This window comes from Solanum dulcamara, chromosome 8, assembly GCF_947179165.1.
Source record: "Solanum dulcamara chromosome 8, daSolDulc1.2, whole genome shotgun sequence".
Classification (NCBI taxonomy): domain Eukaryota; kingdom Viridiplantae; phylum Streptophyta; class Magnoliopsida; order Solanales; family Solanaceae; genus Solanum; species Solanum dulcamara.
Window position 1 is genome coordinate 70,991,698 of NC_077244.1, and position 71,182 is coordinate 71,062,879.

The window sequence follows — 71,182 nt, forward strand, 5'->3', positions numbered from 1 at the left end:
TTTATATGGATAAAGCACATCCATTAAGTACCTCAATGATTGTGAGATCTCTTGATATTAATACAGATCCGTTTCGACCTCATGAAAATGATGAAGAACTTATTGATGCTGAAATACCATATCTTAGTGCAATTGATGCATTAATGTATCTTGCCAACAATTCTAAACCAGATATAACTTTCTCTATAAGCTTGTTATCAAGATTTAGTTCTTCTCCAACACGAAGACACTGGAATGAAATTAAGCATATATTTAGATACCTCTGAGGGACCATTGATATGAGATTGTTTTACTCAAATGAATTCACGTCACAATTGATTGGTTATGTAGATGCGGGGTATTTTTCTGATCCCCATAAAGGTCGATCGCAGACAGGCTATTTATTTACATGTGGTGGTATAGCTATATCATGACGTTCAACAAAGCCAACTATGGTTTCCATTTCCTCAAATCATGCAGAAATAATAGCCATCCATGAAGCAAGTCGAGAATGTGTTTAGTTAAGATCAATAATTCAACACATTCAAGAAACATGTGACCTTTTTTTAAAAAGAGACGTTTCAACAATATTGTATGCAGATAATGCTGCATGTATAGTTCAACTGAAGGTAGGATACATCAAAAGAGACAGAACAAAACATATTTCACCAATTTTTTTTAGTCATGATCTTCAAAAAAGGGTGAAATAGATGTCCAACAAGTTCGTTCAAGTAACAATTTAGTAGATATGTTTACCAATGCATTGCCGACTTCAATCTCTGAAAGAATGAGATACAAAATTTGAATGTGTCGCCTTCGAGATATTAAGTGATGTTTTCATCGGGGGAGTAAAATACGCACTGTACTCTTTTTCCCTTAGTCAAGGTTTTGTCCCGTTGGTTTTCCTGGTAAGGTTTTTAATGAGGCAATACTCAAAGCGTATTACCAGATGTGTGTACTCTTTTTTCTTCATTGGACTTTTTCCCACTGAATTTTTTTAGTAAGATTTTAACGAGACACAATATCTATGGATATTCAGGATAATTTTGTATATTATTTCTTGTAAAGTTTTTTTTATTATATGTGGACATCCAAGTGGGAGTGTTTTGAAAATATATAAGTGAATGTTCCACTAGGGCATGTTTTGAAAATGAATGAGTGGATGTTCCACTAGGGCAAGTTGCCCACTATCCATTCCTTTTCTTGTTATAAATTGCCATTCTGAGGCAATGAAAATATATACGAACACTGCAATCTGCACTCTCTCTTCCTTTCTCAATATGCTCCTTTCTATTTTCTCTTACTTTTTTTTTTCTAAGTTAATTTATTTTATAATATATTTTACTATATATTGGCTTGTTACTTGTAGTACTATTTAAAACGACCCGGTTCCTCGTTTACACCTTCCGCAAGAAACCAAGAACCGGTTCTGAACACATAAAAAAAGACTGGAGCGTTGAGATCATCCCGGAAAAAACATCGGGGAGAAGAACATCAATCGTTTCAATCGGCGAAGCAAAAATGTTGTTTCAACTCCCTCGCCTTACCAATGCTCTCAGAGAACCATTCGACGCCGATCAAGCTTACCTTCACCGGAAAACCATTCTGCAAAACCCCAAGTCTCGCAGGTACCAAAATCACATCTTGAAATTACGCACCCTTTTCGTTTTTGATTAATCAATTCCCCGCCTCCCACCCCCAAAAAAAAAATGTTCAGCTATTAAAAGGAATGTAATTTTCTTGTTTCTAGTACTGCAACTTCACTTGAAGAATCAGAACTTGCGCGAAAGATTGTGTATAAATGGGACGAAGGTACTATTCACCCCAATTAGTTTATGATTGAAAGGAAATATGTTGAAATTCTTTTATGCCCCCTCTTCATTCCCACTAGTTAATGAAGTGTTCTATAATTGGTGCAGCTTCTCCCGAGTTACGCCAAGCGTATAAGCAGTTTGTTGGCGTGGTGGTTGAGTTGATGAAGGGTGAGATTGTGTCAGAGGAGTTTAGGGAGGTGGCATTCAGTGTGTATAGGCTTTTCACTGGGCCAATGGTGGAGGGTGAGGAACACAGGAGTATTGCTGAGAAAAAGTAAGCATACAATTTCTAGATGTCTTGCTTGAAGATAACATTTAGCTCCTTATTTTGTCTGTGTATATTTACGTTTATGGTATTTACTAATCTTTCGAATAAATGAGGATCAATTGGGGATGGGGGTGGAGTGGTGAACCAATTGGTCATGTTGATATGCTTTTAACCCTAGGAAATAAAAGGGGAATGTCTGCTAGTAAAACGAATAGGTGCATGGTCAACGATGCCTTAGCTGCTTAGCAGGGTCTTTAAGTCCCTTCTTTCATCCCTTTTCCCAAGCACGCGAAGTTTTGTAAGATAGGATAAAAAGCTGTTCAAACTGCTTGCTGTATCCGTCCCTGAGTGTAGTATATTTTAATCAACTTGCTGTTGGTTTGTGTTCCTTTTGATACTTCTTATTTGAGAACCTATTTGCCAAAAATAAAGGAGAAAAAGATAATTGCTGATGCTAGTATCAGGCCATGGGAGTTCTCATAGTAGGTCCACTTATATAGGCTTCTGCTGGGTCCAAAAGCGCCGTGAGCATTCAGTTTTTTGCAGAAGGATCTAAAAGGCATTTTGTCCCATTCATTGTTCCTTGTGTATCAGATTCATAAATCTTCCAAAGAAAAAAATCAACTTCATCACATTATATTTCATTGAGTGCTTGATACCTAACAGAATATTCTACATGTTAGACCTTTTTAATTGTTAGGCAAAAAGATCACCCAGTAGTGGAATGTTGTTGATAAACGTATTAATGTTATTCGTACCCAGAAGTCAAAGTTTTTCAGTTCTTGATTGCTGAACTGTTAGTTAGTCCTTGAAATCTATATCTTAACGAGTTGAAAAATGAATTCCGGAACCCAGCTTGCTTCTTTTACTTTTCTTATTCTGCTGCCAACTAAGGTAATTGTTAGTAAAGAATGCATGACTAGCATTTGTTGTGTGCAAAGTATCAAAGTTTCTTATCAACATAATAATGAGCATAAGGTTGAAAAAGAATCTAGAGTAATACTGATACAACAACATCATACCTAGTGTAGTCCCACATGCGAAATAAATGGCGAACAGTAAAGACCTGGAGATCAGATATTATATGTATATTTTTCTTTCCTTGAATACTTTGTGAATGTCTGCATGCTGAGAAAGTTTCTTCGAACTGCTAGTCTGCAAAGTCAATCTTTTATTTTGAATGCAGGCTAGATTTGCAAAAACTTGTTGGCTACGGAGTTTTAGACTCATTACTATCAAGAGTTGCCTCTTTAGCACAAAGATTGTATGAATTGCAGAATAATCACCCTGGAATTGAGACCGCCTCTTTACCAGAAGTGTCTAATGGAACCACTGATGAAGCGGAATTTGGCTCGGACCTTGTGTTCAGAACGCCATCCCGCTTTTTAATTGATGTTTCCTTGGAAGATTCTGATTTTCTTGTTGAGCAGGAAAGTGCACCTTCTTCAAGTCATGAAACACAGTATGATCATGGCTCCTTCTCAAATTTTAGAGAATCTGTATCTGGTGGAAAATTTGATTTAAGCTGGTTAAGAGATGCCTGTGATAAGATAGTTAGAGGAAGTACTTCACAGCTTCCTCGAGATGAACTAGCTATGGCCATATGCCGCGTACTTGATTCTGAGAAACCAGGGGATGAGGTAGCAATATGTCCCTTCCACTTCATAGTTCTATGGCATGCTTTAACCACATTTTCTGGAACATCAGTTCCGTAAGCATCTAATATGTTTGTTTGTTTTTTGTAGATAGCTGGTGATTTGCTTGACCTTGTTGGTGATGGTGCATTTGAAACAGTTCAGGATCTTATCATGGTAAGAATTTTGAGCTGATCTTCTAATTATTGTGGAGCTTCATTGGACATATAATCAAATTTTCTTTAAATCTAAGATGTATTGAAGTAAAAAGTATGTACAGTGCTTACGGTGTAAAGTAGTCTGAGTTTGATGATATGTCAAATCTGGGCCTCATAGTATTTACGAGTTGAGCGGTCTGGATTTGTGGTCCAAGGTTTCCGTGATTTTCAGTTATCCAGTAAGCTCAAATTGCTTAAAAACAAGCTCAAGGAATGGAGTAGAACAAACTTTGGGGAGTTGGTTAAAAAAATGAACAGACTACTGATTGAGTTAATTGAGATGGATCAGATACAAGACAGTAGACAACTTAATGAAGATGAGATGATGATCAGAGCAACAATAATGGTGGAACTGGAGGAACTTGCCAAAAATGAGGAGGCAAATTGGAAACCAAAAGCGAGAGTGTTGTGGCTTAAACAAGGGGATAAGAACACTAAATTCTTTCAGAGAATGTCTACTGCTCATAAAAGATATAATACCATAGACAGGTTGAAAGTTGGGGATGATGAAGTAGTGCAAATGCCTATGATTAAAAGAACCATGGTGGCTTTTTACAAGAAGTTATATGCAGAAACAGAAACTTGGATACAAAGATCCTTCACAGAGACAGAGGCCTTTAAAGTTGTCAACTTGTGCAGTGGACAAGGCTCCTGATCCGGATGGTTTCACAATGGGATTTTATAAAGAATGCTGGGAAGTTGTTAAGGAAGATATAATGGCTACTATTCAAAACTTTCATCAGAATGAAAGTTTTGAAAAATCATTCAATGCTACTTTCATTGCCCTGATTCCCAAGAAGAATGGTGCCGAAGAGTTAAAAGATTTTAGATCCATTAGTCTCATTGGAGGGGTCTATAAGATTGTCCAAGCTCTTGACAGAAAGGATAAAATCAGTGATGGGAAAGCTAGTCTATGTGCATCAAATGACTTTTCTCAAGGGGAGACAGATTATGGATGCCGTAGTATTGGCTAATGAATTGGTTGATTCCAGAGTCTAACTCAAAAGGTCGGGGATTCTATGCAAGTTGGACATTGAGAAGGCTTATGATCATGTCAATTGGGAGTTCTTGTTGAAAATCCTTAAATTCATGGGTTTTGGTAACAAATGGATAAACTGGATAGGATTTTGCATTTCTAATGTCAAATTTTCAGTATTGATTAATGGTTGGCCTGAAGGTTTTTTTCAATCTCAAAGGGGGCTTAGATAAGGTGATTCTTTGTTACCTTTTCTATTGTTGATAGTCATGGAAGGACTTAATCATATGATTAAGGTCGCACAGTTGAATAGTTGGATCAAAGACTTTGGATCTCAACCAAATGCCATTAAAGGAATGAAAATATCTCATCTTTTGTATGCCGAAGACTCTCTAGTATTTTTTGAAGCTGATGTGGTACAAATCAGACATCTCAGAGCCATCCTAACTATTTTTGAAGCTTTGCCAGGTTTACATGTTAATTGGCAAAAAACTTTCTTTGTCCGGTCAATGACATTCCAAATTTGCTATCTCTGGCAGGTAACCTTGGTTGTCAGGTGGGAGCTCTTCCTAAAATTTATTTGGGATGCCTTTGGGGGATAAAAATTGTTCTGTAAAAATTTGGAATGATATTATAGAAAGGTGTGACAAAAAAATGTCAAGGTTCAAATCTCAGTATCTTTCTCTTGGTGGGAGACTGACTCTCATTAATTTAGTTTTAGATGCTCTTCCTACGTACATGATGTCTAGCTTTCCATTACCCAAAAGGGTCAAAAAAAGAATTGACAGATTGAGAAGAGACTTTCTTGGGCAAGGCAACAAAGAGAAGAAAAGCAGTAATCTAGTTAAATGGGAAGCTATAACCTTGAGCAACAAACATGGCGGTTTGGGCATAAAGAACTTGAGCTTGCATAATAGAAGTCTGCTACAAAAATGGCATTGGAGGTTCAATAATGAGATAGTGCACTTTGGAGGAATTTCATATCCCAGAAATATGGGATGCTGAACCAGTGGACCACAAATGAAGTTAATAGTCCCTATGGTAGCAGTGTGTGGAGAACTATCAGAAACCAATGGCAAGACTACTGGAAAATTATGGAGATTATTGTGGGAGATGGAAGAAAAATTGATTTTTGGGCTGATCACTGGATTGGGCAGAGCAATCTGAAGTCTATGTTTTGAGTTCTTTATTCTACAAGTCTCCTACAACATGACATGATCAACCAAATGTAGAGTCAACAAGGGTGGAATCTAATCTTTAGAAGAGCTCTTAATGACCGGGAAATAGAGAGTTTCGTCACACTGCTTCAGATATTGGGAACTTTTGGTGAATGCATTGATTCTACAGACAGACAAAAGTGGAAACTGAACAGTAAAGGGGCCTTCTTAGTAAAGTCAGTGTATTGGCAGTTGAATCAAAGAGGTCCTGTAAAGGAGAATTGGCCTTGGAAACAAGTCTGGAAAGTAAATATCCCTACGAAGGTGTCATTCTTTGTCTGGTTGGTGATTAGGAAAGCTTGCCTAACTCAAGATAAGCTACAAAGAAGAGGTCTTTAGATTTGTTCAAGATGTCTTTTGTGTGAACAGGAGGGTGAAAACAATGAATACTTATTCCTACACTGCAGGACAACTATAAATCTGTGGCACATATTCTTTTGTATTTTGGGAATAACTGGGTAATACCTAGTTCTACTTTGGCACTGCTGAACAATTGGTGGAGTATTGGGAATAGAGTGGGGAGGACTGGTGGAAGATCATTCCTGCTGGCATTTGGTGGACAGTGTGGAAAGAAAGGAATGGTAGACATTTTGAAGGCACTAGCAATTCTATCGAGAAAATTAGGATGGATTGTTTTAGCTTGTTCTTTTTTTGGTGTAAACAGAATATGTGGGGGGAAGTAGGAGAGTTAGTATATTGAATTGACCATTTATAATTGTATAGGTTTCTGGGCAGAGGTTTAAGCACCCTTTCGATGCTTGTGAAGTTTCCAACTTAGCACCTTTTTCTAGGGTGGCTAAGTTTTTATTGAATAGAATTGTTACTTGTCTCAAAAAAAACAGTAAGCAATTAGGTAGAGAATCATTCATTTGCAATTTGGTGCTCTTTAAATTGTAATTTTTCTTCATTCTGCTTTTTTCATGAAATCTCGTTCCTCCTATCTCAGCACAAAAAGGAAATTGTTGATGCAATCCATCATGGACTAATTGAACTGAAAGCTGACAAGATGTCTACAGGTGGGCAATCGCGCGCTCCTAGTTATGCCGTCCAGGTGAGTAATAGATATACAACCATGATAATGTCATACATACAATGCCACTTGGCATTTGAATTTACTTGTTACTAGTCGAACAGGTAACTGTTCAAACCGAGTCTGAAAAGCAAATTGATAAACTTCGTCGCAAGGAAGAAAGGAAGCATAGGCGAGGAACAAATAACGGGGTTGAGGGTGATTTGTCCACCGTGAGTTTTAGTTCTTTGCTTCATGCTAGTGAGAAGAAATATATATTTGAGGACCTCATTGGTCATGGTGAAGGGCCAAACACCTTAGGTCATACAGCCCTTCCTCAAGGAACAACCAGAAAGCACTACAAGGGATATGAAGAAGTCATTATCCCTCCAACACCAACTGCATCTATGAAACCTGGGGAGAGACTGGTATTTCCCTTCTCTGCCTCTATGTTTTCCTTTGTTTATTCTTGTTCTCTCAACTACTTATATACTTTGGCTTAATATTGGAGACACTTGTTAATACTGTTGTCTAGCACTTCTCTTTTCTAGTCCTCATTTTATTTTATATATATATATATATGCTTTTATTTGTAGTGGACATGGTTATGAAAATTAATTATCTGGGAGGTAGAGTTTGGTTTGAATGAAGTGTTGTTGTATAGTAATTTTCAAACTGCTTCAGTCCTTCCTATGCATTCATTACTTGATGCTAGCAGCACTTAATCTTTCCACATATAAAATGAAAATTTACAGGTAGTAGATAAGATGATTAATTTCCTATTAATTTCCTTAGTTCTTTTCACATGTAGCTAGTGTACTAAGATACAATAATTTCTAAATTTTCATTTCCTATTAATTTCCTTAGATCATGTGTGTGTGTGTGTGTGTGTGTGTATTTCTTTTTATTCAAAAAGGGAGGGTGTGGGGTGTGGGGAAGGAAAAAGAAGTCCCAATGTGATTCTATAACCATGAAAATCAAGTGAATGACATTTCTTATAATATTGGAAATTCTAAATTCTTTCTCCACATCTTTACTGGTTCTCAAGTGACAATGTTATGAGAACTTGCTTATCTGATGGATGTTCATTGGTTTCACAAAAACTTGCTTAATTTAACTGAATAGTTTTGCTTCCTTGGTTTTCTTATCAGATTGAGATAAAGGAGCTAGACGACTTTGCTCAAGCAGCTTTCCATGGCTACAAGAGTCTCAACCGTATTCAGAGCAGAATTTACCATACTACTTATAATAGCAACGAAAACATACTAGTGAGTAACTTTTTCCTTTGGTAGTGTATGTTAATACCCTTTTCAGTTATAATGTATACTATTTTCCTATGGAGATAGATTTTTGATCTGTCTTGATAGCTTTCGTTTCACTTATTACCAGGTATGTGCCCCCACTGGGGCTGGGAAAACAAACATAGCTATGATTGCTATTCTACATGAGGTGTGCTCTATCTTTCTTTTAGAGCATGTTCCATGCTGGGACTACTGGCACTTTGATGCAATTATGTAACCTTCTTCTTTTTCGCAGATCAAACATCACTTTAGAGATGGTTACTTGCATAAGGATGAATTCAAGATAATCTATGTTGCTCCTATGAAGGTGTAGGTCGAGAGTTGTGTACTTGTGTCCTCCAATTTATTTCAGATAATTGGTAATATAAGGTAATTTCTTCTCTAGGCATTAGCTGCAGAGGTCACATCAACTTTCAGTCACCGATTGTCTCCACTTAATGTAACTGTGAGGGAACTTACTGGAGACATGCAGCTTTCTAAGAATGAGCTTGAGGAAACACAGGTTCTGTCAAACTTCAGTTCTTGTAAAGTTGTTGATTATTTACTTAGTGTCTTTCTGTTTGGATTTTGGCCTAGTTGACTGGTGGGTTGATTGGCTTCACTCTGATGGTGTCTGGTTATATTTCTTCAGATGATAGTGACAACACCTGAAAAGTGGGATGTTATTACTCGTAAAAGCAGTGACATGTCGCTCTCAATGCTGGTGAAGCTACTTATCATTGATGAGGTCCATTTGCTAAATGATGATAGAGGCCCTGTGATAGAAGCATTAGTAGCCCGTACACTTCGTCAGGTTTGCAAATGCTGTTATACTTGATCTAGTGTCTACTGTAGTAATTTCCGTTTGTTTTTATATGACGATGTTGCCCCTGTGCACTAATTGCTGCCACAATCCTCTGCTACTGCTCCACTTCTCCAATAACCTAAAATTGAAAGATAAAGCGTAATTTATTTTTTATAAAGTAATAATTTTATTAAAATTTGGGGATAATTGAAAGAGGAAGCATGTTATTGGCATTTAGAGAATAATACAATGTTGGAAAAAGACATTTTAGAGCTTTTCATTTTTATAACCAAAGGAATATGAGATGCATTAAGGTTATGAAAATGCTGTGAGACAGAGGTTTAAGTCATGAATCTAGTGTAACATGGAAATATAAACTTGGCAGCAAAACATATCGACTTACTATGAGGATTTAGGTTATGAACTTGATTGTGATATCATCTCATCTAGTGCTAAGGTGGAGGTGACTCCATTTTCATGTGTACACGATTAGGTTTGACTTTTGGTTCTTGTGCTTTGACAGGTGGAGTCCACGCAGTCTATGATAAGGATAGTGGGCCTTTCAGCCACTTTACCCAACTATTTGGAGGTTGGTTCTCGAGTTAAAATTTTCATTTAGAAGTCCTTACCTCCATCTTGGACATTTGGGCTATACAGAGTGATGAGGCTCCTATAATTTGTTACATCCTTTGGATTCAGCTTTTTGTTCATGGCTATTCTCTTTTTGAAATCCAGGTTGCACAGTTTCTAAGGGTGAATTCAGAAACAGGCTTATTTTTCTTCGATTCGAGCTACCGTCCAGTACCTCTTGCGCAGCAGTATATTGGTATTAGTGAGCATAACTTTTTAGCCCGCAATGAACTGCTTAATGAGATATGCTACAATAAGGTATCTTTCTCCAAAACCTTTCTCCTTGCTATTTTTCTCTCTCCCGATAAATTTCTGGTCTGACTCTTCACTTATGCAGGTTGTTGATTCCTTAAAACAAGGGCACCAGGCTATGGTTTTTGTCCATTCACGTAAAGACACAGTGAAAACTGCTGATAAGCTGGTAGGTTTTTTTTTAATCAGGCTATGGTTTAACGCACTGTTAATCATTTTACTTAATAGTTCCACTATCTTTGTTGCATTTTGTATGCCTTGCTTTCCTCTTAGTCCAACTCAATTTTTCTTTTCTTCACTTCAATTTACTGAAATCTTTCTCTTCAGTATTCATTACTTTCTGAATATTTTGTAATTCATTATCTATATAAATTTTCTTCAGTTTTTATTCCTTATAAAATCTATGTTATACTTATTTAAATCAATAGAAAATTTCAAACTTGTCCAAAAGCAATCCATAATTCTGATCTTGCACCTATTTTTATTTGACTTACAACTCCGTCCGTCTCTATTGCATATCTTTTGTTTTTTATTACCATGTTTATTATGATGGTTGGGTTCCATAGCTTCCATAATATATGCACGATCTTTCCTTTATGATAGTGGAGGTTATTTTCGATGATTCCACAAGGAACATGGAGATTCAGCATTCAAGTCCTTCTATGTCTTTCTGTATTATGAACTTAACTAGCATAATCTGTAACTTCGTGCAGGACAAACTCACCCCCTCTATAAACTAGATTCCTCCTGCATCACTAGTTAACAAAGACAATAAAAAAGTGGCACATCTTTGTTGAAGAGATGCTACGAGTTGTAAGCGTCAAATTTACATGGGTGATCTTCCTTCGAGGGGTAAACTATTCTGTCTGATGTAATAGAAGTTGGAAAATAGGGGTGGCAAAATCAAATCCAATCCATCCAACCCGCCCAACCCGTTCAAGTATGACCCGCCCATTTATTAGCTCAACCCATTTCTTCCATTAAAGTTTGGGTTGATATGTAGCCCAAATTGATTCATGGAATCTTGTCAAAATATTTTTAAAAAGATTATTTTTTAAATTGATATGTTATACATATATAGCCATAATAAAGAAAAAATAATAATTTTATAATCTTTCTCAATTTTTTTTAATAAAAGAACAAAGAAAGCAATTAAAACTTAGTAGCAATTGGTGGGTTGGATTATGACCCGTATTTTAGCACATTTCAGCCCAAGTAACTTTTGGGGGGGGGGGGGGGTATTGACCCGCTCATTTATTAACTCTGCATCTCATCCCAACTTGACACGCCCAAAATCAGGCCAACCCGCCGTTTGACACCTTTATTGGAAAGTATCTTTCTAGATGCTAACAGCATTTTGCCTAGTTCAAAGCAATGCTATTCTTGTCAAAGTAATAATCTCTGCCGTAAAACATACTGCTGCCATGGGGCATTTTCAGATTCTCGCAGAGCCAACCCAGATTTGTAGTCAATCCATGTCTTAATAAATCATGGATGTTCTGTGAAATCCTTCCTGTGGTTCTCTGCTAGAGATAGGTGATAGGTGATAAGTGTTGGCTAAGTTCACATTTAGGACTCACATTGGCTTGGTTAAAGACCCTGGGAAAGCTTAAAAAGCTTTTCTTTAGCTCACTGATAACTAACAATTCAGGATCCTGCAGTCAAGAGATTTTTGTATCTATAGCGTGCCAGCAACTGAGAGGGTGATAAAGTGCTTGATTATTGCCTCAAGAATGTTGGAATTAATAAACAGTGCTTTGTATTTGCAAGGTAATTCTATAAAGGAAAGGAAATATAGAAGTGATCCTAAAAAGAGAAGAAAGTAATTATTTTCCTATTTATACAATTATTGGGATTCTTAACCGTTCCTATATACAACAACAACAACAACAACATACCCGGTGTAATCCCACAAGTGGTCAATCTGGAAAGAGAGAAACAATAGGAGTAATTTTTTTCTTTTTTTCGATTAATAGAAACAATAGGAGCTTTGAAAATGTGCAAAATAGTTTACAGGATGTAAAATGAAGTGCTTAGCTCTTTTTTATTTTTGGTGCAAACATAGTTTATTAGCTCAAAAAGATCTTTGATGTTCTAGATTGTTTATAGGCAACATATATAGTTTTGAGCTTTTGATAGATTGTCATACTTTTGAAGGGGAACTATACTTTTGTTGTAGTATACCTGTGGATATATAGAGTAATGTTACCAGTATCAAAAAAAATAAAATTCCCTCCATTTTACAAACATTTTATATTCATATCAACAGGTTGAATTGTCTGGTAAAAATACAGAGTCTGAGCTGTTCACAAATGAAGAGCATCCTCAATATGAGATTTTAAAGGCAAGCAAAATCTGTTGTCCTTTAATTGAATATTTTCTTTATATCCTTATTATGGTATCTTTTTCTTAGGTCATTCAATCTATGCATTTCAGAGGGAAGTTTTCAAGTCCAGAAATAAGGAGGTCGTTCAGCTGTTCGAACATGGGATTGGCATTCATCATGCTGGAATGTTACGTGCTGACAGAAACCTAACAGAAAGACTTTTCTCTCAGGGACTTTTGAAGGTTGGTTTGTTTGCTTTTCCAGTTATTCACTTACAATTTTTCAACCTTTTTTTCCTTTTAGTTTTAAAACCCCCTGCTTCATTCTAGGTCCTTGTTTGCACAGCAACTTTGGCATGGGGAGTCAATTTGCCTGCTCACACAGTTGTGATTAAGGTTTGTGGAATGCTTGTTCCTGACTCATCTGTATTCTTTAAGGGATTCTTAGTTGTAACTTGAAGCATATTAAGAAATAAAATTCGAGGAAGCTTGCACAAGTTTTATTGCATTCTGAGCATCGTGTTTTTCTTTTGACTTGACTGTCATGTATCCAAGCTTTAGATGAATAGTTTGAGCTTTAGTCCGGTACCTGATTTGGGTGTGATTTTGATTCTTAGCTCAACTGGATCAATCTGCATTAAGTCGCTGTAGAATAGTACTCAAGTATTAAGAATTGTTTGTATCTTTATTACAATTCCATTAACATACGATTGCCGTTTAAGCTGAGCTTCTAATATCTAGCAAAATGAAAGAAGCACATTCCTAACCATATCTGGTGAAATAAATGGGCAGTTAGCTAGGATAACAAAAACCAACTTGCTTACTTCTTTTCGTGACTTTGTTGTAATAATTTGAAAGTTAGGATTTCGATGTCTGGTTTTCTTGATCTTGTTTGCATTTTCTTTTTGTGTCCGTCTTTGTGTGTTTTTAATCAGGGTTAAGCTTGTGCTTGGGAACTTGTCCAAGAGTTTTTCCTTACCAGTTCAATTTGAAACTGGCAAATATAATCTTGACTTGATTTGATTGCATGCCTATCCTCCCATGATTTTATCCTTACTTTATTGCATGGTTCACTAAAAAATAGGGTGATCTTGGGTGTTGAAAAAGGCTCCCTTCATGTGCTTTTCAATCTTTATCATCAAAACAAGTTCCTCTTTTTTTGTTGTCGGATACTTTTCTAAACTGTTTTTGAACTGGTCAAAGGAAAGATATTGTTGTTGATTATTTGTTGATGATTCTGGTATGATATTGGTATTATGTTAACTGAACTCAACCATAGTGTTAATTGTTTCCATTTGAATCATGTCTTATATGGCCTTGGACTTTGCATCTGATAGAACCCAGCTCATGGAAGAAGTGTAATGCAACATTCTGGATTAACTATGCACTCCATTGAGAGTGTTCTCCTTCAAATCAAATGTTCCATTATGTTTTGGTCGCTAATTGTCTGAAATTTCACACAAAACATCTTGCTAACAAAAACTGATAGTCCTTGGTCCCTAGTTTGGGCTGAAACATGTACTATATATGTAATTTGTGTAGTAAACTTAGTTGAATGCAACTGTAGGCATTGAAGCTTCTGATTAGTTGTAAGTTAGTTTGCAGCTTTTTTCACATGACATTCTTTTCCATGATAAACCTTGTCTTGTGGTGAGTAATGCTTTAGCATTTCATCTCTCCAGGGAACTCAAATATATGATCCAAAGGCTGGTGGATGGCGAGATCTGGGTATGCTAGATGTTATGCAAGTGAGACTTAATCTTCTTCGTGCTGTTACTTTTATTCGATTAGTAATGTTGATGGGCACTCATATACTGTGATGTTGTGTAATGTTCTTCCGTGGTAGATCTTCGGACGTGCTGGAAGACCTCAGTTTGATAAAAGTGGTGAAGGCATTATAATCACTTCACATGACAAGTTGGCTTATTATTTACGTCTATTGACAAGTCAACTTCCTATAGAAAGTCAGGTAGAATGCTTATTCCATGCCAATTTTAGACCTTTAGTTGTCTATTTGTTTCCTATATGCAGGGCTGCGGATATTTGAATATTTTTCTGAATACATTCCTCTAACTTTTAGACAGTAGCATGGTTATGTAAAAAGTTACTTGTTAAAAAAAGCAAGGTTATGTGAAAAGTTGAAGCTTTTCTATCATCCACAAGATTTTTTTGAAGCTCTCATATACAATAGTAGATGCTACTCCTTTTACTTCTCCAGTAAAAAGTTAATAAGGTTTTTCATTCTGCCTTTTGTAAATTTCTGCATATTTGAATGATATTCTGCCCATCTAAAATATCCAAGTCCCTTTTGAGTTTGGACAATATATTATGTAACTGATCAGCTCCATTTTGAAAAAACAGGTACTGGAAATAAATAGCTCCATGCAATTTCTAATCTCTGTATTAAACATTCTTTTAATATTCTTTTCATTGACTCTCTTTCTGAACTTGTTATCTTGCAGTTTATCAATTCCTTGAAAGATAATCTAAATGCTGAGGTGGTACTGGGTACTGTAACAAATGTCAAGGAAGCTTGTGCTTGGCTTGGTTACACATATCTTTTCATTAGGATGAAGATGAATCCTTTGGCCTATGGCATCGGATGGGATGAGGTATATTTTCATGCATCTTGGTCGTACATCATCTTAAACATAAACTACTGATTTATTTATATTGTTATCAGGGCATTGTAATCCATATAGTCCTTCCCTTCCCTTTCCTTCCAAATTTTAAAATGTAAGAAAGCAACAAGAAAATTAAAAACTAATGGACCTTCTAAGACGTCATGTACTTTTATAAATCCTTTGGGGTCTAGTGGATGAAAAGTCAACAGTTTATTTTGTACAAAATCATGTGTTGTCCAGGTGCAAGGCCTTGCATTACATTCATTTTGTTCTTTTGAACATAGAATTGTATTAAAGTTCTCTTTTTTTGTTTTACTTCCTTTCTTTATGGGGATGGAAGGAGATGGAGGGGTTGACTGCTTGGGAAATGAAATTCCTGTGTAGGTGAATTTTATGCACTGTATAAAGATAAATGGAATAATGGAATTTTAGACATGTGCATTTTGTAATTTTTAGTCGAGGGTCTATCGGAAACAATCTCTTTACCTCACACAAGGTAGAGGTAAGGACTGTGCAACCCCCACCCCCTCACCCCCTTGTGCGATCACACTGGGTATGTTGTTGTTGGGAGCTCGATTGATGGTTCTTTTTGTTTAAAGAAGTATCTCAGATGAACAAGTCTTGCTTGACCGTTAGTAGATAGGTGATGCAACATTGGATGTCAAGATTACCCCCGAGGTTCTCATGTTGGCTTTTCTTGAATACAGCTTCAATTGTCACTAAGTGGGTTTTATAAGTGTGTTAATCAGATATGGTTAATATCTCAAGATAAAGTTGATTTGAGGTTCTTGTTTTTGCAAGAGGTTTGGGGAAGCAGCTAACAATATGGCATTCAAACTTAAGCTGAAGCTGTCTTTTCTCTTTTGCAGGTCATGGCAGATCCATCATTAAGCTTAAAGCAAAGGGATCTTATAAGTGATGCAGCTCGTGCACTTGACAAGGCAAAAATGATGCGTTTTGATGAGAAAAGTGGGAACTTCTACTGCACTGAGCTTGGTCGTATTGCAAGCCACTTTTATATCCAGTATACTAGTGTTGAAACTTACAATGAAATGCTGTCACGCCATATGAATGAAAGCGAGGTAATTTGTTTTGCTTGCCATTTCTTTAACTTAATGGATCATGCAATTTACTTTGTTCAGTTATGATCCTATGTTAGCGAATATGGACTTGTCTAAAGGGAAAAATGCTATCTACTCCTTGTTCTGGAGACCACTTCTTACTGTTTGTTAGTATAACAATTTCTCTGTGCTGGAGAACCTTTACATCGGCATATAGTTAATTCCTTGTATCTATTGTATTAAATGTGCTCCAAAAATTGGAATTAATGGTCTTTGAAGATAGAAAAGGAGCTGAATTTTTTCATTTATAATTGATAAATTCTTGGGGATATCGGAGTAATTTTGAGCCAATTCTGTCTTGGAATTCCCAAACTGATACGATAAAGCACAGAAATATTTGAGGAAATTATTGTTCAATTAAGATACAGAACATTGTTGGTTATCAGATAGACAATGAATCTCTGGTTCATTTAATGTGACACTTCGTTCACATTATTTTGCACACACTATTTAGTAGTGTAACCCATGCATCAGCACAAAGTCCAACTTAAATTCGTTGCAGTATCACATCTGATGGTGTTATTTATGGAAGAAAATTCATAATGAACTTGAATAATTAGAAGAGATTTTGTTCGAGGGGCAATTAACATTAAAAATAAGTGAAGTTCTTCTTAGTGTACTAAACACTAACCTGTCTCCTGTAAATTGGACGGAAGCCATTGTTCATTCATCTCTATCTAAAGTATTGCTGTAGTAGTATGTGTATATCACCTATTTAGTGAGTTGCCAACTATTTGAGTTTTCCATCTTCTAAGTTATATGGTCCTCTTTGTTATGTTTTTTAATTGTGTGTGCGTCATAAAATACTTACTTTTAATAGTCATGACTTCTATTCCTGCGTATGCTAAGTTTGCTGTCCATTGTTTTTATTGTGCTTTCTCTGACATCTATTTTTTCACTGGCTATTAGTTGATAAATATGGTAGCTCATTCTTCTGAATTTGAAAATATTGTTGTCCGAGACGAGGAACAAAATGAGCTTGAGATGTTGGCTCGCACATATTGTCCATTGGAAGTCAAGGGTGGTCCATCTAACAAACATGGAAAAGTTTCAATTCTTATTCAGGTATTGTGCAACTCTTTGTCCATTAAATACTGTGTGGCTTCTTAACATATAGTGTTTTAACAACGCCGATTGTCTCTTGCAGCTGTACATCTCTCGAGGATCAATTGACACGTTTTCACTGATCTCTGATGCTGCTTATATAAGTGCAAGCCTGGCTCGTATCATGCGAGCTCTCTTTGAGATTTGTCTGCGTAGAGGGTGGTGTGAGATGTCTGGTCTTATGTTAGACTATTGCAAGGCTGTAGATCGCAAAATATGGCCCCATCAACATCCTCTTAGACAGTTTGACAAGGACATTTCTTCAGAAGTTTGTTCTCTATAAATAACTTCTGTTAAATAAAATCTCAACTAGTTTATGTGTGTTAATTAAGAACTGGTGTTTCAGATATTGAGGAAGCTTGAAGAAAGGGGGGCAGATTTGGATCATTTACACGATATGCAAGAGAAAGATATCGGAGTTTTGATTCGTTATGCACCTGGAGGAAAGGTAGATTATTTTTTACAGGTTTTTGGTTCGAAGCTTGCCCTGTGACTTTCAGTTTAAAAAATGTTTTCAAAATTCCAGGTTGTTAAGCAATGTCTGGTATATTTCCCATCAGTCCTGTTGACTGCTACAGTCAGTCCAATCACTAGAACGGTTCTGAAGGTGAGTACATTTCTGCACTCACTTTTTCCCTCTTGTTCTATCTGAAATTTATTTCCTTTGTCCCAATTTTAACTTCCAATTTCCTTCTCAGACATTCTAAAAAATTGTATTCACTTTACTAAAAGAAACTTCTCTGCCACGTTTTTGGACTTGTCAATACCATACAAGCAATAGGGTGACATTGTACCTAAACAGTGTAAATTCTTCAATACTAAAAGAACTCCTACCTTTGGAGCCACTTCTACTTATGCAACTATGCTATTAACACCTGCGGCCACTGGCCGGTCCAAGAAGAAAAACTCAGAATGAGATAGAGGAATCATCTATCATTTCCTTCTATTTTTATCAAATGTCAAGAGAGAGATTGCCATGAAGCTCCTTTATTATAGGTGGATTTGGTTATAGCTCCACAGTTTGTTTGGAAGGATCGAATTCATGGCACTGCATTGCGCTGGTGGATTCTGGTTGAGGTACCAACTTGTTCCATTATATTATGCTTTGATGTATATATTAATTTGATGTCCCGATTCTGTCTAGAATCTTTCCTCTTACATTGACATGGTATCAAAATCTATCATTGTAGATTATGTACTGTAGCTTTGAACATACTTGTTTCTTGCAGTGTAAGTGTATAACAATAATGATAATAATCAAACATCATGTTGTGTATGGAATTTGGCCTATGCTCATCTGCGAGGTGTCTTTCTTTGTTTGCCTTTCTTTTTTATTGCATTGGTTTGACCTGTCTAGTATTCAAGTTTTCTTCTTAGTTTTATTTATCTCCCCAGGAGTTTCAAATGTGGTTCAAATAAGTGACAGATGTCATGCCTCATTCCGGCTTAACAGTAACACATATAGTTGCAAGCGGAGTACAAAGGTGCTCTTGTTTGGGTTTACTTGTCCAGAAAGGAGATCAGAGGTTATTATGTGTGGCAAGACAATCTTGTCTTTGCATTTGCATTACCTATTCTCCTCTTTGCTTTATCTTGGGCGTGATAGTTGAAAGTAGGTTGGCAAGAAGAAAGTCAGAAGCTTGTCGGAGGTTGGGTAATAGGAAGCCATGCTGAGCAGGATAGATCCACCATTACAGCATATAAACCTAGTACTTTCAATGCAGAGTATAATTTATGTGTAAAAGTTCACTAATATTGCAACAAATAGTATGTATGAACTCATAACTTTAAAGATATAATGAGATATTGCCAAGAACCTTAAAGGTTGAATCCATAAGAGTTTAAATCCTGGATCCACCTCTAATACCTAGGCAAGGGTCAGTGTCTTAAAAATTATCAATTTTAGCGGTAAGAAAAACTACTAAATATAAACTTTCTGGTGTTAAGTGGATGTCATGAGGAGATAATTAGTGGTCAAGGTTATCTGCAAAGTAACTTAACGGCAAGGAAGAGAACATGTAGATATAGGGGAATTATGTTTTGTTCCACAGCTTCATTTTTTTCTTTTGAGAATTGGTAATTCTATCAATAAAAAATACCAAGAAGGTGCAAGCAAAAGTATTACTGATCAAAAGCAAAAGTTTGCTCTTCTTAGATGGATTCTATCACATCTAAGAGCTCCTCTTTTTCACTAGAAAATCTCTGTTTACACCAAAAATAAAACAAAAGTAAACAGTTCATTTCTCTTCTGGATAGAGTTTTCTTTGTCTTCAAAGACCTTGATGTTTCAGCACTTCAAAAGCTCAGTTGTGTCCATGAGCATGGACCATTTAAGTCCCACCATATTAAGGTACAGTTGCCATAATTGAACAGTGATGTAGCAGTGTAAAAACAAATGATGTATGCCTCTGAACGTGAACCACACAAAAAACATCTGGAGCACAATTGGAATCTTCGTCTTTGTATGTTTTCCCGTATCGAGCATGATTTATGGGACACCAACCATGAGAAATACATCACCTTATATGGAGCATTAGTTTCCCAGATCTGTTTCCAAGGCCTAAATCCTGAAGTCCTCCTGAAATCAAGCTACGGTAGCAAGATATTCACTGTAAATTGACCCCTACTTTCAGTTTTCCAAATCATCCTGTCCTGGCACTGTGATAAGCCTTGGAAATTCTCCAAAATCAGTAGTAATTCAGCAAGTCTACCATCTCCCAGTCATTTAGTTCCTTCTGAAGTTGAGGTTCCAACCATCGTTTCCTCTATAGGACACTATGGTTTACTGCCTATTTATTGCTCATTAAGGTGCTTAATCGTACGGCCATCTTGCTTGCGATGCATCATTCATAAAAAGCTGCTCATTAAGATGCTTATGACCCTGAGCCATTGCATTGTGATGCTAAATTTGATTGCATGAAACAGTTAATATTTCAGGAACTTGGAAGGGTTGGTTTATGAATATTAGATACTAACTTCAGGTCCTAAACCTCTTACAAAGTACAGAATATCTTCTTCTGATGGAAAATTAGAACACAGGAAAGAGATCAGTGAATGAATTGATAAGGGTCTGAATCAAGGGAATAATGTTATTTTAAGACTGTTCTGGTGCTTGATAGAGTGCAGAGATAAGAAGTAAGAAATGGAAGAAGAGGAGGAACGAAAAAGAAACATAAGAGTGAAGATGCATACATATTTCTATGAATAATCCAGTCATCTGCTTAAACACAAGAGGATTCATGACTTAATAAAACACAAAAGGATATTTATGATGCATTGATCAATAAAGAGAAAAAAACCAAAGGATACATATGATATAAGGGAAACTTTAATCAAAGTCAGGTTGAAAATTGTATCTGACTGACAACTTTATGGGGTGTAGTCTTGACACATAAGTGGGTGATTTTCAAGATTGCTTGCCGTCCAGTTAACTATCTCTTACTGCCCATCTAGTTATTCATCTAAAAAATAAAATAAACAACCTGGCAATGGTTGCCTTTGAATTTCGCCCTCCCCTTAAAATATTATTCGAACCTTCACTGTAACTGTTTCCATACCATCAGGTTGGCCCATGTAAGTCATGTTTTTTCTTGAATATACGTCAAATGTTTCAATTGGAATTAGTTTCAATTTGCATGGAGGAAAGGATTTCTCAGGTCGAGCCATTTTGATCTCATGACTTGGCTAGGATTCTGTTGTTGATTTTATACTAGTGTATCATACTAAATCATTTGTCTAATAACTGCCTCAGGATTCTGAGAATGACCACATTTACCATTCTGAGCTCTTCACCCTCACAAAGAAAATGGCCAGAGCTGATCCACAGAAATTAACCTTTACTGTGCCAATCTTTGAACCACATCCTCCACAGTACTACATTCGTGCTGTTTCTGACTCGTGGCTACAAGCAGATGCTTTGTACACAATAACTTTCCACAACCTTGCTCTTCCAGAGGTTGTTTTATTAACTTTTATTCATCTCTATATTGTTGAATATCCGCAATATGTCCTAAAGTTTGAGTTTTGGGTGTTGGTTTTCTCTGACTTGAATGAATGATTTTTCAGGCTCAAACATCCCACACTGAGCTTCTAGATTTGAAACCCCTTCCTGTGACTGCACTCGGCAATGGAACTTTTGAGGCCTTGTATAAATTTTCACACTTCAATCCTATACAAACACAGGTGGATGTCTCATTCTTTTGTTTCCTTAAATTTGATTAGTTGTCTGTTTCATTAGTCAATATCAGCAGTAATTTAAATCAAATCAATTTTGGCAGGCCTTTCATGTGCTGTATCACACGGACAGAAATATACTTTTAGGAGCTCCGACTGGAAGTGGGAAGACAATATCAGCTGAGCTTGCTATGCTCCATTTATTCAATACACAACCCGATATGAAGGTACTTTGTTGCAATTAGTTTTGGTAAATGCTTCCACATGGATAATCACTTGTTTTTGTAAGTTTTTGTATGTCAATATATTGAGTAGTAGTCTCCGATCCCTTATTTTCTTTTGGTGCACCCATGTAGTTCCTCTGTTTATAGATGATTGGGTGTCTTTCGGAGAGAATAATATATTGTAGGTCTCTCTTTTTGGGGTACCCACTTGTATACAACCATGTTGGCCTTCTTATTATTATTGAAATACTTTGCCTGATAAAAAAAATACTTTATGAAACTTACCTTTAAGTCTTGGTAGCACGTTCTTATCAAACAATACACTAGATGTAAGCCTCCATTTCATCCACTATCAACCGTTCCTTGGATTATTGACTCAAGGTACTTGAGTATCTATCCTCAGTTCCACATCTGCCAGGATGACTTGAGTATTTATCCTCAGTTCCACATCTGCCTCGTGAGTTACGTCAACGAACTTACATTCCAAGTACTTTGTCTTAGCCCTGCTCAACATGAACCCTTTAGATCCTTTAGATTTCTGGGTTTGTCTCCAAACCTGTAGCCTATCGTTAACTCCACCGTGTGGCTCACCAATCAATACTATGTCATCTGCAAATCACATACACCATCATACCTCCCCTTGAATATGCCACATCAGTTCATCCTAAGAATGGGCTAAGAGGATTCCCTAATAAAAGAAAAATCATTTACCTGATCAAAAAAAATAAATTATTGCGAAGTTTTGGTTTTGTATATTTAATATTTCTATCATTATACTTGTATCTCAACTTCGTAATTGCTTATGATCTTTTAATGATTTTCTATATGCAGGTTATCTATATAGCACCTTTAAAGGCTATTGTTCGGGAGAGAATGACGGACTGGAGAAAGCGTCTTGTTTCCCAACTTGGAAAGAAGATGGTGTGTGAAGTTTCGCTTGTTTGGGCATTATTCTTATGTCACATAGATGTGATATCACTGTTAACTCAAATATCTTATGCAGGTTGAAATGACTGGTGACTACACCCCGGATCTAATGGCTCTCTTGTCAGCAGACATCATAATCTCCACTCCTGAAAAATGGGATGGTATCAGTCGCAATTGGCACAGTCGAAGCTATGTCACTAAGGTGCAATATCTCATTGTTTTTATTCCTTTGTTTTTTTTAGCTATTGGTACTTAATATCAAAATTATAACATGAACATTCTGTTCATGAATGCTCTCTTGACTACAATCAAATGTTCAAGCCTACATCTATAGGTTGGGCTTATGATTTTGGATGAGATTCATTTACTTGGAGCTGATCGAGGACCCATACTTGAGGTACACAGTTGTCACTGAGTGTCTCCCATTCTCTTCTCCCTAGCATGGTCCTTGATTCATTGATTATATTGTAATCTCTTGATTATGTCTAATGCTAGATTTTCTGGTTCTAGGTTATTGTCTCAAGGATGAGATATATATCTTCTCAAACAGACCGGCCAGTTCGATTTGTTGGCCTGTCGACAGCATTAGCAAATGCACAGTATGTGTTTCATTGTATCTATATTTCTTGCTCTCGTCTTGTGTGCAAAATGCTAATTGGTTTTGCTGAGGTTTTGTACTGTAGATTGTAAGGGTACAACCTTTTGTCTTGGTACCTTTTAAATGAAATTCTTACATTCGTCCTTGAACCCAGTAATTTGGCTGATTGGTTGGGTGTCGATGAAACTGGTCTCTTCAATTTCAAGCCAAGTGTGAGGCCTGTTCCTCTTGAAGTTCATATTCAGGCAAGTGAAGCTGTTGATTATTAATCTACCCAAGTGCTATCATCATTGAAGTAGACTGAAGTATATTTGCCTACTATCATGCTTTAATCTTGATTTATAAATCATTTCCTTTAACAGGGATATCCTGGGAAGTTTTACTGCCCGAGGATGAATAGTATGAACAAGCCCACATATGCTGCTATATGTACCCACTCACCAACAAAACCAGTTCTAATTTTTGTCTCATCTCGTCGTCAAACAAGGCTTACAGCACTGGACCTTATTCAGGTGAGGCAAAAAATCAAACTGTATCCATCAAAATATTTCTATCTCGTACTGATGGTAACTAATCTGTCACGTTTTTTGTTTTCTGATCTCGAAGTATGCGGCTTCAGATGAGCACCCAAGGCAGTTCATAAGCATGCCAGAAGATTCACTTCAGATGGTTCTTTCTCAAGTCATGGACCAGAACTTGAAGCACACCTTACAATTTGGAATTGGATTACACCATGCCGGGCTGAATGATAAAGACAGATCATTGGTTGAGGAACTGTTTGCAAACAACAAGATCCAGGCAATTATGTCGTCCTGAAATTTGTAGATCTGTAGGAGTAATAATATGCTGAAATTGGAAATTATGTTTGAGTCATTTTGGCTGCATCTTTTTAGGTGTTGGTTTGTACAAGTACGTTAGCATGGGGTGTAAACCTTCCTGCACATTTGGTTGTTATTAAGGTACGTTGTTTTATCCACCTTCCAGAATTAGGTCAAAGACTGGAATGTTATAATATCATCTCCCGCTGGAAGGCACGCATACCATGGGCTTTTTGTCATCTTCATTTGTCTGCTTTATTTGTTACATCACACTCTTAATGTATTACTTGGTCACATGATATTTTGCTGGTTTGACTTTGTTTTAATTCATTTCTTACTAACAAATTGAGTCCCGTTGATGTTATTATTTGTAACTAATATTTTGAAGGTTCTTTGAAGTTCCTAGATACGTTTCCCCTTTTATTATTTATGTTTGAAAATACTCCAAAACATCAATCTTGCCCCCAAGTCTTCTTCAAGCTAGCACTTTCCTTTCCTTTTCTTTAGAGTGAGGTCATTAGAACGTAAGTGGTTTATCACTCTGGTTTATGCAAAATATTTTGGGTATTCTTTTTGTAAAGGTTTTCTATTTGTCGTCTTGCTATCGTAGGTAAATTATCAAGTCTTCCTTTCTCTCAATAAAAATAAATTAAAAATACATATATTTCTTCACCTTGCGTTGATTCGATGAGTTTAATCTGCTCATCGTAACAGATACTGTGTTCTTACGTTTCTTGATGACTGTCAAACTTCATCACCTCAGTATACGGACCATCTTTGGTGTTTACAATATATAGATCTTTCTGCAGGGAACAGAGTATTATGATGGGAAGGCAAAAAGATATGTTGATTTCCCAATCACTGATATATTACAAATGATGGGTCGAGCTGGTCGTCCACAATATGATCAACACGGGAAAGCTGTTATTCTTGTTCATGAACCCAAGAAGAGCTTTTATAAAAAGGTTATCTATAATTCTTTTTTTTGAACAATATATCTTAACTGTACTGTTGTTTTTCCTTTGTTTCAATTATTTAAGTAACTATGCTATTGCATTTTATTACCCAACATATATGCTTTCTTTTTGCAGTTTCTATATGAACCATTCCCAGTGGAAAGTAGCCTGAGAGAGCAACTGCATGACCACATCAACGCGGAGATTGTTACGGGAACAATCTCACATAAAGAGGACGCTGTGCATTACCTCACTTGGACCTACTTGTTTCGTAGATTGGTATGGTTTTATGCCTATGGCAGACAATTTATTTTGTTGCTCAAAATTTTCAATCTTGCATTAACGATCAAGAAAAAAAAAATCAGTCTTGAACCAATGGCAGTGCTAAGTTAGGAACCACCATCATTATATTGATACTGTGTGCTTGATGCATGTTTTACTTTCAGCAAGTAATCATTAGTAATAAGTAGGTTACTTGGTCGCAGATTGATATGGGTTACTCATTAAGGTACTCATATTAATAAGAAATTTCTAATAATTTAAGTTGTGTCTCCTACTGTGAAGAACCATATAAATGGAAATCCAGTAAAGGAAATGAGTCTTTTCTAATTTGTTCGACTTAATGTAACACGAGAGATTTAAGAGTTGATTAATTTTAGCTTGCAGAAAGAAAAGATAAGGGAGGCCACAATAGTGCAACCTTGTTGCGATTTTATCCTGATTATGTTTGTCTATTTCGGAAGCCTTAAGTTTTATTTTCTAAATTAGCATTACCAACATGTGACAATTGAAATTGGAAAAAGAAAATGGTGGGTAAAGGGGTAATTTCAGTTGTATCAAGCATCAGTTGTTGTCTGATCTAATATCTACTTGGTGATCTTCTTAGTAAGAGGATTTGTTTTAGACTGTGGTGGTCTCTAAAATCTATATTATTATAATCAACAAGCAGACAAAGGAACACACTTCAAGGAGCAGCTATAGTTGCACAAGAAAAATACGTGCCTCTTTGATGCTCTTAACAAGCTTACTGCTGCTAGAAGTCATCGAAGTGTTTTCTACAAAAGAAAAGTTAGGAGAAAAAGAGGTCTACCCCACGTAGCCAAGTCTTGTCAAAGTGCAAGTTGAAATAGCTCTTGCCCAGCTTTAACCAGACCCTAAGGGACAGGAATAGCTAATCCACAAATTCTGTGTAGTAGTTATTTAACTAGATAGACCTTGTGTTTTGGGTTGCGAAAAAAAATGATTTATTTATTTAACATAAGATTATTTTAGATTCAAAATGAGAGAACTATTTTAAAGCAATAATAATCAGCATTGAGTGGTAAACAATGGTTTGCTTGTGCTATTCATTGATTCCTTCCGCCTCTCAACAAATGCAGTGCCAACTGTAGGTGTTGATGTTGCATGTGTATTATGTTCCACCTTGTGCAAAAGAACAAGAGAAAGTTACATTTCTGTGTACTGCCTGTATAGATGCCTTTTATATAGTGAATAATTCACTTGATTTATGGGTGAGTGACAATAGGGCATAATTGGTTATTCCGTGTTTCAAAAGGAAGTCTTGCCCTAGCGGCGACGTCCCTCCACCTCCAATCAGTAGATTTGTGGTTCGGGACGCTCAGAGGGAAAAGTAGGAGAGCACTGATCCCCTGGGAAGGGGAAGCATGGAGTTGAAAAAAGGAAGCTACCAAATCAAAAAAAAAAGATAAAAGGAGGAGAAGACATGACACCTAAATGAAAAGAATGAGAAGAAAGTCCATTTTCACCACTAATGCATTTCTATGGATTGATGATGTTATCAAAGAAAATTGTCTATGTTTGAAGAATTACCAAAAATGGTGTACTGTTCTTTCCCTGCTAGTTATTATGTTTGCCAATCATAGAAGTTTTTTCTGGCAGATGGTTAACCCAGCTTACTATGGCCTAGAGCATGCAGAACCTGGGATTCTAAATTCTTATTTGTCTAGGTAAACTGAAAGCACTACATACTCTTGAAATAGCTTTTCTTGGATATTTCCGTTTGTGCTCACGTTATTTATAAACAGCTTGGTGCAAAGCACATTTGAGGATCTAGAAGACAGTGGATGCATCAAGATTAATGAGGACAGTGTCGAACCACTGATGTTGGGCTCAATAGCATCTCAGTACTATCTGAAGTACACCACTGTATCAATGTTTGGTTCAAAAATAGGACCTGATACATCGCTTGAGGTTCGTAGAACACCTAACATGGATGTCCAATCCTATTTTAAATGTTTTTAAATTATATTTCCTCGCATTACTTCCTTTTTATCTTTCACCCCAGGTTTTCCTACAAATACTCTCTGGTGCTTCTGAATACGATGAGCTCCCGCTGAGGCATAATGAGGTAATTTTCTTAGCTAGGCATATATATCTGAAGGCAGTTGTTGCTGAACAATGGTTTGTTGGTTTTCAACTCACTTAACTGCTTTAATTTTTTCCCTTAATTGTATATTACTTGCTAGTTCTAACAAGTAGGCTAAGAACATTGATTGTCCTGGCATTACACCAAGTGTTGCAGAAACTTCTGAATTATTTGGTCTGCAAATCTAAATTAGTATGTATATTCTGCAAAGAAATTGCCTGTGGATTTGAAACTATCATACTATGCATCAACTGCTTCTTTATTTGTATGTTGTACACATCATCTGCTTTTTGTTCTCCTATTCCAGGAAAACTACAATGAAAAATTAGCTGAGAAAGTTCGATATGCTGTCGACCACAATCGCCTGGATGATCCTCATGTGAAAACAAATCTGCTCTTTCAGGTAGGGGTTTTGGCTTTGTCTGCTAGATTCCGTTTAATGTCAATATATCTTTCAGGGACCAACGGCAGCCTTCGAAACCTGGGGATGATGCCCCCTACCCCCCCCCCCCTTTTACCCTTCTCCACTTAAATGCCAAACTTAGTTAACATGGCGCAGGGCTCGAATGTATGACCCAAGTCACAAGTAGCTCAACTTTGCTACCTGAACTAGGTCCCTGGGGATTATAATATTTTTTGCTCTCTTCCTCTTTCCTTACACGTCACTTTTTGCAGGCTCATTTTTCCCAATCAGAGTTGCCAATCAGCGATTATGTCACAGACTTAAAGTCTGTGCTGGATCAAAGTATACGTATTATTCAGGCTATGATAGATATTTGTGCCAACAGTGGATGGCTCTCAAGTACCATTACCTGTATGCATCTGTTGCAAATGGTCATGCAGGTCTTGCTACTGCTTCCAAAGCTTCCTTTTTCTATTCACTGTAAAATGGACTACTATACTGCTTTTATCAACTCTTTTATATATTTTTATATCGGCCTTCCTCCAATGCTTCGTTTTTTTCATTTTTATCTTAGGAGTTCTCTATTCATATCATTTTCTCATTTTGGGATTGCCAGCATGTCCTTATGCGGAATACAAAGTTGTCTTTTTCAAAAAAAAAAAAAAAAGAGAAAAAATTCACATCATAATGAGAGAGAGCAAAGAAAATAACTATCAAATTCCAAATTGTTGAATATTATAATTTTTTTGGCTCTTTTTATCGGCAATTCCAACGTACAAAGAGATAGAGTTGAGCTATGTTGCAACACAGCAGCATGACATATTTCCGTTATTTTTCCCTTTACTTTTCCTGTTAAGAATAAATCTTATAAGAGTAGCATCCAGCTATCTACTGATCTGGTCTTTATGGATGTATATCATGTTTCTGTTTTGTTGCATCTTGCAAATTACTTGACCACGGAAAATATGTTTATCACTATGTAGATGTTTGTTATCCAGCTTATCACTAATTCTTATATCTAGATGAAGTGAAAGTTCTGAATTAGAAAGAGCTTCTTTCCAACCTTCAGGCAGAAATTGTTTGTGATCAGTATTATGTACCAAAATCTGCTCCTTGACACACTTCCCATACTTCCATAAATTTTAAGTCTTAGTATTTGTTTTCCTTCCAACAATTCTAGAAGTAAATTTCTACAAAACAGTACTAGTAAGGACATATTGGAGTGAATTTGGTCCTCCAAATCCAACTTCAACAAGATGAATATAGTAGAAATGAAGATATTAAGATGGATGTACAGTTACAATATATAAATCGGGATATTAAGATGGATGTATATTCCTACAAAAATCGGATTAGTTTATATAATGATAACACCAAACTGCAAGTAGCACAGATGGAAATTAAATGAGAGGCTGCATGAAATGGTTTTGCTATGTCATGCTAAACCTCCATATGCACCAATATATAGATGTGTAACGAGGATGATTGAAGGTGTGAATAGGATATAAGGCAGGCCTAAAAGAATGTTTTAGCGAAAAATCATGGACCCAGCTGGGAGGGCCATGTGGCCCTTGTTTCAGATCTCGAGCCCCTCTAGATGTGAAATCCTTGAAATCCAAGAATGGACTGGGAGGACTGAAGATTCCCGAGGAAGATCGTTTTGAACCAAGCAACCATCACAATTAGGTCAAGAATTGTGCACAATGGAGCTAACCCAGGTCTTGGGAGCTAGGATGCGTTAGAATAGGATTGTACATAGTGTTCTATTTGGAAAAGGATTGTAGTGTAATATAAATAGGGCCCAGTGTAGTAATTTAGTTTTTACATTAATTCAATAATATTTTTCCTGTGCTTTTACTTCTCCCATGGTATCAGAGCAGGACTTATCCCAATTCTCATTTCCAGTGTTGGACCCCTATATTAAATTTTCCATGCACCAGCAGTTCGTTCTGGATGTTAAACTTTGTATTCAATCAGGAAACCTTTAACATTTTCTTCTTCTTTTTTTCTCTATTTGTGACCATTCCCACTTCAAAGTCAAAGATTAGCAAGATTCTCCTTATTTTGGATGTTATGGCCTCCTACAAAACTAGAAACGAATAGCTTAGCTCTCGAAACTACCGGCGAAGGAGAAAGTTGTCCGTAATTCATTGCCTTTTTTGAGGCTGTAACTGTTATGAAAATATCAGATGGGAGAAGGAGAACTGGTTCGGCAATAAGACAGATGTCCATCCCTAGCCGTGAGGGATGTGTGAAGAGTCCCACATCGGCCCTTTAAGGGTCTAAATCTATTGTTGGTTGTCGTTGTTTGTGCAGTCAAAGTTGCTCAGTGTTTGGAAGGAGTATTTTATTCGGGGTAAAGGCTTATTTGTCAACATAAGAATAAGTTTAAGATTTGAAGAATCTTTGTTATTTAAAAATCCCTATTCTGTTTTCGAAGACAATTGTTCTAGTATTAGAACGAAATTGGCCCGAATAGAGATGAAAAGATGCAGATGATTTATAATGGTCCAACTAGTTTGGGATTGAGGGTAGTTGATTGATCATTTGGAATATCTTTCAAATTGTGGTTTTAAACAAGTTCTTAGTATTCTTACAAAATTTTGCCCTTGATTATAAACTAGGTCATTAGCAACTGGACTTTGTCCTTGAGCATCATTTGATTGTTTGTCTTTGTTTAATCTACAGGGCTTGTGGTTTGATAGGGACTCTCCTCTTTGGATGTTACCATGCATGACTGATGATCTACTCAGCTCATTGCATAATAAAGGAATTGCTAGTATCCAGCAGCTGTTGGATTGTCCTTCAGAATCATTGTGGGCTATCACTGGGAGTTCAGCTGCCTCGAAACTCTATCAGGTGTTCTAATTAGTTTTAGTAGTTGATGGTGTTTTGAGAAAATCATCTCTCCTGTCTCACTGAAATTTTTGTTGATGTATTGCATCCTAAGAATGTTAGTTTTAAACAAGCGTCAAACATCTATGAGTAGAACTTACTCCAGACGATTAGAAGGCTAGTGTGAAGGGTTCTGTTCTAAAAAATTATTGCATAATGCATGTGTACCAGTATCTTCCTATTTTGTCGGCCCTAAGCTATAAATCATATGTGGGTATTTGCTTCTTTGTAAATTAAGTTGTATAATGATATATGGGGAACATCGACAAGCATATGGACGGATATTCTTAAAGTGTATGACCATCTCTTCTAAAAGCTTAATCTATTAGAGAGTACACTTTTATTTACTTATGTCTTCAACACACACCCCTAACGCGGGCCTAATTCTTTTTTATGGGTCAAACACAGTTGATATCCTTTTTTTGATAATGAGTGACAGTGAAACTCGAACCCAAAACCTTTGTTTGCTTTGATGACATATTAAATTATATGACATCTCATTTAAAAGCTTAAGATGTTAGAGAGATGCATTTGTATTTATTTAATTATATCTTCAACAGAATTGATTGTCTTCAACAGAACCTTATTGAAGTAGCGTTCCTGACTCCTTGTCCCAGCTTGATGCCGAAAGCCCAATTTTTGTACATACTTTTTATGAGTTCTAAAACTTCCTTCCTACCTCTCACATCAATCTCGGGCTATTTGTTCCATGCTTTTTGGGCCCTCCCGTTTCTTCTCAGGAAACTGAAGGATTTCTTGATTTTATGCTGGGGAGGGTTTGTAATGATAATCTTATCATTGTTTGTGCCAAATATCTAATTGTCAAAATGCACTTTTGTACTGTGTATGGTAAGTATTGGAAAATCTCTACTTCTGGTAACGCGTATACTAATGACAGATCTGATTTGCGTACTTCTACTTTTTGGACAGGATATGCGGCATTTCCCTCGGATTCAAGTTCGAATTAAAATTCAGAAAAAGGAATCTAATGGTGGGAAGATATTTACCTTGAACATTAGATTGGAAGATGCAAATACCCAGCGAAGAACAGCAAAAGCTTTTATCCCACGATATCCAAAGGTATTGACTTCTGCTAGTTTTTGTAATCCGGAGCATGCCAAACACTAAACATTTTGCTCTTTGCAGGTAAAAGATGAAGCTTGGTGGTTAGTCCTTTGTAATACTTCCGCGGGTGAACTGTATGCTCTGAAGAGAGTGTCTTTCTCCGGTCGTTTGCAGACACACATGGATTTGCCATCCACTCTGACCAATTTCCAGGTTGATATCTGATGATATTGTATATACATATATTTATTTTGGTATAAACTTAACCTGCTAGCTTTCGGTACACCAGTGAGCTGGTGTTTGAGAAATTAAACACCTAGCAGTCATTTCCTTTTTATGATGGTCTTTGAGAAATTAACACCTACTCTCCTCCCAGCACGCGCAAAAAATAAAAAGAAAATAACATGTCAGTTTTTGGGAGATAAATAATGACATATCAGTCTTCTTTATCTTGGGAGTCAATATGCAGTCCTCCCACCTACCCACCCCCAGAAGGGGGAAAAACATGTTTTTTTCTTTCTGTGCAAATAGAAGATGTAATACCTCCTCCGTTGAGACTGAAATGTTGAAATGTTTCAATTTCAGGGGATAAAACTCATTCTAGTATCGGATTCTTATATTGGGTTTGAACAAGAACACTCGATCGAAGGACTGGCTTAATCTGGAAGAAACTATAGCAACTCCAGATTGAAATGCAACGCTCCTAAATGGGAATTTGACCTTGTATAGCACAAAAGGCTTTTCTTTTTCCCAACTCGTTATAATAGTTACCAAAGTGTCTACTTTTGTAATGAGACATTGTTGAGATATTGCTTGGTAATTCTTTTCGAGTAGTTAACGGCATCCTTCATTTGTGTTTGTCATATTGATCCAGTTATATATAATGGAGATTTTCTTTTGCTACGTAACTCAGTTTTTGGGACAAAGTACACAAAAGTGGCTGTAACTAATCTGCGAAGGTGCATTTTTGTAGCTGAGATGCGTCGTAGGCAATTTCAGGCACTGCAGTGAACAATTAGCTCCTCCAAGTGAATCAGTAATTTCAACCAGGAAATAAGCAAGCCAATGCAATGACTAAAATAAATATTGGTTTTGTTTGTCAGAATACCTGCCCGTTAATATTTACAATTACACAATGGAATTGCTTATTTGTCTACCAGTTTTACAAGTTTACTCCCAATCTGAATCAAAAAATCCTGCATCTTTCATCTCTGAGTAGTATGCGCTGTCCAGAAGCCAATCTTCCTCCTGCAATTGAGACGAAAGAAATAAGAGAATGCTTGCATGCACCCAACAAGTAACTATTTGTCGGAGACCTAGTTTGGGTAGATTACCTTGAAAAAATCAGCCAGGAATGTCATATAAAGAAATGGAAGATAAAGGGAGTGATAACAAACTACTGCCAAATTATACAACCTGCAAAGTTAAACAATTCACGTATGTCAATTGAGTTGAAAAGAGAGTTATTCATTTTGGAAGAGTATTTAAGTGTCGGAAGCAAATTTGCCTATACCAAAGTCCAAAGCCACTCTTAATGCCTGCAAGCCCACAGGCAAATAACATTACAGCAGTTGTCACAGACATGACGATGACATAATTGTAGAAGGCCGGGCGTGCTGCATGTAATGGAAAACACTATATGTTAAGAGTATTACAAAGAGATGGACCAGGAAAATGGAGGTGGGTACGTAGGTAAAATAAAAAACCTAACTTACGAGGCAGCTTATCTCTCCATTTTGAGAAATGCACAAATAATATGTAGCCATAAGCTGCAGTAAGAAGAAGCTTGTTGGTGAACCAGACACCCCACTTCCCCCTATCAGCTATTTCCACGTCAAGGAAAAGTGGAACACCAAATCCAAATATAAAAATTACCTGTTGAAATGAAAAGACGGGAAAGCACATAAGAGCTTCCACGTAAAGGAATCAGAAATGCGCTTTCTACAGTTTATTGATGAACCTTTATTTGGTCATTCCGGAGAAGTAGCAACAACTCTGGGGCATAAACATTTTCTGCTTCTTGCTTCCTACTAAACAGCAACTATGTTTTCTGATGGGTAAAACAGTGACTAAATAAAATTGAAGAACTATCTCCAACATCTTTTGCATAGTACTTGTTAGTTTCCGCCTTGGACTTGTGGGTTAGGGAACATACCCAAGTGACTATTAGAAAACAATATACTAAGTTATCTGGACAAATATCCAAGCCAGGCACGCATGAATTACTTGTCTCACCCTTTCTCTCTTGCAACTGCATTATTTAGTGCAGTAAGTTTCACTAGCATGTTCCATGTCCAAAAGCGCAACAACATCTAACTCACCAATTTCTGGAAGTATTGTATCCAACCTTCATCAATCATGACGGACTATAAATCTTGTGTCCCTAGATGGATGTCACTATTCATAGGATAAGAAGTACACTTATGTTATAAGACTGATTTCTCTTGTTATAAGAGAAGCTTCGACAGGAACTGACAAAGCAAGGCCTTCCTCAAGTTCAAAGAAGTTGAACAAAGAGTCTAACACATCATATTGAGGTAAACAATTTTAATGTCTCATTGGAGCACCAAAACTTCCAATGAAATGCAATTACAGATTTAGCATGGCTTGTTAAAGCACAGGAGCTTGATCCTATGTTCATATCCTGGTAGCAACTGTAAAAAACCCATAAACCAACCAATTAAGCTATAAAAGATACACAAGAACAGCAGACTCAACAATCTTCTCCCTACACTATAATAGCTTTCTCCTTGAGTGTGTGTTTACCATGTACTATTTAATTCACCTTCTCAATATCGGCTGTTAGGAGTTTAAAACTGGAAACTAGAGCACCCAATACTGTGAGGCTTTCCACATTTTTTTCAATTAAGCTTAAGATGAAAACAAGGGTGACAGCTGATGGGGAACTACGCTATTTCTGCAACCAAAGAAATATCCAGCGGTGCAGAACAACAACATACCAAGTGTAATCCCACAAGTGAGGTACAGGGATGATAGGATGGACACAGACCAAAGGTAGGTAGAGAGATTGTTTACGATAGACCCTCAGCTCCCAACGGTGCAGAACCTTGCTTCATCTAAGCATTCAGTACACAAGGAAAATTCATGGAAATTCAGTCATAGGTGCTGCACACATAAGAGAAAGGAGAACATGGTAGTGGAAAGAAAGTGAATATTTGAATGGGAACAAATAGACTTCTTTGCCAAAGTTTCACCCCAAAAATACACACTAACAAAAATTTAACCACAGTCCTGGTGCTGAATACTGGGTCTTTTCCATGTAGATTTCAGTTACAGGCGAACTTAATTTAATGGGTTCGTAAATTGGTTGAATAGGGACCTATTTTGTGATATAGTTTATGCTCTAGCTGGAAAACAGGTTCAGTGTATTAGAAGAAATAATGCATGCGTTAGCTTTGTATATTAGTAGTACCTTGTTTGGTACACTTTTCAGCCTGTGTATAACTAATGCTTGAATTAGTTATACATTTTATTGTGTAGGTATGTATTACTAATACATGAAAATCCATAATATAGTAACGCAAGGGGTTATAATGTATGCATTAGCATGGTTAAAGACCTAATTGCCTCTCTAAACCTTTTTTTATATCTTTTCCACCATATTTTTTTTGTGTGCGCGCGGTTGGGGTGGGGGATTTTTGTAAATAAATATTTTTAAAAAAAATTATATAATGCATGCATGCTCTTTTAATACATTAAACCAAACAGTGCATGAAAAATAATCTCTGCATAAATATAAGCATTACTAATACACTCTGTTTAGCATTTTCTTATACACCCTACCAAACGACCCCTAACTGGGTGCAATTTGTTAGTGCATTCACTACGTAAACTGCTTTATTAGTCAAAAGACCAAAAAAAAACAATGAAATCTTCACCTTTAACAGTAAATCCACACTGACAAAAAGGCCTGAAACCATGAACGTACGTGCTAAAGTTTCCAAACAGCTCGCATAATTCTCCTCAAGTAAGAATGCCACTATGCTAATCTCCAGAAATAGCATTGCAGACGTTGCAAACAGTGACAAAAGATTCCAAGCCACCTGCTTCCCTGGAGGGCACTGCCATACCTGCTTTGCAACAATTTGGATGGATGAAGCAATAAAACTTAAAAGGAACAGCAGTACATAAAGATTACTGTTTATGACTTCAATAATATTACGAATACGTAGACCATAATAGCATTGATACAGAAGGTAAGGCTCCAAACTCTGATACAAGTCCCTTTTCTTTTTTAACAGTTTTTAAAGAAACCAATCCCAAATAACCACCCAAGAAACAAGAAACTTTCAATCACATTCCATAACATAAAACGGAGGAAATGATTGACCACAATAATCAAGCACAATTCTTTTTCTACTGGATTTTGTTCAGGGACAGTAACATAATTTCAAAAATCACGAAAACAAATATGGATGCTAATCAACGAGTTTTATACTAGTTTTGTGTCTTTTAATATGAAGATAGCACAAAGGTTAGATTAAGTTAGGGCTTGATCACCATGTTTTTTCTAGATATCCATCTTCCTTCTTAATTCTCAAAGACAATGCTAATAATACTCTATTAGCTAGTAAAGAGCACCATTTTCTTTTATAACGGTTGAACTTGACTATTCCACCATGTACTTGTGTCCTTCTGCCACCAAGGGAACTTTAATGCCTCGACCGGGATTGGAACCCTGCTCGTCCATGGTCTTCATTCCAAATTCATCAACTGCTGTGCCACACCCTTGAGTGTGCATGTCAGTAGCACCAACATAAGATGACGAGTCAGAAATCTAGAGTCAAATCCTCAATACTTCTCATTATTGTGGGATGAGAATCGACTAAATATGTCAGGTTAACAACCACAGTTTAGCTCATTTACCAAAAATAGTAACAATCACAAAGTGACTTGATTTTGGTAAGCGACTTGATTTTGGTAATCGAAAAGGAAAATCTTCTTCCTTTCTATTTTGAAATACCCAGTCGTCCCAAGCACCCTCTGCCAACCAATAACTAGAGCTAAGGACCCCAGCTTAAGGAGGACTCCTCTTCCTCAGCTCTCTTTAATGGTCCCAGCAGGACAAGCAATGTCAACTTTCACAATATTGCCTTAGAGAGGGTTAAAGCATCTAACTTTAAGTCTCAATTCCAACATAGATTTGTCTTTCTTTATTTAGGAAAAATAAGATTCACATATCTGGAAACTACATACAATTTTACAAGCAACAACGGCTTTTCAGCCGTTGCGCGCTAGCTTGTAGCCAGAGAAAAGAAGCGTTGAGATAATACCCCAGCTTAAGGAGGACTCCTCTTCCTCAGCTCTCTTTAATGGTTCCAGCAGGACAAGCAATGTCAACTTTCACAATATTGCCTTAGAGAGGGTTAAAGCATCTAACTTTAAGTCTCAATTCCAACATAGATTTGTCTTTCTTTATTTAGGAAAAATAAGATTCACATATCTGGAAACTACATACAATTTTACAAATACTATAACACGTCATAAAAATATTTAGTAAGTGAATGAATTATCGAGTGTAATATTGTAATATAACATGGAAACAAATACCGTCGAGCTAATGGAGTGAAAAATAATAAGTACCTGAAGAAAGCACCAAGCAAGGTTTAAAAGAACAGCAAACCACAGAAGCCCATAGTATCCAATCATTACAGAGGACCGACGGTGACTGAGCTTTTTAATGTTGCTCCTAGCATGAAACCCTAAGTACAGTACGAACAAAACCGATGGTAATACCAGTGCCGCGTCGTGCCAGAACCCATGGCACACAGTTGCAGAGCTGGATAACCGGAATATGAAGTGATCTCGACCGGCGGTTCCGATTCCGGTCCGGTCTGGACCTACTTCGGAGGGAGATGAAGCTTCAGTGATAGAAACTGTTCCGCTAAAAACTAACATTTTTCGAAGACGGGGAAATCAAAGGCATTGAAAACTTGAAGATGAGATCATCGTAACCCTAGGGAGAGTAGATCGAAGGGGTAGTTGCGTCGACGGAGGATAAAATCGCACATTTGGTGGGGAAAATTTGACCTGTGAAGATAAAGACAAAAGAATGCCGTGTGGATAAGCCACGTGGCAGTTTGGCGGTATAAGTAATCACTCTATTTTCCATTCACGTGTTTTTAGTGGAACTCGCTGGATTTCCATTCAGAAGCAATTATTTGGAATTTCACTCGTCATTGTTGTTGTAAGCAATTATTAGTACTTTTTGTAGTATCTAATTTAGGAAACTTCCACAAAAACGTGATGATTTTCGATTACGTCTACTAATAAATGTAGTATTCGATATGACCCACATGATTAAATTGAGTTCAATAAATAAAAACTTCAATCGAAAATGAAAGATTAAGTGATTATTTTATGATTAAAAGATATAACATATATATATACACGTAAATATATGATAAAGCAGCTGAGAAATAATACGAGTTTACACGTAAAATTAATCAACATGAAATGTATCACTGCGCATGCTTAGTACGTGTTGCATACTTAACACATATCACACATGTATGGTTAGACAATCGATACGTGTCGTGCATGCATAAGAGGTGTTGAGTCTTTTTGACACGTGCAATATGCTTGTGTAATACTTGTATGCAATCGTTCTATGTCTATAAATAGTTCATTATGACTATTAACATAATCTTCTTCTGTTCAAGGTAATGATTCAGCAAAATAATGAGTCATCATTGATATCGACACAATTGAGATCACCAAATATTTAGGAATTTCTCTATTCATTTCTTCTTCTTTTTTATTGTTGGATATTTCGTTTATACACATGATATTCTCTTTGTTTCCCGAGCCTGTCTCTAGTGAGTTGCAGTCAAAATTCGAAAAAAATTAAATCTTTGATGATTCTATCATCTTTGATTGGGTTGTAAAGTTTTTTTGGATATGTATTCTACATAAGAACTATATTTTCTTGGTTAAAGAAACTCTTTCTAGTTACTCTCTAATAATTAGAAGATATATTTTCTATAAAATACAGGGGGCATGCTTCTGGCAGCAACATGTTTGATCCCACTTATTGGGTCAAATCAATCATTAAGAGGAAAGATTAGAATATCAATCTCATCAAGATCATCAATTTTATACCAAATTCCATCAATTAAATCAACTTTTAAAAAAATACGAGACATCTAATTAATACATATCAACATAAGAGTAGTGTAGGTTTTACATTTACAATATATCTGGAGTATATAAAATGGCTAAATAAGAAACAAGTTATCGCTTAATTGCATGCAATTCACACAAGGTCGTCTCAACAAGTCAAACTCTATCGGGAGATCTTAATTTTTATCCCTTGTTGACATATATAAATTGGATGGCATAGCAACAATAACATACTCAATGAAATCTTACAAGTGAAGTATACGGATGGTACGATGTACACAAACCTTATGGAGTAAAAACATAAAGAATGTAAATTTTTAATTAAAAAAATATAAATATAAAGTTAAAATAATAAAATTTAATTCTAGATTTTGATGAATTGATATAGTAATATCGAAATAGTGCTGTATTACTCCAATATAATGATAACTTGTTACAATGCTTGAATTTGAAGAACACATCAAATTTGGAGTACATGATGCTTTTTCACCAGTGTATATATACATTTTTAGAAAAAATTGAGGCCCCTAAAAAATTGGAGCTCCAAGCCATTGATTTAGGTGTCATTTGTTTTCACCAAGATTAATATGTTTGAATCTGAATGCATATTTGAATGATTAAGATGTTGTCTTTAGATATGAACTCTGAATGATTCATACTATTTATTTTTCAACATCTGAATATGCATAATTTATTTACTTTTATACATTGTAAATAAATAATTTAAATAAAAAGATAATTAACCATTGTTCTTTTCTCAAAATATATTTGAAAAGAGGAAGAATTTGGTAACTACATAAAGAAACCTACAAAATTCTAGACCATTCATAGCAGCTAGCAAACATCTCAGTTCTTCACAAGTTCAAGATCACTAATTGGAACCATAGAGACACAAAAAGATCATATCCGCAGAGTGTAGTTGACATAAAATATAACTCAAAGCATATCTAAAAATTTCAGTTGATTGCAGAATTTTATAACTCAAAAATATCTAGATATTAATCATAGAATATCTACTCTCAATGCTTTTCTTTTTCTTTATTTTCTCACATAAATCTCAACGTTGTTTTTTTTCTTTGTTAGACTTAAGTGCATCTTGTTGGCCTCTTTAAACCTTAATTTTACAATAGAAAACTAGCATGAAAAATACAGAATAAAGATGGATGATTGAATTTGAGAATACCCAAATAGAATTTGATAATTCACCGACTCAAGGGAATAATATTAGGTTGATTGATTGATGGTTGAAATAGACGAGGAAGAATGAAGTTGTTTTGAGAAATAAAAAAAGAAAAAAAAGAGCGTGAGTTTGAGAGAAAGAAATAAAGAGTGAATTTCAAAATCTGAATGGTACTTACGACTCTTTTACGAATCTTATTCGATCAGACGTATTCAAACATATTAAGACATAACTTTTAAGAAAAAATAAATGCAAACAAATGAGGCCTTAGTGGCTTTATGATTTGAGAGATCCTAAATTCACAGTTATTTTCTTCACATAGTGAGAGAAACAATGCAATGTAAAAAACAAACAAAACAGTTTCTTAGAACAAGAAATTCAATCACAACTTCCGCTAAAAATATTTTTAAAAAACACTATGGATAGAAATATACTTTCTTGATTATAATAATATTTTTATAATGTCTTGTGCAAATTGTTAATTAAGTTTCATGATTCTAAAATTATATCGAATTTTAATTAGATTATTTATATTTTAGATAAAGAAAATCCTTATGATAATTTTTTGTCGATCTTCAGAATATTGCCAAGTCTATTATATTTTTATATTTTATATCTTATCCCAAAGACAATGTCAGAAAAATCATAAAAAATAATCAATTCTCTGAACGCTCAAAAAAATTAGACTTCTATATTGAAGAGCACTTAGCCACCTAAAAGCTTGGTTCGAGTTGGATTCATCTCCTCTTTATTTTTGTTCTTTTTATTTTCTCCAAATTTTTGCTGGGATTGGAGACCCATAACATAAGTTAGATTTAATTAATCAAAGAAAGTCTCTAACCATATTAGATAATAAATACATTATATATTTAGTTTAAAAAATTATTGTAATTCCACAACAATATATCATCTTGTCCATAAATATAATAATTTATTTTTCTTTTAACGAAGGTATACGTTTAGGTCTAAATATATTCTTGTTAGTCTCTTGTTAAATTTTATGTGAAATAAGAATTTTTAAGCTCAATTAAATAACAATAAAGACTTGAATGAGCAAAACTATTGATAAAGGATACATATAATGAATTTCTCATACTTTAAAAGCATTTTTAAAAACTTCCAAATAATAGTAAATAATTAGTATTTATTTTTGTTCCAAAACAAGTACATAATATATATTCTCGAGCTTATTTGGTTATAGTTGCTATATTAGTACAGCAAAACATCAACATAAAAAATTGTAAAATGTGTTGTTATTCATTACACATGTTTAGTAGTACGAGTACTATTTATTTTCCTTTAAACAAATTATAACCCAATTATTAAACTTGGAATAAAGGTGGTCGACTTTTTCCAATTTATAATTAATATAATTAATATTCCAGAAGATCAATTATGATGACGTGTAAACTCTTTTTTGGAGGGAGGATTTAAGACCAAATTTTACTTTGAATTATCCTCTGAGATTCTTTCAATCGGATTACATATATTCTATAAAAGGAATCAAAATAACGCTAGTGGGTTCCACTTGCCATAATTGAACCAAGACCCGGATTGGGATTTGAATCCGGAGCTTATCTTCGACCCGAACCTAATACCACTCAACAGTTCATTGAAAAGGCACTCACTTTATCTCTCCGCCTTTTTCTCTCTCTTCAACTTCTCTCACTTCTTTCTCTCTCTAGATTCTCTCGAGTCTTGACACAATTGACATTTCCAGCAACTCAAAAACCTACCATCAGTATACTCGAAGGATCGATTTCAAGTTCAATTGGTGCTGTTTCGGTATCTTGGTAAGTGTTTTTTTTCAAATTCTGTTTCTGTGTGTTATCACGAACCCTAGTCTCTGCCCCTCTATGAGCAAAAGATTTAGGATTTTAGCTTTTCAGGCTGTTTTACAGTGAGGACAGCTTGAACTATAATTCTGTTACTGATGTATGTTCAATCGGTGTAATTTGTATGGAGATGTCACTTGAGTCTCTAGATGGTACTCGAATTGTCAAAAAAAAATGATGCCTTTGTACAACTGAGTGCTCTTCTCATGCTCGGCAATTAACATGTTAGTTTTTTAGTTGAATGAAACCGGGAAGAAGATTCCGGTAGCCAATCCCCAACTAGTTGGGGATTGAGATGCTAGTTGTTGTACTTGAATTTTTTCTCAAAGTTGGATAAAAGGTCTAGCTTTATTTCCATCTAAACCTGTTACATGCTAGTAGGCAACAACATAAATTTTCTATTGTTGGTAGTTATTATTACCAGTACATGCTTTTACATTTAGATACTGACTAGGAGTTGGGAAAGTAGATTGATATATCTGAATGCTTTATTCCAGAAGGAGAACTGGTGTTTGTCAAATATTGGAGGAAATGGTTCCTTATAAGTTTAGTGAGGACCCTGTTAGTGGATTTTAGGTTTCTCTATTGAGTAGGAAGATCTGGACTTCTCTTTATTCTCAACTAGATTCCATTCGTTTCATCAACGAAGGTATCAACGATCTAGGAGTGATGAAGTTGCGGAATATGGATTCTGCCCCATTTACAAATTCCTCCCTACACCAAAAAGAGAACAAAAGCATACAGTTAAACATGATCTGTTGTAGTGATTTAGCTTTATCTTCAAAAGATTTGTTGTTCCTTCCTTTCCAAACAGACCACCAAATGCATGCTGGGATCATAGTCAACCATAATGTGATCTTGTTCCTCTCATGCTTCTATTCCATTAATGTAGTAATTGTATGATGTCTCTTGGCATTACCCATTTTAGATCTGGTAAGTTTATGAAAGTATGTCAAGGTCTTTATCTTACCTTAATGAATCTAAAGATGGTTTATAGTTCTGCTTCCTCCCCACATATTAGGCATCTTCTGCACAAAAGAAGCTCCTTTTCTAAGATTGTCATGTGTTAGGCATGCCTTTTGGGCTACTAACTTAGATAAGCAGGCTACTTTAAGTGGAACTTTTGTTTTCCAAATTTGTGGCCACGGCCAATACTTTGGTGGACACTTGTCTGTGTGAAGTTGTTGTAGCAAGATTTTACAGTGAAATTTCCTTGGTTGTGTGGGTCATTGAAGTTTTGAGGTGGTTCTAAGAAAAGTAGTAAAGCAACAAGTTTTCCAACTTTCTAATCAATAAGATTTTTTTTGGAATGTGGAACTCCAAGAGTTTTCCACAATAAAAATGGTACTTTGTTCTCTGTATCCAGCCAGTGAAGTATCAAGATGGATAGCCAATCTATACAAGTTAAGGGTCTTTTAAAGGGCAATGACCATTCTAATTGTCACTCCAAAAGGCCAATTATCACCATTTCCAACTTTAAAACCACCATTCTCTGCAAAAGATGGTCAAGTGTTGTGATTCTTCTCCATATTGATACTCTAGATGGAGTAGTTACATTTTAGGTACACCACATACCCCGTACAATACGTGTGCAACTCGTAATCACCGGCGAATCGGTGTGAAATCGAGAGAATAAAGTTGCTATGGGTACTTATACCAAGGAACACTTATATTAAGTCACTTGAATAGTTGGACCAAAGATAGAGGCCAAAAAGAGCCTTGAAAGAAAAAATCAAGTTGAAGATTTCATTATGGTGTTGTATTTCAAATAATCTCGCATATGGTTTGACTTGGAACGAGCTTATTTCCCAATCTATAAGGAGTTAGAACGCCTAATACCTATCAAATTAAAGGTCTTTAAGTCTAGTTTACATGAAAAGAAATCACTCGTCAATCCGAGTTCGAGGTAAAAAGTTGTGCTTTTTTACCAGGGACCTATGCAATGCCTGAGTTCATAGAGCGCCTACTACCTATCAAACTAAAAAATTTTAAGTCTACTTCCAACAAAAGAAACCACTCGTCAATCTGAGTTCGAAATAAAAAGTTGTGTGTTTTTTACCAGGGACCTACACAACGCCCGATTGCATACATGATATTGGATAAGAAAAAGTGTGGCAACACCACTTCCATGTGGAAGTGAAGGAAGATTGTTACAATAATTTTAACTTAGTGGTGGCAACTACTTCAGTTATATGCGTTGATTAATAATAAATACATATAAAAAGAACAAATTGTTGTGGGTACGTTGTATTTATAAGTATAAAACCTTAAAAAAATAAAGTAAAATTTTTAAGACAAAAAGTGTGCTTAAAGAGAAACATGATGTGTATATATATCAATAAAGATGTACAAACAAATATATGTATAATGGCATATCAATCAATCATTTGTAACCTTAACAAATGTAAATTATAGCTAATTATGTAATTTAAAAAGAAAAAAAATGAAAAGAGAAACCTATCGAGTATAGTTTTAAGGATTTCTTTTTCTTTTTTACTCATTAGTGAAATTACTTTGTAGGCATATGCATTTTTCTAATCATGATAGGATTTTATTTGCCACCAACATTCGAAGATAGTATTTAATAACAACTCCATTTTTTAAAAATGAATAAAAGGAAATAATTAGATACTTATGACTTTTCATGCTGGTAGTGTTGTTTATTTATGACACTAGCTTTACTTTATATGATATTATATATACTTAAGAATTTTGCCAATAAAATTATAGGAATATAAAACCTATCTTGGATGGGAAGTAATTGAAAGCCTATTTTTTTTTATTTTCTTTTTGTTGCTTTAAATGATCGAAATTCTATTGCAAGTGTGATGACAAATTGTGACTATAAAAGCTAGTATATTAGCATTGATAACATGTATTTTTTGAATTAAAGTACTGTTATTTCAAATTAAAATATTCATTCAATTATTGTAACTAACCTCTTTCTTTAATATATTTAATTAATTAATTTTGTTTACCATAATTTGAGTAGGATATATATAAGGTAAAAATATTGTTTTTAAAGTCTTAAATGTTAGGACTTTTAATATAGTTCACATATGGTAAGATTTAAGAAGCAAAGTTCTAGTCAATTTTAAAGTACTAAATATTAGGAGTTCTTACCTATTACAAACAAGTAAAGATTTAATATCTATAACTTTAATTAATTTCAAAGTCCTAAATATTTTTTTATTAAGATTATAATAAGTAAATGACAATTATTTGAGGAAAATAGTAAATGACAGTTTTGTCTATTGTAAAGCCTTTTAGTGAAGGATAAAAAGTTCAATCAATATTTCCAAGGATTTTCATGCTTTTAAAATTGACTAGTGGATAAGAGTTCACAATGAACTTTGTTTAATAATCCCATTATTTGAGTGATGGAATATATATTAGCCTTAGGAATGAAGTAGTGGCACCACTAAGTTAAAATTATTCCTGCCATCTTCCTTTACTTCCACGTGGAAGTGGTGTTGTCAACCACACTTTTTCTTATTTAATCACTCTGGAATCTAAAAGGTTCCGATTGAGCAGTACCAAAGTAGAATATTTGAAGTGCAAATTCAGTGATATCATGAGACAGACGTGGAAGTGAAGCTTGACACACAGACTATCCCAAGAAGATAGTTTCAACTATCTTGGGGCTATAATTCAGGGAAGTGGGGACATCGACGAAGATGCCACACATCATATTGGTGCGACCTACTTGAGGTGGAAGCTTGCCTCTAGAGTTTTGTGTGACATAAAGGTACCACTTAAGCTTAAAGGCAATTTCTACAAAGTGTGTTCGACCGACTCTGTTATGTAGGACATAGTGTTGGCTAGTCAAGAACTCCCATGTTCAGAAGGTGTATGTTGCGGAGATGAGGATATTGAGATGGATGTGTGGGCATACTAAGAGTGATAAAGTTAGGAGTGAGGATATCTAAGCAAAGGTGGGAGTGACCTCAGTGGTGAACAAGATGAGGAAAGCGAGGTTGAGATGGTTTGGGCATGTGAAGATGAGAGGCGTAGATGCTCCAGTAAGGAGGTGCGAGAGGTTGGATAAAGCGGGTGCGAGGAGAGATAGAGGTAGGCCGAAAAAATATTGTGAGAGGTCATTCGTGATATGGCACAACTCCACTTTACTGAGGATATTACCTTAGATAGGAGGGTGTGAAGGTCGCAGATTATGGTAGAAGGTTAATAGGTAGTGGAGTGTTTTCTTGCTTTTCGAAGGGTGTCTGTCGTCGTTGTAGCTTTATTCTTGTAGTGTCTTGCTTTTGCTTTTTACCACTATCTATTTATGTTGTTTCGATTATTGCATGATTTTGCTGCTGTTTTCGTTTTCGTAGTAGTTGCTATATTTTTTGCTCTGTCATTTTTTCTTGTCATACTCACTCTGATTGTTGTACTCGAGTCGAGGGTATTTTGAAAATAGCCTATCTACTTCCACGAGGTAGTGGTAAGGTCTGCCTGTAGTTTACCCTCCCCAGACTCCACTTGTGGGATTTCACTGGGTATGTTATCGTACTGACTTTTGGATGGGGTCCATGTCACGTATGTACTTGGGTGTTGCGTTGGTCCGTAGTAAAACACATAACTTTTTAACCTGAACTCGGATGACGATCGTTTGTTTTGCTAGATACTAGACTCAAAGACCTTTAATTTGATATGTTGTAGACCTTCTAACTCCTTATAGATCGGAAGATATTCTCGTTCCAAGTCAGGCCATATACGGGATTATTTGAAATACTCTGACATAGCGAAACCTTCAACTTGAAATTTTGTTTCAAGGCTCCCTTTGGCTTCTAACTTTGGTCTAATTCTTCAGATGACTTAACATAAGTGTTTCTTGGTATGATTACCCATTTGCAACTTTATTCTCTCTTTCACATTGATTCGTTGGCGTTTACGAGTCGCACATGTATTTTAAGTTACGGGGTATTACAACAATGTCAGCTCTATACTTAGTGTAAATGACACTCCTCCATAGAGCTTTAGTTTCATGGTTTAACTTCCACAATCAGTTAGTCGTGTAAGCTTCTGTTGTGTTGCCTTAGGTTCTTGATTCCCAGTCCTCCATCTTTTCTGCCTGTAGTGAATTTGGTCCATTTGACTAGTTGGAATGTTGTTTTCTCTTTGTTGCCCTGCCATATAAAGTTTCTTCTTAGCTGCTCCAATATCTTCTTGATCTTTGCTGGCAAGGATAACTGGGACATAACTTAGGTTGGCTGGGAATCCAACACACTGTTAATTTTGAGTACTAGGAATCCAAAATTGGCTGAGTAATTGGAGGTAGAAATCAACTTTGTAATTGGAGTGATCTGTGTTTCGTTGCAATTACATTTTACAATGTTCAGTGTGAGATGTTGGAATTAATTTTGTCATTATTGGATATTTGATGATGAAATTTGTAACATTGATTGCAATTTTGATATAATGAGTAAGAATTTTATATATTTAAGGTAATTCTGTATTTTCTATAAATTCTACGTTTCACCTCGAAGATGTGTGTACTGTGCTTCTTGCTTAAAGTCCTGCAAGGCTTGTCTTTTTTTTTTTTTGCGTGCTTTCCCCCCTTTTGAAATACTGTTTAGCCTCTCAAAAGATCCTCATGAACCACAAGCTTTACAGATCCACTGCAATCAAGATATACTTTTAGTGTTATGTTTATTGTAAATAATTAGTTGACCGAGATCTCACGTCGGCAATGCGTTGTGAGTCCAAAGATCAGAGTTATTCCTTAGACATAGTCAGGGCTAAAGGCCAAGCATGACTCTCTTTTAGTGGTAAATTTACTAATAAGTGGTGGATAACATCTACTGATCAAAAACAAGGTTCATCTCTTGCTGACAATTGTTCCATATTTTTATATAGAAACAGTTGTAATATGCATTTAGAGCGTCTACCAACAGAAGAGAAAACTTTGCCCCTTCACAATTAATTTAGCAATGTGGCAAAAGGTTGCTGTGATTACCTTACAGTATTACGAACAATCAAATAGAGTTTGGTGCAATAAAATTTTGGTGGTTTAGAAATGTTCAAACTCTTGCAGATTAAGCATGAGTGAGGCCAAATATGTGATTATAGTTGAGGATAGATAAAGAATGAATTTTTGGGTTTTGGATGAGGTGGTAGTACCATGTAGTAGGAAGGATATTTATTGATATGAGAATGCTGACCCGCTGATGGAATGCTGTACAGTGGTCACTTTTACAGTTGCATGTTGTTGAGTTGTTGAGATTATCTGCCCTTGGTAAATAAGAAAACAGTATGACGAGTAAGGTTTTAATTATTGATCAGCGCGATAGCTTTTTAATTTGATCATAGATTGCATAAGGACAATATGAGGTTATATCAGAAGTTCTCCTTGACTGATGCAAGCCAAAGAAAAGGCTTTCTTAAGTCAAAAGTGCTAAAAGGACGAGAAGACTTAGGGCTTGCAACATGATTCTGCTTGCTTTAATGTGGGTTGTTTGGAGAGAGAGAAATAGGAGAGCTTTTGAAGGAGTATAGTCGAGTTTCTCTCAGTTGAAGAGTAGTCCCAGATCTCTCATTTTCTTTTGGTGTAAACATACAGTTCCCAGTTGTATAGTGAGTTTGTAGAGAATCATGTTTTGTAGATTCTTTACTTTTTGGTATACCCCTTGTATACGGCCAGTTTGGCCATGTTTATGAATGAATATACTAATACTTTAACTGGATCAAAAAAAAAAAAGTCCGATGTTACTCATTCTTGAGAAAATTTGCAGATACAGTGTAGTTGTTGCATGTATCCCCCACCCCATCCCCTTCTTTTAGTGGAGGAAACAAGTGTGGTATGCACCAACCTTTAATATGGTTTGAGATTTTGAATTGCCTCGAAGTCTTGGCAATTTTATCAAACACTCGTTATCACGGATCCGTTTTGTTCACTCTTTATGGCCATTGCCGGTCTTTCTTTTGTCTATGTCATGTCAACTTGGTCCACCACAGGCTCTCTAATGTGATTATTGACTGAGGAAAAAGTGAGAGCTTGAATGTCGTTGATAATCAACATCTATTAGTCATTGATTGTGCATTTTACGGATTCTCTGTTTCTCCATGTTTATACAACTTTTCGTTGTGTATTGAAATAGTTCCATCAAACTAGGTGTGAATCTTCAACTATTACCGTAGACCGCTTCTTTGTCATCTCAGGTAATATCTATTGCCACTTAACAGAATATGTCTCTTCTTTCACCTAACTGAACTTGGATGAATGTCTTGCAGGTGTTTGCAGTTGTTTGAGAAGGCAGCTGATTCTTAGCTTCTAAGAATAGTAGTCCCATGTTTAAGTTCTGGATTTTACATTGCAATGCCAGATAGCAAAAAAGTTGTTTTTATTGATATCTTGCTATGTTAGTAATTGCATAGCGACATTTAACAATCAAAGGTTTTGGACTTAAATTATCTATGCCTGGCAATGAAGTCAGAGATAGGGTTCACAACTTTTTTGCACAAGACAGTTTGTCACAAGGACAACATCATTCCCCTGTAGTGGATGGGAATTTGCCTGCTCTAAGTAACATTTTGGGGGTTGGAAGCCAGAAGCAGACAGGTGGACTGAGTTCCAACGCATACAACTTACAGAACTCTGGTAATTTGATATGTTGTATAAACTTTATTTGGTAGCCAAGTAGCTTGTTGGACAATTTTCTTATTTTCCTTTGTTTGCAGATACCACTAGAGGACATAGCAGTTATCCATTTAATGTGCAGCGTGGCTTGGATTCTGCACAATCAACTCAATGGGCTGAGTTTGCTAAAGGTCAGCAGCCAAACTTGAATGGAATCATGTATGGTAATCAGAACTACCAGACAAGGCAGGATGAATCAAGTTTTTCGACCGTGAATACAGGTTCTAATCAATGTAATCCAGCCTCAGGGGGCTCATTTTTTCATGAATTGCAGCGAGGGGCGGGTCTTGAACAGCAGGCAAGAGGACTAGTTAGGTCAGATCCTTCTGGGAGTCCTGCTAGTTTGGATCTTTTTGGTGGTCAGCAAATGAACTGTCAGCAATCAAACATGCTGCAATCTTTGCAACGGCAGCAGTCTAGGCTTAATGAAATGCAGCAACTGCAACAGCAAGTCATGTTCGTGAAGATGCAAGAACTTCAGAGGCAACAGCAACTAGATGCCAGTCCACAAGATCTATTAAATCAGGTTCCCCCCGTTCCTAAGGTGGCATCTAGTAACCATTCTCCCGCTTCTATTAATGGCACCAATAATTCCGGTGCAGTAAATTTTTCACTGGCAACTGAGCTTGGCAACACAAATTGGTTGCAACATGGTTCTCCAGTCCTTCAAGGGTCCACAAATGGATTCAATCCCACCAATTATGAACAAGCACAACATTTGATGGGTTTGATTCCTCAAAACATTGATCAGTCCCTATATGGAATTCCTGTTGCCAATTCAAGAGGAAGCCTGAGCCAACTTCCGCAGGTGGGAACAAAGAAGCCTACAGTACAGCCAATGCCAACCTTTACTGGTTCATTTCCGGTTAATGAGTGTGCTGAATTGTCAGATCAAGTCAGTGGGCAGGATGGGACTTCCATTCATAGACAGAGTTTGCAAGGTGAACGCTTTTTTGGTCACACTAGTCAAGCTCTATCTAATGCTGTAAATACTGAGAACCTTCAGCAAGCAAATAATGTGCAAAAAGGTTCAGCTCTCCAGGATTTCTGCAGCAGACTGGATGTAACCATTCACGCAGAGACCTCACTGGAGAAAGTTGCGACGCAAGCTTCTTCACCACAGAATGAAGTTGGTTTAGATCCTACAGAAGAAAGAATTTTGTTTGGTTCAGACAGCAGTATATGGGGATCCTTTTCCAAGAGGCCTAATAGGAATGAGGAAGGTGTTAATCTGTTTGACAGTACAGGATTGCTAACTGGATCTCCTTCTATCCAATGTGGTACTTGGAGTGCTCTTATGCAGTCTGCTGTTGCAGAAACTTCGAGCAGTGATATTTGTCCGCAGGAGGAATGTAGTGGTTTGAATTTTTACAGTGCTGAAATTCCTTCAGGGAATCAGAATCTGATGTATAAAAGTGAGAGACATAAATCATCTTCTGCTGAAGACAAGTTGTCCCTAGAACCATCCTTGAATTCTTTTTCTGCTCAGCCATCTGATAGCACCAATATGAATAACAGCTGCCACAGCGTCCAGGGGCACAGGTTTCCATATGAGCAAGGTCAGAATCTGCAAGTAAATTCTCAAAGACCTATTCAGTCATCACATGGAGGAAGCAAGTGGTCAGATTTCGGTCCACTGCAGACGTCAGTTGCTGAAGCAAGCCAGATATTTAGCAATACTTCACATCCTCTTGACACAGAAATGATTTCTAGAAGGGGTTCTAGTTCTTTGACACCTGAGCTTGGTGGAGCTAGACAACCATGGATGAAATCAGCTAGTTGGGGTGTTCTTGGGTCAGCAGTACCCTCTGGAGATGCAGCTTTTAGTATTCTGAGTGAGAACTCATCAAATCGTTTGCAGGACAACAATCAGAAGAAATTCATCCAAGATGAAGTCTTTCATGGTGGCGTGGCATTGAAATCTTGTCCACGCGGTAATTCTGCAGTTGATATGGAGCATGCGGGATCATCTATGGCTAGTCCGCTGGGGAATTCAGAGGTTTTTGGCTCATATCACTCTGCCACAACTCCAAACTCAAGTACCATGAAGTGCTCATCACCTTGCGTTGATGATAAAGAGTTCACAGTGCATGAGATGGAGAACAGTGATAAGAAGGATAATTCAAATGACAGCTCTCACTCTAATCTACATCCTCATTCTTCCGCTGGTGGGCTTAGGGAAAATGCTTTATCAGATGCCAGCGATTCAAGGTATCTTGTCATGGGGAAGAATAAGTTGTCTGATCAGGGTGGTCGGAAAAATTCTTGGCCTCCAAAGTTTCAGTATCATCCCTTGGGAAACTTGGATGAGTATGCTGATCCTTCTCGTAGGATGGAACAATCTACTCATTCTCAGTCTATAATGCAGCACAATCCCCAGCATGGCCAGTCAAAAGTTTTTAGTCAGGTTCCTCACAGTCAGGTAGAACTGGAGAAGGTGATATATGTGCTAATGTAGTATATTTTTGAAGAGCCCTATATCCTTGATCAACAATAAGAGGCTAATGTTCTTTGATCTACAGGGGCAGTTGCATGATGTTTTGATGGAAGGCTCTAGTGAGGTGCATTGTCAAAGCAGGTTTCCTGGTGGTGTATCTAATATTCCTGGGCTCTTCAACAGATCTCTTGACTTACATTCACCTAATAAAATTGCAGAATCTAGGTAGTCAATTTCCTGATTCTCATAACTATTAACAAGTACATTTTGATAGATCCTGTACGATTTAGATGTTCTTTTTTACATATCTTTACATGTATCTTAAAACCTCGTTGACGGTCAAGTTGAGCTGTATAAAGTACTTTCTGGTACCTTCTTTTTCTGGCTTCAATGCTGACTGTTTCTTTTCTTGCAGTCCAAACATGCTACAGCTTATTCAGAAGGTGGACCAGTCGAGAGAGTGTGGCTCTGTGTCAGAGTTAGGTCATTCTGAAAAAAAAGTATCATCTAAGATGCCTGAAGCAGAGGATTCTGATGAGTCTGTTGGTCATCACCTGAGGAGTCAGTCTGCTGCCTCTCAAGGCTTTGGTCTACAACTTGGCCCTCCATCCCGACGTGCATCAGTCCGAAACCAGTCTTTGACATCTCAGAGCTCTATCCAAGCTGTTAGCTCTTCACATTCAAGTCATGCTGCTGTTGACACTGGTGAGAAGAATCAAGGACCGATGCAACCCCCTCATCAGGCTCGATCCTTACTTTCACCTTCTGATCTATCCCAGGAAGGATTGAAGAATATAGGATTTGGTATTTCAGGAAGTACCAATAATGTAACTTCTATGTATGGAATGCCCGGAAACCTTTCTCCAGCATTTGATTCTCATTCTGGTTTTCCCTATATGGGAGGTCAGCTTAAAATTCCAAATGTGGCCAGGACTACTGCACAACTCTCAACAAATCAATCCATTAGTGTATCATCTGATAAACATGCTTCCTGTCATACAAAGAAAGGCGACTCTTGCAGTGGATCTGCAAATGGTCTATCTGTGGAGGCTTCCTTGCAGGCTGGGGCTGACAATACACAAGATAAGCCTATCCTTCCCGCAGACAAGTCTCAATTAAGTAACATCAATGGTACAGTGGAAAGTATCCTTACCAATCAAGTTACATCCCAAGAGCCAGTATCAGTTTCTCAGGCATTAGGGTCTGGCATCAGTCAGCAGGGTACGTCTTCAAAAGTGTTATCCGGTATGTGGGCTACTTTTCCACCACCTCAGCAACCTTTTGGTTCTCAGTATGGCAAGGATCCTTCTCATATTTCCCTATCACATCAATTGAATATTGTGGAGTCATCATTATCTGCTCCTGAGAGGCAAAGTGATCAGTACTTGAATAGAGGTAATTTCACATCCCAGATTGGTACTAGCTCAGTGAATTCCCCGGTTTCTTCTGAAGGGGAAGAACAGCAACCAAAGGAAAGCCATACTCAGCAGATACCAGTGAGAAATGTTGACCTCATCCAGAAGATGAATGATTCACAGGGTAGAGAACCTTTTATCAAGTATATCTTGGGTGGATCTCCTGCAAATTCTGCATCTATGCAGAGAGATATTGAAGCCTTTGGCCGATCTTTGAAGCCCAAGCTTTCAAATCAGAACTATTCCCTATTAAACCAAATGCAGGCCATCAAACATGTGGAGATCGATCCAAGCAATAAGGCCTTAAAAAGAATGAAAGTAGCAGACAGCAGGACAGGTGCTCCACAAGTTTCTTCTGGGGACCCTGAAATGTTAGGATTCTCTGGGCCAGAGGATTTGCAAAGAACCATTTCATCTCAACAAGGGAGGAAAATGTCTCCTCAGGATGTACTTGCACTTCATCAGGATGATTCTCAGAGCAGTGGTCACAGCAATAATACAAATTCCGTTACGCTTGAACAAACACAAAATGGTCCTCAGTTGGAACCTTCCTGGTTTAATCAGTGCAGAACCTTAAAAAATGGGCAGATGTTACATATGTATGATGCTCGTAGAGCTGCTGCAATGAAGACAGTGGAACAACCTTTCACTATTGGGAAGTCTTCCAGTAGTTTGCTGCAAATAATGCCTGCAACTTCTGATAGAAGTACAATCGGTAATCTTGAACCAAATTCTGTCCCCAGCTTTGCTGCAATTGAGCATTTTTCTTCTTCGACATTGCCAGTGAATGTTGATCGTCAGCACCTAATTTTGAAACCCATGAAGCGGAAACGTGCTAAACCCGAAAATACTTCTTGGAATAAAGAAGTTTCAGCAGATTCATGGAGCGGTCAGACAATCAGGTTCGTATTATGCACAACAACTTCTTTAATAAATTCTCTTGCTTTTATGTTATTTAGCTGCTGCTCTACACCTGCTTTTAGTCCCTTGTTGCCTTCATTTGGGCTGCTGTATTAGTTCAAGATTCATGCTGATGTGTTTTAACTTTCGCTTCGCAGCCTTGCAGAAAGAGAGTGGGCTAGAGCTGCTAATAGGCTTACTGAAAAGGTTAATGAACTGACTACTATAATCCTCCCGATTTCAAAATTTGGTTGCGTTACTTCTATAACAGCCTGTATTTTTCTATTTTTAGGTTAAAGAAGGCATCGGTTTTAATGAGGAAGGGGCACCAGGGTTTAAAGCTAAAAGAAGAGCTATATTGACCACTCAGCTTATGCAGCAATTACTCCCCTCTCCCTCTGCAGGAATTCTTTCTGCAGAAGCTAATGCAGAGTATGATAGTGTAGCTTACTCCATCTCTAGATTGGCATTGGGGGATGCATGCAGCATGGTCTGTTGCTCAAATGATGATCAGAGTATGCCCCGTGATGACAAAGAACTGTGAGTTCTCTAGTTGCATGAGATTATTCAATCATGTCTATTGTTTTCTTGTTCTTCTGATCCTAATGATACGTTTAATGCAATTTGTAGACTTCTCGAAGAGTGCATTACTTCTCAGAGGATTAATAAGCATTATTTTGCCAAAACTGTTGAAGAGTTACAGGGAAGAGCCAGGAGATTGGAAAGTGGTTTTTTGAGGTAATGCTTGATGTTTCATTTTCAGTTTCCATATTTTGCTCCAGTAACAATGTTTTGCTGAATACTGTTGACTGCACACGACTATAGCAGATGAGTTTCTTTACAGTTTGTTCGGATGATTGTTACCTATTGTATTGTATTATTAGAGAAAAATATTATTAGAGGTGGCAAAAAAACAAGTATTAATTAATCTTGCAAAAGAGCAAAATTTGTGAGATGCATTGGTAAATGATATTTTAAATCGCTGAAGACGATACTTGAAATGAGCCAATGTCCATGTGGGTTCACATGCTATACAATTCTACAAATTATATGTCATGATGCAAGGTGAGCTGTTGGTTAATGTTAGTTATTAACTAACACCATAATTTCTTTTTTCATTGAGCTAGCTAAATTGAATTAACATTCATTATTTTTAGGAAACTTACACTTTTTTCTTAAACTTTTTGTTTTAAAGTCAAATACATTGTTTAATAGTAATACTTATGTAACTTTAACAAAATTGTGCATTCATTGATATGGATACATACTCTTAAGTTGACTACCTAAATGGGATTAACATTCATCATTTTAAGGAACTTAAAACTTTTTTATTTAATTAAGTCTTATTTTGTAGCACAGATACATAGTTCAATATGTAAGGCTGCGTACAATAGACCCTTGTGGTCAGGCCCTTCCCCGGACCCTGCGCATAGCGGGAGCCTTAGTGCACCGGGCTGCCCTTTTTTATACATAGTTCAATATACTTTTAAGATTTTTCAAAATTATATATTCATTAATATAGGGTACATGCGCAAAACGCATATATTAAAAAGCACGAAGGCCCTTAACGAAATGTTGTTTTTCTTTTCCACTCTTTAAAATTTGATTTCACAAATGATAAAATAGTAATTTAATTATAACCCTAATATTTAGGACTTTAAGATCAACTAAGATTTTGATATATTAAATCATTCCTTATTTGAACTAATAAGTAAGAACTCTTATTATTTAGAAATTCATAATCATGCAAGATTTTTACTTAAACAAAAAATTTCCTCAATTTTTGCTTCACATTTAATTTCCTTTTAGTTTTATTTAAGTTAGTTTCTTATGTTTGAGTTATTTATGATTTGTTTTATATTAGTTTAGTTTTGGTTTAAAATGAAGATTTGTCGAGTCCATTTCAAAAGGTCACATCGAGTCTAAAGAATGCATCTTCTAATAACCTACTAATTTGGGTATAAACACTGATATCAATAATTTTAAGTCCCTTAAGCATGTTATCTCCTAATGTGAATGTCTATTATTACTCTATTCGTATCATTACTAAACATTGCTAAATATTTTATTTTTTATAGTATCTCTCTAATTACATAAACTTTATTTAAAACATTATAAAATATTGTTGTTTGAATTATAATTTAAATTATATATCTTGACCTCAAATTAAATTTTATTGGACCTTAGATTGAGTTATTGCTGACTTTCATGAGCTAACGTAGCCCGCTCGTTAATCACTTTCCCTGCATGGTCAACTCTTGTCGATTTAATGTATTTGAGTTAATTGTATATTTATTCTTATAGCGGTTTGTTCATGCATTAGCGATTAATACATTATAATTTGAAAAGTTATTAGAAATATGATTAACCGAAAGACCACGGGAAGAAAGAACAATACACGTTGATCTTTTTTTTTCTTAGTTCGACACAATTTACCTCTTTTTCAATAGGTTCATGAGTTTATTCACCTAATTTTTAAATTTTTTAAATCAATTAAATTTTTTGCTTCAAGTCCTTTCTTATGTAGTTTATTTTACATATTAAATATCTTGTACTTGGATTTGGGGGCTATGCGGAGAGGTAGGAGTAGAACAAAAAAATATTGGGGAGAGGTGATTAGACAAGATATGGCACTACACCATATCACCGAGGACATGACCTTAGATAGAAAAGAGTGGAGGTCGCAAATTAGGGTAGAAGGCTAGTAGAGGTAGAATGGTATCTTGCCATTTGTCGATTTAGGGTGGTCGTAGGTCTAGGCGTGCCATTAGAGTTGCGGTGTTTTGTTTTGATTACCATATTACATTTTTATCGTTATTGTCCTTGTCTTGTAAAACTTGCATCGTTTTTTTTTATCAATATGCTCTCTCTATCTCTCCCTGTATATATATATGTATTTATTTATTTTACTTATGTATTTATTTACTTATTTATTTTTATTTATACCTGGGAATGTGTCTTTTGAGCCAAGGGTCTTTCGGAAACAACCTCTCTATCTCAATGAGGTAGTGGTAAGGTCTGCGTACACCCTACCCTCCCTAGATCCCACTTGTGGGGTTCCACTGGGTATGTTGTTGTTGTTGTTGTATTAAATATCTTGTACAAATTATTCTTATTTCAGTGCTGTAATATGAATAATCCTGCAAAAAATAAGGAAACCAAAAGTAGCAAAGTCTACAAGGAATAAGTTAATAATTCGTTGTTGCTAAAGTCGGTCGACACTCCTTCAATATTCAAGGATATTTTGGTTCTCACACTTCATAACTTTTGCTTTGGTGACATATATGATTCTCATTTTAAATGTTTCTACCATTCACACTAACATTTTATTTTAGAATTTCATACTATTAGAGCTTCCATAATATGTTGGAGGATTTCTGGATGTCATTATTTCTTCTCCTTTATTTATCTAGCTATTATGTTTAACATTTTTTTCTCAATTAAATGAAGTTGAATCTATTTAGTGTCATTTTCTATTTCACTTAATTCACTTTTCTTTTATACAATCTTTTTAGTTGACGCAATACACACATGCAACACACGTACACCGAAACTAGTTGCTAAGTAAAGGTGAATTTGTTAATTATGTAGAAACTACATTTGGTGCTAAATTTTAACGACGGATATGCAAATCAGATTTATAAAGAGCAGTTTCAGAAATTCAAGGGTTCACTTTGAACTGTGATGGCTTTTTGCTTCTGATTTAGTACATCTAAAAACATATAAAGTTGATGATAGGTCTTTAATCATGATTTCTCCCACCATTAGAAAATGAGGGCAAAGTGCTAACTGTACTTATTGGTTGGTTCCGTATAAACATGGACGTTTTATCAGGAAATCCACACTTCTGAAGTCTTTAATGTATGTCATTTGACTTGCTATTAATTCTTGGCTATTCATTTTATCTATTGATGTTTTACATTTCCATTTATATTATATAAATATTGTCTGCCTTACTGACTTCCTTTTTACCTGAAAAAGGTATGTTAATTCTGCATAATTAGTTCTGTTTGCTTTCTAATTTGTTCTTCCTTTGATCAGACTGGAAAAGAGAGCATCAGTATTAGATGTGATCGTGGATGGGCAAGACCAAGAGAAGTTCGGCGTTATTAATCGGTATGCTAGGTTTCTTGGTCGGGGGCAATATGATGGTATTCCTCAGAGATACGTCAGAGCACTTCCAATACCAAAAGATCTCCCTAGTGGGGTGCACTGTCTTTCTCTATAATCACAAATGAATTGAATCTTCCCTGTGCTCTGTCATCAATTACCTCAACTTCCGGTAGAAATTTTTGTACTAGTCATGTACTAGTGCTAGCAAGAAGAAAATAGAACTACACAACCAGTATTGCTGAACAGACTCAATTGACTTCTCAGATGCAATGTAGCTGTCCAATCTTTTGCATGTAGTATTCATTCCATGTACATCTCTTCAAACTTAGTGAAGGGGGGAGAGACTAGGGCACCCCATCATTTTTTGCAAGTAGCGGGGAGAATACATACTCTGCTTCTAAGCCGTTGATATACAGTTGGTCCAACCTCTTTTGCAGAATTGTGGAAGTTACTATAATTGCTTTAGGCAGGTTCGGGGTATTTGTATTGGCCATCATTATGTGTAAGAGATGCCTAGGCTCATAATTTATTCTGTTGGTGCCTCTTATTTTCTGATGAAGGCTAATTTTTCAGTTGATGGATCCCTCAACCATTTGTAGTTTTTAAAAGTTCACAGCTGGAAATAGGCTAAGCTGTCCAGATTGTTCAGAACATAGTTTAGATGAAAAAAGTGCTTTCGGAACAGCATTATATTTAATTATTTCCCTTGTACAGAGGTTTAGATCATGCCTATACTTTGCCTTTTATGGTTCTTAACTTGCAAACTGCTGTCTTGTTTTGGGATGGGGCCGGTTGAGACTCTTTGAAGTTACATCCCTGCCTCTCGTGTAACTTGAGTTGCCCTGCTCCTTTGGCAGTTAAAGTAGCTCACTTCAAGAAGTAAGATTACATCCCTAGGCTAGGCTATGTTATATGAGCAGAAGTTACAAACATTACATCCCTAGGCTAGGGTATGTTATGAGCAGAAGTTACAAACATACGATTCATGGGGAGATAAAGGAATAGAGCGAACCAAGAATATATGTCGAACATGTTGATATGTTCTGTTATTCAGTAGAAACATCCCTTCTTTTCTGAGGGTTCCAGCTTCCATCTCGTACCCTCCCCTCTCTCTCCACCCAACCAGGCCATATTTTCTCGTTAGTGTTGTTTGTCTTGCTCAGAATGAGCTTACTGCTTGGTTTGATATGTGATTTCTCAATAGTAATTTCCCTCTGGCATAGGTTTGACAGTTCAGTCAAAAGGTTGATACTCGAATTGGGAAGAAACTTTGGTTAGGTTGTTCATCAAATGCTTGTGTTCTTTATGTGCTTTCTTAATTAGACAAGGTGAAAATCCGCATAGAAACTATGAAGAGATCAAGCATAGTTAAACAGAAGAGTAGTTTCTAGGGTTATATTCTATAAACCAAGGATAGATGAATTCCCAGAATGAGGCATCACTTAGCAATCAAAGTCTGATGGGATGTCATAGTAGATGCTAGAGAATGTACATAGGCTGAGAATAGTTCTTCTTTCTAGAATTGCATGCGTTTTATGTAGGGTAGAAGAACCCATAGACGAGGTAAAGCAATAGTAATACAGATTATTTGACAAAATCATTTGTTTTTCAAAAGCTGTAAATGTAGAAGAGCATCTATAAAAGAGGAAATTTCATAAATAACTTCAGTTTGGATCATAATTATCATTAGTAGCTAGAGTTTACCTAAGATTCATAGCGATTGTTTAGTTGTATTTGTTTGCTCAATTTTGATGTATCTATTCGCTCAACTTAGTTATATCAACAATTCCTCAATTTTGTTGGATACACTGATTTTAGGGTAAGTCGTTCTGCATCTGTGCATTTTCAATTTTTTTCGAGTATATGCACCAGGTATGTATCACCATAAATTCAGATCTCGATCTAAGATACAAACTAGAAACAATCCTAGATAAAAGCTAGAAATATTGAAGATACAATCTAGTTACAACTTCGAAAATCCCTAGATTCCTAGATACAACCCAGAAAATTCCATATACAACCTAATTACAATTTGAAAAAATCACTAGATTCCTAGATACAATCCAGAATTACCAATGCAAAATCACCCAGTGGCGTTTCATCGGCGATATTCAAACATAGAAGATTTAGATTGAGGAAATCTAGAGGAGGGAAGAGTAATATGAAGAAGAGACTGTAGGTGATAGAGGAAGCTATAGTTTTAAATCATAATTATCATTAGTAGCAATAGTTTACCTAATTACAATTCATAAAAACTATTTCGGAGCTGTGTCTGTTCGCAATCTCGTTATATTCATTGGTCAAATATGATGTATTTGTTTGCTACATTATTCGAGTTCTTTAAATTAGAGTATTGCTCGTATAACATAAAAGGTGTTGGCCATTTGTCAAAGTCCAAGTGTTTGCTGGAAGAACAAAAAAGTCACCGTAAAAAGTCAAAAGTAAATATCTTTATGCATAAATTTAGAAATATGCAACATTCTTTACATTTTTTTGTTTGTTTTTTGTTATGTATGGAAGCCATCTCTCGATTTGAGCAGTTCCACAGGACTTTCTGCTGGAAGAACTGCAGTTCCATGACCTACTGTTTCCAATACTTATGAATTCTGGTGTTGTCTATTAACTTTACCTTCAAAGTCCACATGATAGAATCAAGTCTTTTATCTTCAATTACTTTCCATAAATTATACAAGTCCAGTGGAATAAGTATTTCATGAGATCCATCTTCAAAAGAGTGTTACACTTACAAAGCATCTTCATGCTTTGGATTGAATGAAAACGCTTTGTGAAATTAAGACTGTCTGTCTAAAGCTGCTTCTGACGTTGATATCAATTTTGATGCAAATGGTAAAATCAGGGAAAACAAAATTATGTACATAGAATCTCTAGCCTACCACAAAAGAAAAAAGAATCGGAGTTAGAAAACTGTCAAGCATAAGAGGTTCTTGATAGCCCGAGCCTCTTCACTTTCATATTAATACTAAATGTATTGATGTTGGTGTACTTCATCCGCTGGATGCTTTGACAAACAAAGACAGCATTTAGCAGCCATTATTGCAGTATTGTCTGGAAAACATCAGTAGTCTTGTTTGTAAGTTGGAAAGTTCCTCCTGGACAACTTCACTATCTAAATCCCAACTTAAGTCAGTTCTTATATGCCTCAACCTCAATTTAGTTGGGGTCATCCATGCGAATCCTTTGTATCCATTCCTCTCTATTCAGGTCCAATATTCATCAGCATTGTTTTAAAGAAGTTTGAAGATAAAAACCTTAGAAGCTTGAAGATCAGCTCAATGCCTCTTCAGGCATATGGATGAGCCTAAAGAATGTCCAAGTCCAATGCCTCTTCAAGTTTCAATCTTGGAGTTGAGCAACAATAGAGAATATTAAGCGTTTGTCCACCATTGTTTACCTATCTGTGTAGTTGAGGTTTCATGATATGGTAACATGCATCTCCTCACCTACAATAGCAAATAATTCACCTATCCTGTCAAGGAAAAACTACGGTTACAAAATGATACTAGAGGGGAAGCAATACATTATATGAGTTGTTAACTCCAATATTAATAGAAGCCAAGAAAAGTAGCTTCAGTATCAAGGATTGAAAAAACTCAAAGAGTCCCACAGAATCACTTTACCTGGATCTATCGACATTGACTTCTGCGAGCCAGGTTGTTAAGTAAACCTACAATTCAAATATTTAATCAGTACAGAAATAAAAAGGATGTGGAAACACCAGTAGAAGGTTTATAATTTGTCCATCCAATAAGACAATGATAGATCTTTCTAAATATGATCATAAATAAGGGAATTTCCACATATCTTTGTTGACCAGCTTCAACGTCTCACTTATGTTTTTTCTTTACTTTAATAACAAAGAAATCGAGGTCCCGTGGGGCAAGATTCGAAACTCGGTAGATAATGGTCGACCTCTTTACTCTTCTTCATGTAAATACCACGCTTTGTCTGCGGCAGATTTCTGACCCATGACATGCCTCTAATCTAAGCATCACGTGTTGTGCTCTTACCACTAACCAAAGCCCCCACAGCTCATTTCCATGAAGATTTTTTTTCATATAGTAGTAATTTACACGCGTCTGGTGGAAGCCCAAGTTACAAGTAGTATACAAAAAGTAGAGTCGTAAAACAAAAATATAGTTCTCTACAACCGAAACCAATTTAATAATACTAACAGGAACCTTGTTAGTAATATTTCCATGAAGAATATCTTAGCTTTAACCATGACTCTTCCTAGAGATCTAGCCATAAAAGACCTTTTCACCTAAAATGAATCATGTTGCACTCCACTATTATAAAAATATTACCTTGACAACAAAACATGATTCATTGACATGAACTTGAAAAAACAAAACATGATTTAATGAGCAAACAGTACATAGAAGAGACAGGAAAGCATGCCTTGAACATGAAGGAAAAAAATGTAAGTTGAAGAGAAATAATATCTCCAGTGAACCAATATTGCTACCTCACACAAATTCAAGAGAAATTTGATGCGAAAAGCATTTTTTACTAGCAAAAACTAAAAGCTCAAGAAGATGGATACAAAAGGAGAGTATGTAAACGAAAGCAACTTTATGTATAAGAAGTAAGACCTTCAGAAATTATATGGGATATACATATTTATTGTTGGTACCACCACTAGAGCAGTTATGATATGCTACTCCTTTTCTTGGGTTAAAAAATGAACTAATATTATTTATATCTTATGCATCTGTACAAGATAAGAGTGCTAAAAGTAGCACTAATGTAAGTCCAGGTACAATCATAATTAAGATATACAACTCAATGTGCTGGTTGAGGGTTTTTCCCGAAGTAACAATGATAAAGCTTACCATTAACTAGGGTCTTTTGAAGCACTAGGGATGTGCCTCAGTGTGCTAATAATTCTAACAGCTATAGACACATATATAGAAGTAGGCACATAAATTTATTCCTAAATGTATAACTTCATATAAAACAGGTGACACAATACCTGGAGAACGTTCCTCTCTAATTGACTACTTGATTGCATGGTGGTAGACTGAGAATCGCAGCTCTCTACCTTGGGCACGAGTTGCTTAAGAACCTCGTTTGAGTTTGAATCACATATGCGTAGATCATCAAATTCTCCGACATAGAAATGATCACTCCATTTCAGCTTGTCAACGTGTGAAAAATCATCGAAACCAATGGAGCATATTTCCATCACTAGCAACCGCTGCACATCAGTCAACTTTTGAGAAGGAAATACAACTAGATAGAAGATTTTTACGAATAAAGTGAAAAATGCCTCACTGTGGCTGAGAAGATTAGAAAAACACCTTTAGCTTTGTTTCTGACACAAACATCTGGACCAGCTCCTCTGCCAGTTTCTCTGAAGTCATTAGAGAGGAAAATTGTACTTTTTAAATATGAAGCAGATACATCGATAAAAAGAAAAGTTATTTCTCTGTATAAGAACAACAGGAAGCCAATGTTGAACTAAGTTATTTCTATGTATAAGAACAACAGGAAGCCAATGTTGAAATCCTTTTAGTGATTGTTTAATGGAACGTAAATTGTGTCTCCATTCTTGATAGTTCAAGTCTATACGTAAGATTTGCCACCCATGAAGCAATATTTATTTAGTTAACCAAGGAGATTAAGGGTGACTGCCGAATAAAGTTACCAAGTTCAAAAGAAGAAAGAGTGACTGCCGAATGTCCTCTGGTCAGGCAGAAGAGACTAGCATGTTCAAAACCCTATTACCAGGAAAGGAAGTCGACCAAAATTCCTGACCATTCAGACTTAAAATTGTACCTCTAACATCTTATACCACATTGACTCCCTTGATAAGGAATGACTGAGGAGAACCAGACTTGCTTAGGTTTATATGACTTTTTTTTGTCAAGTAGATTTTATATGATTACCTCCATTGTAGCAAACTGTAGTAATCTTTTTTGTTTGATTCAACTGTTACTGATAACTAATGCTGAAGCCTAGTGACACACTCAAGAATCAGCTAGTCTGTATAGGGTGAAGTATGGAACAGATGGGTTGACTGGTGAGCAAGCTACTGTTATGCAATCGCTAAATTCCACCTCTTCCCTTGGTCAAATAGGGTTATACAATTAAAATTGATTGTTGCATCGTCTAATGAAATCATTGTCATTCTATCATTAAGTTGATGATATTTTTCTCTAAACAATATCCATAAGGCATCCTGCCAATCCTCTGTTAATCATCCTATAAAGACTAGGCATCTCTGTGGCATTAGTTCAAAGTTGTAGGGAGTTATTAGATGGAGTAACACATGTACGTTGCATAAAGATGTACAACCAACACATGATCCCCCTTTTTGGGGGGGATATGTTAACCTACGTCTACCTTCCACAAAACCCCAAACAACCTCCCAGGAGTAACAGTGTCCCTTCCTAATTTGCTCTCTTGGTAACTTGAATTGTTGAAATATTGGAGCATAGGTTGCTTTTAACTTGACCAATCCTCTCTTGTCCCAGCGCACAATCTTCTTTTCATTTAATAAGTAATAGTATACTGGACTCTGTGATAATCTAGTCCTGCTAACTAAGCATATAATAAATTTAATAGTCATTGATTAACTCACACTACAAATTAGCATATGATAACCTTTTTAACAAAACATTGATAAATCTCTGCAAGAATTTCCACTAGTGGGGACAGTCAGCAACTTCCAAAGAAAACGCATACCGAAATCAAAGATTGACCAAAAGGTGAAAACAGGAATCCCATCACAATCACCAGTGTCATTCTGATTTCCGGGGAAGCAAGAAAACTCAGTAAGTGGGGTGCCACTTGTTCCTTTGAGATAACACCTCATACATTTAGAAACATTGACCATCTGAGTTACAACAGCCACCTGTAGGCAGCTAAACAGTCAGGCAATAAAAAGTCATGGTAATTCTGTTGAAGCCACTTGAATCAAGAAGGTAAAAATGCCACGTCCAGTATCCCAGTCTGCTAAAAGGTCATAGCTTCAATACAGACATGTAGCAGAATATGATCCATGCCTGAGCGACAGCTGATAGAAGCAGAAATCAAGAACCAAGTCTAGGAGATGAATAATCACTTGCGAATTGGTTTTTTTCAATGAGTTAATAACATCATGCAAACAACTAAGACCTATGTATATATCTCCTGATTCACTCTTGATTTTTGCACCCTTGACTCAAAGTACTTTAGAACCCAGATTTCCAAGCAACCAAACCTTTTGCCACTTTAACTTGTACACTAACACCTAGCGATATATAATATGAGCCAGTAAATAATTTCTCTTATTAGCTAAAGCTTTTTGAGCCAGCAAAAATTCACTTATATAATTTTGTCAAATTAGTGAAATAGTAGTTTTATTGGACAGATAACATTAAGTAATGGATAGTCATACAACTATAGGTTATAAGAGTGTGATCTCAAGGACATTGGATGTTCCAAGTATGAGATAAATGCAGTTTAGTATGTCAAACAAGAACAGTTAAGCATGGAAGACAAATGCAGATAAAAACTCCAAAATACCAGAAGAGATATCTATTTGTTGTTTTTACTACAAATAGCATGAAAGGCACTTGTGCTTGAGTATGAACTAAACAACAGATATGTTGTTCACCTAGAAATACTTAACACAACCACTGGCCTTCCAAATACTTGGGGATTTATAAAAGTAACATTGTGCTTAATTAGTCATTCAAATTGTCCTAATCAAAATAAGTCATTCACACGGTTGACAAACCGTACATAACTATTTATTCCTCTCATTTTTTTTAGGGATTTTCCCTTCCGGACATAGGAAAGAGTTGAACAAAACAAGGACCATTTTAAAGTAACACAGTTATAGAACATTTCGAGAAGCCTGAACAATTAAAGAAGATATTAAGCATGACAGAGGGATATACAGACAGGTCTAGATGTTTTAGTAACAAAAAATAATATTCAGGTTCTGAGAAGCAGAAAGAAAACCACAGTACAAAATTCATCTATTTGACAAAAAAATGTTTACCAAGTTAGCCAAAGTAGCAAGATAATCACACATACATTTATGAAGTGAATTCACAAATACGTAGTGTGCATACCATATCTTTGTAAGATGACAAGAGCTTCCTCCTATTAGTCTCCTGAAAAATGATGATAACTGTGAGAAATTGTTCAGAGTACAGTTTGATTTTGTCATTAAACAGAGATGGGTTTTCCATTCTACTTTTACACTCTCTTTTCCAGCATACTTGACCAACTAATAATGAGGTAAACCTCTGAGGTGCAATCTGAAAATATTTCCAACATAACCTCAAAACAAGCAACCAAACAACATTAAATGGGTGTTTGAATTGGTTTATTTTTAGTGGCTTTTGGCTTTTAAGCTCTTTTTTAGTTTTGGAAATGTTCGGGTAACTCAAAAAGTGCTTAAAAGCACTTTTATTACGCTGAAAAAAATACCCAAAAAAGCCAAAAGCCAAAAGCTGGGTGTTCACAACTTATGACTTTTAGCTTTTAACTTATAAGCCACTTTAAAAAAGCCAATCCAAACACCCCTAATTCAGCAACAAAAATCATTCAGAAATTATTTTTGGTTGAAATGTGCTGATTTATTGTCGGCTTCAAATTCAATAGGTTTCCTACGTAATTAGGAGGGTACACCAAGGGGCATCAAGTAAATATAAAGCATCAGGCAACGAAGATCTGGCTCACTCCACAATAAGTGGTTTTGTTGTATATTTCTCAATCAACATTATGGAGTGTGCCAATAGACAACTTCTGGGACAATTCAAATTGAAGCCAAACGACAAAAGGAAAAAAAGGCAAGTACTATGATCACCTGCTGCTTGAACAATTTCCTACATGCTTTTTTACGTATATCAGGCATCTCTTTCAATATACCTAACTCCATTGCATCCATATACCTGCACCAAACTCCAACGGAGGTCATTCAAAATCAGTGATAATTCAACATTAGAAATTGTTAGTCCTGCGCTAGTTGAGGGTATGAGTTGTGTAATCAGTTGAGTTAGGTCCAAGGTTGATTTTCCTAATAGAAATCACATTGACAACAACACAAATTCAAATATTCTCTTCAATACTATTCCGTCCTAAAAAATGGATATCAAATACTTTCAAACATTTTAGAGATGTTTTTTTACTATAAAAACTGTTATTTATCGGAGATTAAGAAAGTAATGAAATTTTGGAATCTTGTGATGATACATAGAATGTATCAAAATGTCATTTAATCTAATCGCCTTAAATATGCAATGAAAAATTAGAATTAAACAGTTGTCATAAAAAGATGCAATCTTTTTGACTGTTCGGAACTTTTTGACTCCTAATTTTGTAGGACCATCTGTAATTGTAAATGATATTTATAGCTTCTATAGGATCCATTCCAAAAGACCTAAATAGAAAAGAAAAATAAGCAAATTGAAAGGGAGTAAGTTGTATTTTATTATGTAATTAAACTTAACCAGTTGTTTGAAGTTTACCTTTGGGAAAGATAAGAGTTTACTACATAAGTGGCGTATGATCGAGCGGTGGAGGATAAGGAAAGCCATTGAGTCCGAAGAGAAGACAGCTTTGACCACTGGTTTCTCAGGTTTCGTTGCGCCGCCGGTCTCCATCGCCGTATATCTTGAAAGGATGACGGCGTCGATGGCGTTGTTGGAGGCGCCGGCGATTTTGCATCCGGACTTAGAATATTCCAATCCGTAGCTTCATCCGAGGAAGTCGGAAAGGCAGAAAGTGTCGTCGACGGCGCCAGAGCAATTGGGAGGTCTTTGGACTCCATTGTTGTGACCGGGATAGTACTGCTGATGTTTAGTAGCTGGGAAAAAAAGAACAATGAGTAAATTTGTGTAAAGTGTAATAGTGGCCGATTTAGCACCTAAGGTTTAGAAAGTTAGCACTTAGACCCCTTGTTTAGTCAAAATGTCACTATAGCTATTACAACATCAAATTGATCGTCAAAGGTACCCCTCACTAGTCAATGCCATTTTGTGGGATTTTACATGACGAGCACAATCTATATTATGATTTTTGAATTCATGCTTATGTAAAACATATTCTCTTCAACAGGTATAAATTTTGACATATTCATAAATAGATTAAGACATCAAATATTATTTTTGTCAAAATCATTGAGAAGCGAAAAATTAAAAGATCGAACAAAATCATAATTAAAAATATCAATTAATAAAATATTTATTTTATCATATTTTATTTGTAACTATAATTTATTTTTCATCACTATAAAAAGTATTGCAATTACTTAGTAAAAAATAATTATCAATCACAACAAAAAAGAAGGGTAAGTTTTGTTATTGATATAACCATAAAAATAGTGAATTTAAAAATATGGTATATCGTGGGATAATTATTGTTATACCCCCCAAAAAAAAATTATTTATCATTGGATATCCTATTATTTTTATACCCCTTGTGTTTTAACTATTTCGCACATTTGATATGAGAGTATACAATATACTCTGATAGTATCAAGCAGTTTCGCTGAAACATTGTTTCTTTCTTTTTGATAAATTGTTTGATATCATCAAAATATAATATACTCTAACGGTATCAAAGAGGAACAAATAAAGGAGCATTGGCGTAAATAAACTTTTGATACCATGAGAGTATATAAATACTCTGATGGTATCAAGAAGAAAAAAAAAAGTGCTTTAGCGAAACTGCTTGATAACATCAGAGTATATTATACTCTCATAGTATCAAGAAGAAGCTGTTTGATACCATCAGAGTATAATATACTCTAATGATATCAAAGAGGAGCAGTGATGCTGGCGTCAGCATGCCGTCATGCGTGAAATTAAAAGGGAGAAAATGGGGTAAGAGGGTAAATAGTTTAGATTATGAGTCTATTAAAAATAAATAATTTGGATTGAATCCAATCTAAATAAATAGTTTCATAATTAATTTATTTTGTGTAGTTTTCCTATATATCATTAAAGAAAATTTATGACATCCAGCACGGGGTCTAATTGCAAGTTGTTCAAGCTTTTTGGGACATGTGCAATATTTAGAATACAAGGGGTCATTCAGAAATTACCACTTATTATTCATAAAGCTTTTTCTAGTTCGGATCCAAAATCATTATCGGAGCAGAAACTACATCAGGCATGTCGTCACCAGCGAACGATCCACGGCAACCGTCGGCGGCGAAGCCGTACAAGCCTTCGCCGGTAGCTCCACAAGATCTTCCTATAGATTACTCCGGCTTTATAGCCGTCATCTTCGGCGTCTTTGGTGCCATGTTCAGAGTGCGTACCCTTCTAAATTCAGTATATTTTGTACCTGTGCTCGATAATTTTTTCATGGTTTGGTTATATTTTAGGGTTTATCTATATAATTAGATTGGAATATCCGCTCAAAATTCCTATCCAGAACGGGAGGAGTATCTGGATTTAATTTTTGTTTGGGAATGGAGTTAGGTACATATACAACATTTACATATAGTTAAAAGAAATTCATGTACATATAAAGCTTCGGGCTCCGAATGCACGAGATCCACTGCTCATACCTGTATTTGAACTGATTAGATTTCATTTACATAGGTGGACTTTGTTTTGGTCGAGTGTTAATTTACATAATTGTATTCTCAGCATCATTTACAATGATGATCTGTTTTGTAGTACAAGATTTGCTCGTGGCTTGCTATTATATTCAGTGCTCAATCCCTTGCTAACATGAGGAATATGGAAAATGATCTTAAGCAGATCTCAATGGCCATGATGTAAGTTCAGCTTTTTGATTCATTTTATTAAGATCTATATGTGTTGTTGGTGTATGTTAGATGTATTTTTACAGGTATTATTCGGAGATGTTCTCCTAAGTTTGTGTAAGGGAATTCAAATGCCTAAATTTGGATTCAGCTGTTGTTAGAGTTGTGTTCTTTGGATGCTGCTGTTGTTGGTAATAGTACAAACTTGTTTTCAGTGTGATTGTTTGCTGCTCCTGCATTTATATTCCCAGAGGTATTAAACCTAGAAGTAATTTTAATTTCAAAATATCATGAAGTGGTCATCATGAATGTAGTTTGTTTTGAATGGTTAGTGGAGTTTTTCCTGGATTGGGATTATGTTTTGCCTTCCATGCAATTGTGCTTTGCCTTGCATTTGGGTAGGGATAGCAATGGGGCGGTGCGGGTTGAGCTCAACCCGCAAATTTTTTAAACCGCTCCGCATGACAATTTTTTTCATTTTTAACCCTCCCCGCCCCACATAAATTTTTAAGTATTTTTCTTTTTTAATTGAGTTTAATATGCAAAATAAAATACATAATTTTTTTTCTTTTTTTGTCAATTAATATCTCAACAACTAATTAACTGTTTCTAATTAACTATTTCTAGTTAACATTTCAACGATTACTTCGTAATCGCTAATTAACTGTTTCTAATTAACATTTCAACAACTAACAATTCGCTAGACACTTCTAGTTTAATCTTTTTTAAAAAGAAAGTTAAAATTAAAGTCAAAGTTTAATATAAAAAGTTTATATTCTTGACTTTTACTAATTACAAAGATTTAATTTTCTTCGGGTTCTTATTTGGTACCTTAAACCCACAACCCGCCCCTCCCCACATTAATTTTAAAAATAATTACTTTAATCCGCCCCGCATCCACACCCACCCGCCCCGCATAACTTTAAACTTGTCCCGGCCCGCCCCATTGCCATCCCTATATTCGGGGCATCAATTTGAAGCAAATTTAGTTGAATTTTACAAAATGCCAGTTGTGGATGGTTATTTGTATGTCTATGGATTTTAACCTTATTTTAAGTTGTTGAACATTGGAATGCATTTTTATT

General features: G+C 36.0%; 5 protein-coding genes across 7 annotated transcripts in view; 3 read left to right on the forward strand and 2 right to left on the reverse strand.

Moving 5' to 3' along the window:
- Nucleotides 1-1,371: 1,371 nt before the first annotated feature.
- LOC129898662 (DExH-box ATP-dependent RNA helicase DExH14) lies at nt 1,372-32,551 on the forward strand. The gene is made up of 49 exons (XM_055973289.1): nt 1,372-1,607; nt 1,730-1,791; nt 1,899-2,067; nt 3,248-3,701; nt 3,807-3,872; nt 7,053-7,157; nt 7,241-7,543; nt 8,267-8,383; nt 8,505-8,564; nt 8,652-8,723; nt 8,802-8,918; nt 9,048-9,209; nt 9,724-9,789; nt 9,936-10,088; nt 10,168-10,251; nt 12,352-12,426; nt 12,519-12,650; nt 12,738-12,803; nt 14,090-14,155; nt 14,254-14,376; nt 14,870-15,019; nt 15,901-16,113; nt 17,062-17,217; nt 17,300-17,524; nt 17,603-17,704; nt 17,783-17,863; nt 18,253-18,333; nt 21,008-21,211; nt 21,322-21,438; nt 21,534-21,656; nt 22,485-22,574; nt 22,657-22,782; nt 22,915-22,977; nt 23,091-23,179; nt 23,333-23,423; nt 23,541-23,690; nt 23,785-23,976; nt 24,072-24,137; nt 24,806-24,961; nt 25,088-25,231; nt 26,852-26,919; nt 26,998-27,163; nt 27,258-27,320; nt 27,646-27,741; nt 28,014-28,181; nt 30,430-30,600; nt 31,567-31,716; nt 31,783-31,914; nt 32,287-32,551. The coding sequence occupies exons 1-49, from the start codon at nt 1,501-1,503 to the stop codon at nt 32,359-32,361; spliced, it is 6,267 nt and encodes a 2,088-aa protein (XP_055829264.1). The 5' UTR covers nt 1,372-1,500; the 3' UTR covers nt 32,362-32,551.
- Nucleotides 32,552-32,740: 189 nt separating this feature from the next.
- LOC129898663 (protein CANDIDATE G-PROTEIN COUPLED RECEPTOR 2-like) lies at nt 32,741-37,839 on the reverse strand. 2 transcript variants are annotated; one of them, XM_055973290.1, is made up of 6 exons: nt 37,306-37,815; nt 35,601-35,792; nt 33,417-33,576; nt 33,215-33,317; nt 33,036-33,117; nt 32,741-32,949 (listed from the first exon to the last, which is right to left on the reverse strand). In XM_055973290.1, the coding sequence occupies exons 1-6, from the start codon at nt 37,618-37,620 to the stop codon at nt 32,872-32,874; spliced, it is 930 nt and encodes a 309-aa protein (XP_055829265.1). In that variant the 5' UTR covers nt 37,621-37,815; the 3' UTR covers nt 32,741-32,871. The 2 variants fall into 2 exon arrangements, with proteins under 2 accessions (XP_055829265.1, XP_055829266.1); XM_055973291.1 differs by lacking the exon at nt 32,741-32,949 and having other exon boundaries at nt 33,090-33,117; nt 33,215-33,336; nt 37,306-37,839.
- A 3,821-nt stretch (nt 37,840-41,660) lies between these two features.
- LOC129901718 (uncharacterized) lies at nt 41,661-59,076 on the forward strand. Of its 2 annotated transcripts, none has more exons than XM_055976973.1 (9): nt 41,661-41,817; nt 49,093-49,459; nt 49,540-51,935; nt 52,021-52,160; nt 52,351-54,252; nt 54,409-54,457; nt 54,543-54,790; nt 54,881-54,988; nt 58,292-59,076. In XM_055976973.1, exons 2-9 carry the CDS (start codon nt 49,276-49,278, stop codon nt 58,476-58,478), a joined length of 5,214 nt encoding a protein of 1,737 aa, XP_055832948.1. In that variant the 5' UTR covers nt 41,661-41,817; nt 49,093-49,275; the 3' UTR covers nt 58,479-59,076. The 2 variants fall into 2 exon arrangements, with proteins under 2 accessions (XP_055832948.1, XP_055832949.1); XM_055976974.1 differs by having other exon boundaries at nt 49,540-51,920.
- Nucleotides 59,077-61,178: 2,102 nt separating this feature from the next.
- On the reverse strand, nt 61,179-68,244 carry LOC129900346 (uncharacterized). The gene is made up of 8 exons (XM_055975308.1): nt 67,849-68,244; nt 67,188-67,272; nt 66,448-66,489; nt 65,072-65,240; nt 63,685-63,737; nt 63,357-63,581; nt 62,002-62,048; nt 61,179-61,850 (listed from the first exon to the last, which is right to left on the reverse strand). The coding sequence occupies exons 1-8, from the start codon at nt 68,148-68,150 to the stop codon at nt 61,796-61,798; spliced, it is 978 nt and encodes a 325-aa protein (XP_055831283.1). The 5' UTR covers nt 68,151-68,244; the 3' UTR covers nt 61,179-61,795.
- A 1,195-nt stretch (nt 68,245-69,439) lies between these two features.
- Nucleotides 69,440-71,182, forward strand: part of LOC129901352 (protein Asterix) — a 3,294-nt gene continuing 1,551 nt past the window's right edge. The window contains exons 1-2 of the mRNA XM_055976502.1: nt 69,440-69,636; nt 70,009-70,109. Of these exons, the coding sequence (XP_055832477.1) occupies nt 69,496-69,636; nt 70,009-70,109 (242 nt within the window). The 5' untranslated portion in view covers nt 69,440-69,495. The remainder of the gene's footprint in view (nt 69,637-70,008; nt 70,110-71,182) is intronic.

Coding starts and splice junctions, on each gene's coding strand:
- LOC129898663 (XM_055973290.1), bottom strand. CDS start 37,620: ATGTTAGTTTTTAGCGGAACAGTTTCTATCACTGAAGCTTCATCTCCC. Junction 33,577..35,600: donor GTGTGGATTTACTGTTAAAG/GTGAAGATTTCA, acceptor TCATTTCAACAG/GTAATTTTTATATTTGGATT. Junction 33,318..33,416: donor ATGGAGAGATAAGCTGCCTC/GTAAGTTAGGTT, acceptor CATTACATGCAG/CACGCCCGGCCTTCTACAAT.
- LOC129901718 (XM_055976973.1), top strand. CDS start 49,276: ATGCCTGGCAATGAAGTCAGAGATAGGGTTCACAACTTTTTTGCACAA. Junction 52,161..52,350: donor AATAAAATTGCAGAATCTAG/GTAGTCAATTTC, acceptor CTTTTCTTGCAG/TCCAAACATGCTACAGCTTA. Junction 54,989..58,291: donor TTGGAAAGTGGTTTTTTGAG/GTAATGCTTGAT, acceptor TCCTTTGATCAG/ACTGGAAAAGAGAGCATCAG.
- LOC129898662 (XM_055973289.1), top strand. CDS start 1,501: ATGTTGTTTCAACTCCCTCGCCTTACCAATGCTCTCAGAGAACCATTC. Junction 17,525..17,602: donor ACAAGGACATTTCTTCAGAA/GTTTGTTCTCTA, acceptor CTGGTGTTTCAG/ATATTGAGGAAGCTTGAAGA. Junction 18,334..21,007: donor GCTGGTGGATTCTGGTTGAG/GTACCAACTTGT, acceptor TAACTGCCTCAG/GATTCTGAGAATGACCACAT.
- LOC129900346 (XM_055975308.1), bottom strand. CDS start 68,150: ATGGAGTCCAAAGACCTCCCAATTGCTCTGGCGCCGTCGACGACACTT. Junction 63,582..63,684: donor TGTCAGAAACAAAGCTAAAG/GTGTTTTTCTAA, acceptor ACTGATGTGCAG/CGGTTGCTAGTGATGGAAAT. Junction 61,851..62,001: donor GTCAATGTCGATAGATCCAG/GTAAAGTGATTC, acceptor TTTCCTTGACAG/GATAGGTGAATTATTTGCTA.